Source organism: Zea mays, chromosome 1 (assembly GCF_902167145.1).
Source record: "Zea mays cultivar B73 chromosome 1, Zm-B73-REFERENCE-NAM-5.0, whole genome shotgun sequence".
Classification (NCBI taxonomy): Eukaryota; Viridiplantae; Streptophyta; class Magnoliopsida; order Poales; family Poaceae; genus Zea; species Zea mays.
In genome coordinates, this window is record NC_050096.1 from 79934959 (window position 1) to 80007047 (window position 72089).

General features: G+C 43.8%; 1 protein-coding gene and 1 long non-coding RNA gene across 2 annotated transcripts; both read right to left on the reverse strand.

Annotated features, from left to right (window-relative positions):
• Positions 1-7674: 7674 nt before the first annotated feature.
• LOC118476019 (uncharacterized) lies at positions 7675-13639 on the reverse strand. The gene is made up of 2 exons (XR_004855273.1): positions 8189-13639; positions 7675-8116 (listed from the first exon to the last, which is right to left on the reverse strand). It is a non-coding gene; the product is annotated as an uncharacterized lncRNA (long non-coding RNA).
• Positions 13640-34149: 20510 nt separating this feature from the next.
• On the reverse strand, positions 34150-39919 carry LOC100144301 (thymidine kinase). The gene is made up of 4 exons (NM_001309852.1): positions 39278-39919; positions 38495-38639; positions 34987-35108; positions 34150-34843 (listed from the first exon to the last, which is right to left on the reverse strand). Exons 1-4 carry the CDS (start codon positions 39586-39588, stop codon positions 34582-34584), a joined length of 840 nt encoding a protein of 279 aa, NP_001296781.1. The 5' UTR covers positions 39589-39919; the 3' UTR covers positions 34150-34581.
• Between the last annotated feature and the right edge of the window lie 32170 nt (positions 39920-72089).

A 72089-nucleotide genomic window follows, 5' to 3' on the forward strand; every position in this document is an offset into this window, starting at 1 on the left:
ATGGTGGCCGACCTTGCTCCACCTTCTCGGCCTATGCTATGGCTCATAAGGGCAAGGCGACGTCCGACGTCACCTACAACCCGGATGACGGGCCCAAGGCCTACACCAACCCCGCCGTCTACAGCCTCCTTCATGACTACATCGCCATGGCGCAGGAGGTCCATGGCCTAGATTATGATCCGAGCACCGAGCCGATCGACCCCGATGTGCTCATGAGGGTCGGAGGAGGCAAGAGACATGGGCGGTACTGGATTGCTGACGGGGCAATCAACTCGTCCTCCACTCCCACTCTGTCTCAGGTGCGAGCAAGGAGCACGGGCTCGAGTCCAGCCATACGACCTCGGCACGATAGCTCACAGCATCGCATACAACAACTCGAGGTTAGTGCTTCTGTAACTCATCCTTCCTTGAGTTATATACCTTATCTTTGAGTTACTATAACGTTGGCTTGTAATATTACAGACCCAACTAGAAGAAGAGAGGAGGGAACGTCAAGAGATGGAGGCGAGGATAATGGCGGAGCAGGTAGCGGCTGATTAGAGGATGGCGGAGATGTTCCAGTACATGCAGAGCCTTGGCGCCGCACATGGTTTCGCTTCGCCACCTCCATTGTTCCCTACAGTTGACCCTGCTCTGTTCCAAACTCCTGTGAGTATCAAAATTGTAGTTACATGTTGGTAATGCATCTGGTATAACACATGCAATCTCTTCTCTATGCAGGACCAATCTGGGGCGGCATCCAACAACCCTCATGAAGGGTTCAGCCCAACGCAGCACCAGTCGAACCGCCCACCTCCATGAGAGTTATGTTTTCAATGTTTCGAACACAAAACTTATGTTGAATACTTGTCAGAGCTTGTGAACTTGTGTTGATACTTCTGAACTTCTGTTAATACTGTTTGTGTTGAGAACCTCTCAACTTATGTTGAATACTTATGTCAGAATTTGTGTTAATACTGTTTGTGTTGGCTATATATGTCTGTGATGATCTATGATGTATATATGTGATATCTGTGAATATCTTTTGTTTGTTTGGATGAAATAGGGAAAACAAATAAAAAAGGTGTGTACTGGTCACTTTGTCGAGTGTGACACTCGGCAAAGAGGTGCTTTGCCGAGTGTCAGGACCATAGCACTCGGCAAAGAGCCAAGACCTGGGCACCGGTATAGGTTCTTTGCCGAGTGTAATGGCTCTAGCACTCGGCAAAGAAGCATGCTTTGCCGAGTGCCATAATAAACACTCGGCAAAGTACCTAACATGGGGACCCCTCTGGTGGATTCTTTGTCGAGTGTAGGTAGTAGACACTCGGCAAAAAGGTAAATTCTTTGCTGAGTGTATTAGGAAACACTCGACAAAGGAGCCGTCTTTGCCGAGTGTCACCTGGGACACTCGGGAAAGACGCCGTCTCCGTCAACCGGCACCGTAACGGCTGTTTTTCTTTGCCTAGTGTTCTCTGACACTCGGCAAACCACTTTGCCGAGTGCCCGAGAAAAAGTACTCGGCAAAGAAGGCTTTGCCGATTTACTGTGTGCCGAGCCCTCTTTGCCGAGTGCGACACTCGGCAAAGCCTTTGCCGAGTGTTTTTAAGGCTTTGTCGAGTGCTTCAGGCACTCGACAAAGCCGTCGATTCTGGTAGTGCACAAAGCTAAAACAAAATAACCCAACCCACATAGGTAAACAAGGACATGATAAACAAAAGCTAGTCAGTCCTTAGGTATAAATTGTGTAAATGCGGGGAGTGAATTATAAAATGAGTAGGATATAGATGAGTCAAGGGACACTTGCCTTCACCAGACAGATGCTCAGGGTCTTCAACTTTGTAGAACTCGAAGAACCTGATCACATGGTCGCTGAAGCTTGATCTTCGATCCCTCGAAGCTCGGGAACTGATCGCAATCTAATCGCAACGCGAAACGAAGACGAACAGACACAGCAAACAAACATTTATATTCATAAGAACATTACACCATGCCAAGAAAAACATAATAAAAACATGTAAAACAAAATAGAGTGCGCTACTACGGTCACGCGAGGAAAAGAAATGTCGAACTCGAAGCTATGGTCAAGAAGTTAACGGGTTTACGCTAAACAAATATTAACCATAACATTTAATTCGACATTATCAAATATAAATAATATCTACCATTTAGTTTTGATTAATCTGTTACACTAACAGTTATCAATTAAATAAGAAATTTAATTAACACGAGCGGTTCTAAGCGAGGTGAGTTTACGACACAGAAACAACACAACAACGTGCGAACGACGCGTGGACACGCGCGACATAGCACGATAACGACGCACGAAACAGTACGCGCGACCGGCACGAACGACGCGCGAACCAGCACGCCACCACGTACGGAACAGCACGCGCGATACTAGTAAATGGCACACGCGACATACGCACACGATGTGTGACAACGCGTGCGAATAGCACGCACGACACATGCGAACGACGCGCAAAATAGCACGCGCGACATGTGCGAATGACACGCGGATTAGCACGTAACCACGTGCAAAACCGCGCACGCGATACTCGAGATAAACTAAATAAACATCGCATTTATATTAAACGAACATTAGGGCAAAACGTTTGAGTTAATATTAATCACGTCGACGTGCATTTATAAAGCGCAAGTTAATAACTATAAATTAGTTTAATTGAAAAGTCTAATTAATTAACGTTAGTTAAACAAAAACATAATTAGTTATTTAAAACGTGTGACATGGTGAAACGAGGTTACTAACGCGTAGACGATGCTCACCTCGCAACGACGGCGGACGACCGGACGAGCTCGAGGTGAGGAACGAGAACGGCGAGACTGCTGCTGCGCTGGGGCCGCGCAAAAATCGAGTCGGGGCTGCGTAGGCCACGCTGGCCACGACGAGGGCACACACGCGGGCTGTGCCGGACGCGAGCGTGGGGCACTGGCCGGGCCACGCCATGGCTGGACCAACCGCGCCAGCCACGGGCAGCAAGTCACATCGACGCGCGCGCGAGGGCACGGGGAGGCGGGGTTGCGCGGCTCCGGGTGGGGCTGTGGTGTGGGGGAGGTGAGCACATGGCGAGGACGGGCCCCGGTGCGGCGGTTTCAGTCGAGCGACACTAGGAGCATCTACAGGACCTGGCCTCCGTGAACGTGGAGCAACCTTCCATGGCTTGCTCTCCTTGTGTTGGGCGTGCAGGCTAGCAGGGAGCAGGGGCAGGGCTGCATGCGCGCCCTTGCGCGGTCGGCTGGCATCAGCCACAGGGCCATGCTCGTCGGTCTGCTTGCAGCATCGAGGAGAGGGAGACGTTGTCACACCCGGTTTCTAAGGGACAAAGCCGGGTGCATCTCATACATGTACCAAAGAAGACAACATATATAATAACAGAGTGTATAGAGATAAGTGTCACAATATAATCAGAGTACTTATTACATAGAGGAAGTCTTACAAAATAAAAGATAAATATAACAGGATCTAAAATTCATCCTTGGCGCCAGAAAGTCAACTAGGAGACACCACCTAGATCAAATCGAAATCCTCGATATGCGGCTCCTCTTGAACCACTTGTTCTTCTCCTATGGGGGGTGTGAGACAGCAAGGGTGAGCTCACACATGTTCATCGCTCAGCAAGTTGTGGGGAATAATATGACATGAACTCACCAAAGATGGGAGATCATGTAAAGTGTAAGGCTTACCAAAGAGAATGGTTAAAGCTGAGCATTGCTTTTAAAGTTGGTCAAAATTTTATTAGCAATTACTAGATGTAAGTAAATATCAAAACATAATAATAGAACAAAATTAATAATAAATAATCCCATGCAGATGCAAATGAAAAATTGAATTTAAGTTCCATAGATTAATCATGTGAGACTCCTGAGCTGCTCTTGACCATGAGCTCGGCTAGTATACCAGTTTTACACTCTGTAGAGGTTGTACCCTTTACCCACAAGTCGTGTTTCCCATGTCGCCAGGGTTTGCAAGGCCCTTAGACACTACCAAGGTGAATGGCTAGGGATCCACTACGAGGCCTTTACAAAGTTCCACTAGCTTCCGAAAACCCACTACAGTTTATAAGAAGAGCACTTGCAAGAATCCCTCGTCTGACCGTCATCGCAGCAAAATCAACCTGAGAACCTCCTTGCATGCAACTCCCCTACTGCCCTTGCCCCTTTTGGGTAAGGTAGTATTCCACTAGCTTTCCTAATTAGTTAGCCAAGGGGTCCCATTCCTCCCTTGTGGTGGCACGTGTTTCTCAAGTTAAGCTCCATGTTCCAATTAACAATAATATAATGATCTTGTCATCAACATAAATAAAATAACAGAATAATTGGAACATGGATATAATGAAATATTAATCCTGAAACCATATAGAGCAATAGCAAAAGCTACCCATGTGATTCAGGGGTAACAAGATAAAATGGAATAACAATCTAGGGTGACCTATTGGGTCTCATCAAAATTAAACCTATGCAGGAATAATGATAATAAAGAATATTATTGGGTAACAAAAGTGGATCAAGGGCACAACTTGTCTAGCACTTGAGATTCCAGTTACCAGGGTGATTCTTCAAATCCTCATGACATCACGCTAGTCGTAGCAATACAAACATACATACATGGTATAGATAAAATTAACATCACACCAAACATAAGTACAAACTGAACAAGAATATTCTACACGTTGCTACGAGATCGTGGGATCGAGAACTGTTGGGGGCCTTCGTCCTCCGAAGGTCCTCAAAAACGAGACCTAACAAAAACCTTCCAAGTGTAGCATATGAACAGGTACCTTTGGACTCGAGCTAAAAGCATGATCGCGACGAAGGTTGGAATTGCTCCGAAGCTACGTGCGAGGGAGCTTCGGCTAAATGGCGGAGAAAGGAGCCGACTTAAAGGGGAAAAGGCTATCTAGTCCTCATAGAGTTGACTATTAGTTAACAATGAATGTAAAGGGTATGAATGTAATTTCTCACAGGCTGCGTCCTGTGCCTATAAATAGAAGAACAGTTCCCCCGTACTGTTCACGCTGACTGGTATTCGCTCGTGCGTCACGCTCGGACTTTTACCTTCTGTCAAGCTAAAGGTACAGATGTAATTCAATATTATTCCTGTTTATCTATGATTAATAAGAGGAAGGTATATTAATGATGTCATATGATTATTCATGTTGTCTCGCGTATTTCATATGCTTCTTCTTTCATCAATTTACATTACAATGATGAAGGTACGTCCTTTATAACCTTCGTCTGAAGACCATTATATCCTAAAGGAAATAATGGTTCGAAGGACGAAGGACATTAACATTTAACATTTTGTGTTGCCTTGTTCTTAATTCTGAAGCACTTGAGAACAAGTCCCCAACATTGGCGCCCACCTCCGGTGAACCCTTTTCGACCACCTTCGGCAAGCACTAACCTTTGTCATGCCGCTAAAGAAAGCTTCAGCACCAGGGACCGCTGCACTATAGCCGCTGGACCCAAACCAAGAAACTCTTTCTCTTCGAGAGGCTCGAAGCCAGAAGAGGAAAGCCACCAGTCCAACACTCTAGGAGGAGGAGTTGGACCAAGAGATCGGGGATATGGAGATCATCCATCAACAAGTACAAAGGAAGAAGGAAAGATGGCACGATTAGCTAACCTTCACAGGCAGATCGACGAAGCTACTGAAGAAGTGTGCCATTTGCTCAAGACGAACAAAACCGAAGGCCCCAGCACAGGGAGCTTCGTCAGGAAGGCCTATTCAACGAAGATGGATGGTATGATGATTTTAATCATGATACCTTTACCTTTGATGATGCTTCTCCCTTGGCAGCAGAACTGTAGGCTACTCCATGGCCCCCATTGTACAAGCCACCTCAGCATCCCATGTATGATGGGCATTCAGATCCAAAGCAGTTTCTCATGAGCTACGAAGCAACTATATCTTTGTATGGAGGCAATACCACAGTTATGGCGAAGTCCTTCATCATGGCAGTGCGGAATGTAGCTCAAACATGGTATTCTTCTCTTCGGCCAGGGACAATCACATTGTGGCAGAAGCTTAAGGACATGTTGGTCACTAGTTTCCAAGGCTTTCAAACAAAGCCGGTCATAGCTCAGGCCCTATTCCAATGCACACAAGACCATGAAGAGTACCTTTAGGCATATGTATGAAGGTTCTTGCGATTGAGAGCACAAGCGCCTACAGTGCCCAATGAGATTGTCATTGAGGCCATGATCAAAGGTCTTCGCCCAGGACCTACCGCCCAATATTTCGCCAGGAAGCCCCCACAAACTCTAGAAAAGTTGCTTCAAAAGATGGACGAATACATTCGGGCTGACAATGACTTCCGCTAAAGAAGGGAGGAAGCTTACAGATTCTCTGAAATGACCAGGGGCTTCGGAGGAAGAATCCACCCGAGGCATGTCAAGTCAATTCGCAACTCCACTCAGAATGATGACAAAGGAGGTCAGCTGCAGAGGCCACAATATACCTCACAATCTTCGGGGTAGCAACAAAGCTCTTTTCGGCTGCCAACTCCAAGAGGCAGAGGTGCCAGGGGCTTCGGAGGAAGATATGGGGATCAACCCAGGAAGATCTACTGCTTATTTTGTGGTGAAGACAAGGGCCATACTACAAGAATGTGTCAAATCGCTATCTAAAAGCAGAGGGAGATTGAAGAAGCTGAAGCTCGATAGAATCAACCGAAGCAGATCTTACACACTGCTTCGTGCCATTCACCCTACATACAGAATATGTGGGTAATCACTCTGCAGCTTCTGTTGCTTCGGCTAGTCAGCCACAGGCTTCTTGGCCACAGCTTCCACCTTCGCTACCACTACAACCAACTTATTCATGGGGTCAGTAGCCCGAAGGGAGCCAGCACACCCAGCAACAGAGGGATTTCAGGGAGGAATCTGAAGCTCGCACAGTTAACAGTAATGCGCCGGAGTCAAAGCACATCTATTAAGAGATATCCTACCCTCTGAAGCACTTTTTTACACTATGCCATTTTGTTTTTTAATAAAGGACATGTAATGCAAATCTACTTTTAATTCTTTGTAATAGTTTCGCTTCTGTTAAAATGAAATATATCTTCTTCACAGATTTACAAAGCTCAAAAATTGTCGAAGCTTCAAAAATCGTTCCTAAGGGAGCACAGCAAAAGTCTTGCCGAAGCTTAAAAAGTCATTCCCAAGGGAGCGCAGAGTAAGTTTTTTGCTCAAAAGTCGTTCCTAAGGGAATGCAGAGCCAAATACCGCCGAAATATAAGGCGAAGCATGAAAAGTCAACGCGAAAAATACCGCAGAAATATAAGGCGAAGCACGAAAAGTCAACGCGAAAAATACCGCCGAAATAGAAGGAGAAGAAGTTCAAAAGATGTTCCTAAGGGGATGCAGAACTTACACCGAAAAATAAGCGGTGAAGCCGAAAAATAAACGGCAAAGAGATTTTGATCGTTCCTAAGGGGACGCAGAGATTGTGTGTTTCAGCGAGGGCGTGTGTCTTCGGCATTAGCATCATTCTTTGCATCATATCATCGCATCATATCACATAGCATCACATCATACATCATATCACACCAATGACACGAATTGGAAACAAAGCCGACCTTTGGAGAATGCTTCACAAAAATGAAAAGGTGCTAAGGCACAGAGTAAACTAAGAATTATAGTTTCATCAGCTTTGATGAGGAAGAAGAGATCTATTGTTCACAAAGCATTGATATTTTTACGAAGCTTGGATGCTCTTTACAAAGTACGGATATTCTCACAAAGCATAAGTATTCTTCTTTATGAAGCATGAAAAGAAGGGAAGGTGTTTTTTCGCCGAGGGCTCAAAAACGGTATGTATATAAAAAGTTTCATGCATCGCAAAGAAGTGAATTGCAGAAGAGTTTACATATTAGATTTAAAACTATACACATTAAATATTACAGACTTAGTCCAACAAATGTTACAATAATCACCTAAGAACGTTTTTACAATAACTACTACTCTTCCTTTAGAACTTTTTCCGCAACTTCGTTAAGCAACTTGTTGACGACTTCGTCAACAATAGATTCAGCTATGTTGATAATTTCTATTGCTTTCTTTGTCTCCGGGTCGGCCAGGGGGTAGAACGGCTCCGGTGGAGGAGGTAATTCAGCTGTGATAGAAAAAATCAATCAGTTCGAAGCCACGAAAACAAACAACGAAGCTAAAACCAATTAAACGATACCTATCCGTCTCTCGAGTTCTGCAGCTTTCTCAGTTTCTTTCGCTGCTTCTAGAGCGTCATGAATATCTTTTTCGCTCTTCTTAATTATCTCGTGGGCCATTTCTCTGCCACCATTCTCCCAGATGTCAGTGAAAAATTTTCCGCCAAGAAAACTTGCTTCGGTCGAGGGATCCTTTGTGTCATCCACAGAGAGGGCAGCTTCGGCCTGGGCCAAGGTTTTAACATGATTACAACCCGCCTTCTCCAAGATAGCTGAAACTCCTCTCGCACCAGAGAACGCACAGACATCCCCACGATCACCTAAAATCTCTTCAAAAGCTTCGGCTTCTCCGTTGATCTACTCGATAACACCCTCAGGGTCGCCTCGTATGAAGTTATCTTCGTTTGAATAGGCACCTATGTTGGCGAAGCTAGCTTTTATCTTCTTCATGCAGCCCAAAGATTTTCAAAACATCTCTCCTTGGATGCGCGAAGTTCTTCAACTATTTTTTCAAAATAATTTTTCCAATATTCGCTGGCCTCTCGATCAGCTTCTGCAACAGCGCATTTTTCCTTGGCTTCTGCTAGTTGTTTCCGAAGCTCTTCGATCTCATTCTTTTGAACCTCAGCTTGAGCCTTGAAGATAGCGTCGTCTTCTTTTATTTTGTTTATCAATGAAATTAATATCTTGTCTTTTTCAAGGCCTTCGTTCCTTAGTTCAATCACCTCTGAACGAAGGTTGTTCAGAGCCATTGTATACCCTTTATCTTCAATGTTTTTCTGTGCTCTAAGGGCATTGCTAAGGATTAGGCCCTGCAAGAGGAGGATAAGATCAAGTATAAGCAAATGAAACAATTCGTTTTCAAATACAAAATTAGCTTTTATACCTTTATGCTATTATATGCTAAACTGTCAGCCAATTCATCCTTTGATAACACTGAAAGGCCTTCTTCTAGCTTCGGAAATCCGAAGCTTCTACCCATCTCCTGACATATGGATATTTCTTTATTATCCGGGAGACAGTATAAAAAATCTTCCTACCCACTGCCATTGAACACTAATACCCCCTTCGGGTATTTCAGTTTTTGGGCATAATGTTGAGCCTCTCGTTCTCCTTCCTTAGAGAGTCCCTTTCCCGAAGCATGGCGGATGATGTAATCAATGGTCTCTTTTAAAGCTTCAGGAGCAGGAGTGGTAACCTCTTTAGGCGAAATTCGCTCTGTGGCCCTTTCTTCTGTTGCCCTTTCTTCAATTTCCGAAGGCTTTTTCTCAGCGGGCTCTGAAGGCCCAACTTTGGTATCAGCTTGGATTATTGCAGCTTCAATTTCAGCCGGTTTTGTTTCAGCTTCAGTTTGCACTTTTGAAGCCTTGGCAACTTTCCTTGAAGGAGTAGAGCTCAAAGTCTTTACTGATTCTAACACATCTAGTACATTTGCCATCCTTCTCCTCTTGGGAGTTGCGGCAGAACCTTTTTGTGCCCTCGATACTGTTACTTCTGGTAAAGGGCTTAAAATTCCTAGCGCTTTTGTTTCTTCAATATTTGGCTTTTCAGCTTTATTTTAATCAGTCTTTAACTCAGCCAGCTCAGCTGAGGGTACCTTCTGCATTATAACAGGCTCTTCAGTCTTCTGTGTTGGAGGAACGAGTTCTCTTGTTTCAGCAGCTGAAGAAGCCTCCCCGCCAAACTCAAGCACCACGGCTGGTTCAATATAGCGTGGCCGGTGGGTAAGTACCTTCATCTTTTTGCTTGTAGCCTTCGGCACAGGATCGGCCGAGGCGACCGCAGCAGTAGCTTTCCTCTTTTTCCCTTGCCCCCGCAGCGGATAACGGTAGTCGGGATAGACGAAGCCAATAGCGTCAAAAACTCTATTCAATCTCTTATTTCCCCGACTTCCGAAGACTGTGGACAATGCATTATCTTCTGCCTTGGAATATGATCCAAGCAGTTCATCACTTGTTACTTCAATGCATTTTAACCAGTCATCGTTTGGCTCGTCGAATTTATCCCCATAATTGAAAGTATACTTCTTCCGAACTAGCTCACCTTCGCTTGATTCGGTGACAGTTTTCTTCAGCATTTCCCGGTTCTCTACAAGCGGCCATACTCTGAAGGCTATATGCTCTTGGATTAAGTCTCTTGTACCAATGAAAAAACAGACAGTACCAAACGCCTTCTGGCATGCTTCGGCGGCTTCATCCATTTCAACCTTCAGCCTTCGGAGGCCGAAGCGGGACCAAATGGGGTGCATAATAACTTCCTTAATATCTTCTCTTGCCTTTAAGTCATTCTTCACGTAAAACCATTCCTCCATCTAGGTTCTGGACCACCTTTTCCGGAATGTTGGCACCGGGTAGCTTGCATTGGGGTGGGCAATAGACCCATAACAATCGAAGTTATTATGATACTGTTCTTTCCCGTGGCCTTTGTCTCATACAAAAGTTTGTGCATGCTACAGAAGCACTTCGCACTTGGTTCTATCCCTTGGCTTCTTGTTGCCCAGACGAAGATTCCCATCCTCAATATAGCTTCGGGGGTCAGCTGGTGAAGAAAAACTTGGTAGGTCTTCAATACTTCAACTACAAACTTACTCAGCGGAAGCCAAATCCCAGCTTTGAAGAAGCTTCGAAAAATCACAACTTTGTTTTCCTCAGGGGCTGGGACGTTGTTGTCTCCGCCAGCCTCACAATAGACATATCTCGAAAGTATCTTCCCCTCATGTTTTCGAGGTGACTTTGCTTAATGGAAGATTTTCTGAAAATGGTATGGCTTGGTCTCCAGGGTTGATCCTTAGAATCTTCGCCACCACTTTCTACATCATAAATGTCACTGTCACTAGTATTTTCAGACAGGCCCTCCAATATCTCCTTAGTAATCTTTTCTGTATTTGTTTTTGCCATTGACTCGATAAATCCAGCAATGTATGGATTCACAGCCTTCTTCTCCTCAAAAAGCTTCTCCTCTTTAGCAAGCTTTGTCTCAGCGGCAACCTTCTTGTCCTGAGACATTCTTTCCTTCAGAGATGACAAAACTATGTTTTTCAAACCGAAGCTTAAAAGGCTTTGAAAAACTAGCAAGTGTTAGTGAGCAACAGCTATGAAATTGAGAAAATAAAGCAAATGGCACAGGCAGTGTACCAAATGAGCTTGGTGCGAACTCTTATTTATACGCTCGACGCGCTCCAAACCAAGGGGCCCCGCCTGTCATTGACTGTTGCTATTCTAGCAAAGGGAAGGTGTTTTTTTGGACCTTTGGCTTAAGGTCTTCGTCCATATCGCAGTCTGAATTCGTTATCTTAAACAAATTAATACTGCAAGGGGCTACTGTTGGGGGACTTCGTCCTCTGAAGGTCCTAAAAAACGAGACCTAACAAAAACCTTCCAAGTGTAGCATATGAACAGGTACTTTCGGACTCGAGCTAAAAGCATGATCGCGACGAAGGTTGGAATTGCTCCGAAGCTACGTGCGAGGGAGCTTCGGCTAAATGGCGGAGAAAGGAACCGACTTAAAGGGGGAAAGGCTATCTAGTCCTCATAGAGTTGACTATTAGTTAACAATGAATGTAAAGGGCATGAATGTAATTTCTCACAGGCTGTGTCCTATGCCTATAAATAGAAGAACAGTTCCCCCGTACTGTTCACGTTGACTGGTATTCGCTCGTGCGTCACGCTCACACATTTACCTTCTATCAAGCCGAAGGTACAGATGTAATTCAATATTGTTCCTGTTTATCTATGATTAATAAGAGGAAGGTATATTAATGATGTCATATGATTATTCATGTTGTCTCGCGTATTTCATATGCTTCTTCTTTCATCAATTTACATTACGATGATGAAGGTACGTCCTTTATAACCTTCGTCTGAAGACCATTATATCCTAATGGAAATAATGGTTCAAAGGACGAAGGACATTAACATTTAACATTTTGTGTTGCCTTGTTCTTAATTCCGAAGCACTTGAGAACAAGTCCCCAACAAGAACTACTAAGATCGGAGTCGTGGTCATCAAGTTATGATGTGATTAAATGATTAACACCAGGTTCTATGTTTATTTTATAATCCCAGAGAAAAGGTAACCTATAGTAGTAATTAATTCAACTTTAATCTAAATTATTAATTGACCATAGATCATATTTTAGTAGATGAGCATATTACAAGGCTAACCAACATAAGTTAAATACAGATCTATAAATAATGAGACATGGTATAATAAATGTTGTTATTGCATAGTAAATATTTATATGAGACTAACGCAACTTGAACGGATCAAATCGGAGTTAAAACGGGGAAGTTATGAATTTCCTAAGGATTCTATGTGTTGTGTACAAGATTAAATAAGCTATAAATTTTGATGTGACTTTCATGTCAAAACAGAGGTACTATATGATAAATAATAATAATATAGAATTATAGAAATTGGAATGGATCAATTTGGAGTTCATATGAATTTTCTATGAATTATACAAGGTTCTAGATTTATTTTTGTACTAAAAATAAATTCATATTATCATTTTTCCTATTTTCTCTGTTTCCTGGACTGTGCGCACAAATACTGAGTAGCTCGGGGTTCAGTTTGTAAAATCCAGGGCTCTTCTATAATTACTTTACCACTAGGTTGGACGGCGGGTCAATTAGTAAATATTATAGGGTCTCTTTTGAATAAATCCCGAAGCGAAGGGGTACGCGCCATTCTAGACCGTTGGATCCATGCCTGGCGGCACAGATTAGATCTGTTCACTTGATGAAGCGGTACACAGCAGTCACCGTTGGATAAAGATCCAACGGCGTGGGTTTTATTAAGGCATGATCCGATCTAACCCATCGGATCACCGATCAACGTCTCGGATCAAAAGAACGAAGGGGTACACAGCGATCTAATCCTGCACGTACGTGATCAGATCAACGGTCACAAACCACCCGGCGAAACTTTATGTCATCATCTAATCCGGGCCCTACATCACAGAGTCGACGGCCCGCACGCCGCAGGCACTCTTCCCCTACACCGGTCAACACTGCGCGCCTTGACTTAATCTGCACCATTGGCTTTACAATCTACGGCCCTGCCATCATCTTCAACCTCCCGATCCTCCCTCTCTCTTCTATTTCTTTCCTCAGTTATTCCATCGTGGACGAGCTCCACAGACGCGGCAACGAGCTGCACCGAGCTCACCATTCGAGCCCTAACTACCGCCTGGACACCACTGCTCCTAGCCTACATGGCTACAATCAACAGGTAGGGAAAAACTCACCCCTGGACAAGCGGTAGACCGAGCAGACTTCAACCACTACTCGCTGAGGAGATCCACGTCGAGACTCCGATCCGGCCACACCCGATTCTGTAGCGATCACGACGAACCCTAACGAGGAGCGAGCCCAGCCACACCCGCTTCCCGGTGGACGCGCGACGACGGTGCGCGAACTTCTGCAGCGGCTGGTGGTAATGGTATGGTTAGTTGGCAAGTGCACGGGGTCAGGCATGCTCGTTCAGGGGCAAGCGGAGAGTGCTGAAGGCATTTATAGCCCTGGTAGATGACCCCGAACGCGAGCGTTCCCACACCCGTAGCCGATCCGGTTTTCCCGCGGTAGATCCACCACCATCGGAGGTCGCTCAACAACTAAAGGAGGATCCCCTGACGTCTGGTCCCACAAGTAAGTGGCAGGGGCCTGGCATTCAACTGGGCTGCACGGATCTGTGGAGTTGGGCCCCACACCATGGTGACCCAAGCGAGAACGGCGAAGGGTGGATGTTGGGCTATGCAGATCAGATGGGTCGCGCGAAGAGTGAGGACAACGGCCTAGGCGAGTTTCAATTTGTTTTTTTTTCTTTTCTATATTCTTTTCTCATTCCTAATTCCTCATTTTAAATTCAATTCAAATTCCTCTTTTGAACTTAAATTTTTGAGGTGCCAAAAATACTATTGTGAATATAATCGCTGTTATTTATTATTTATTTTTCTTGACATTTATTTATGGACATAATAAATGATTAGAGATCCCCTTTCTCGTTTTCCCTTTTGATTTACAAAATTCAAATTCTAATCTAAGATAAAGTTTAGGAATTTAAATTTAATACTCACTAAAAAAATCCTTCATGATGCAGTAGATATCTATTTATTCTAATTAATTTATTTGTTTGATAAATGTTTGAAATATGACACACTCTCATTTTGTCCCTTTCTTTTCAGAAAAATAGTATTTTGAAGGTGGGTTAAGAATTAAAAGTTACTTCAACAACAATTATTCATGTAAATAAATGCTTATGGCGCATAATTTAATGATATGCATAATCATTTAGTTGAATAAAAAAACTTTTATATTACTTCTTTTCTAAAATAATTCTTGGTTTTCACAAATCCAGTTCTCAACTTTCAACACTCAAGTATAATTGGATATATCCGAATTTGCTATTATATTTTCCTCATATATTTACTTTATTATTATTATATTTTTTTATTAATTTTTTCTTATATAAATTTTGGGCCTTACAGATGTGGGGGTGGGAGAGGACCCATGGATGTTGTGTGTTTTGGGCTGTTTTCCTGGTGGCCAGGACGGCTGCTGCTAGCGCTAGGCGACGCAGGGAAGGAGTGTGCACGCGCTGTGGCCACGTGGGCCACGCAGCACATGACAGGGGGAAAGACGTGGGGGCACTGGGCCACCAAGCGCGTGGCTCAGGCACTGGGCCGCCGAGCGCGTGGCTGAGAGCGGGCGGGGGCTTGGGCCGGTGCGCGCGCGACAGGTGGTCGGCCGTGGGCCGCCACTAGCCAAGTGGGCCGCTGGGGAGGGGATGGCACGGGGCCGGCTAGGAGCGAGGAGCCGGGGTGGCCAGGCAGGCCGCGGGGGGGGGAGCTAGGCCGAGCAGGCCACGAGAATGAGGCAGGCCGCGAGGCCGAGATGGGAGGCCAGGGCGCACGGGCCGGGGTGGCCGAGCGGCCCAGGAGGGGGATGCAGGCAATGGGCTGGGGAGGGGGCGTGGTCTGGGCTTTTTCCTTTATTTATTCATTCATTTTTCTTTCTTTTCTCTCTTTCTTTTGTTTCTACTTCCTCCGATTTAATTTCAAGCTTGAGCACAAACTCACAAATGAGAAGAATTCACAACAAGCAAATTCATCAATCAAAAGAAATTTACTATTGCTTGGAAAGAAATGGATAAAGGAGCGAAAGGAAAGAGGAACCAGCAAGTAACACCTAAATTTGATGGATATTAGAAAAGAAATTTTACACCCCCAAATTCAGGGTGTTACAAATCTAACCCCCTTAACAGAAACCTCGCCCCCAAGTTTCAAGAAGAAGCTAGCAAGAACAATAAGGTTGGTTCATCGATTGCTCACGGCTTCCTTGAGTTGACTTCAACTCTGTAAGCTTAACTTGTGGACTAGTTGATTTAACCTTCAGATGCTTGAGACCGATTGATGCAATTCTTGAGGATCTCTTGGACCTGTGGGTTAGGACCCACACACGCTTTCGCTGCGCCACTCTGATCTTGTTGGTTGATGTTGATCGCATTGTCTTCATTGGGGTTAGCGGCTAACCCCCTTAACAGGAGCATTGATATGCACTTGGTGAAGATGTTGCCGACTCAGATCTTGACTGATTAAGAGAGGTTGTAGGATGCCAACCGGACAGGTGCAAGAGGGAAGGGTATAGATAGAAAAGGTAAGCATAGATGGATTAAAGAGAGAAAAGGGAGAGCAACCAACTACCTAACTCTATAGCACTCACCTAGCAAACTGATGCCATTGTGGACCAAGGGCCACAACACTTCAACACTCATCACAAAGAAGCAAATCGGTCATAACACAAGGACAACTAGCATAGGCATATAATAACAAACATCTTGTTGCTATACGTTCCTTTTAATTAAATGGTGGACTTTCCTGAAAAGGGAATAACTACTCTCTAAGTTGTTGAAGGACAAGGAGAAGAACAAGACGTGTAGGATAGGGACACGAGCACAATAAGGGATGGAGTTAAAGGAAGGATTGTAATCTACAAGGGAGAAAATGCAACCAAGGGCAAGGTAGGTAAACACCATTCTCAAATCGAGGTGGGAAAGATGATAATTCAAATGGTAGGCATAAGATAATAATCATGGAAAGGTCTAGTGGTTACAAAGGTACAAGAGGTAGCAGCCAAAAGCACACCAAAAGATCGAGTTAAAACAAGACTTGCAACGCGACAGAGGAATAGGGAACGAACAAGAGCGGGATGGGTAAGACATCACTCTTAAAATGAAATGGAAGAGGCAGCTTTAAAATGTGGGCATAGGATAAGCATCAAGGTAAAGATCGAGAGATGACATAGGTTAAGGTGATAAGGGACAAACACACAATAAAGGATGTATTTTAGACAAAACTTGTAAGGTGTCAATGAAGGGGGAGCAGTCAGTGATGAAGTAGGTGAGGTATTACCCTCGAACAGGGATGAAAAAGAGGAGGCTTTGAAGGGTAGGTTCAAAGCAAGCGTGAAGATAAGGGTATAGATATTACAAGGGTTAAAGGTGATAACAGACAAGGATGTAGGAGAGGAGGAAAATAGGCATAAGAACAAGGATATAAGTACCATAAAGGATGGAGTTAAGATAGGACCTACAAATGGAAAAGGACAGGGTACGTCTAAGGGCCAGATAGGTAAACTGTCACTCTCCAATTGAGGTGGAAGAGAGGAGATTTTTAAAGAGCCGGAATAAAGATGAGTATCAAGGCAAGATCGATGGATGACAAGGAGATAGTGATAGCAAATAAAACATACAACAAAGGATGGAATTAAGACAAAACATGTACGGCGACAAGGAGTGAAAAGAAATCAAGGGGGAGATAGGTAACTCACAGCCCTCAAACTGGGTTGAAAGAACGGAGAGGCTTTTAAAGGATAAGTTCAAGGTAAGCATTTAGGTAGAAGACATAAATATTCCAAGGGTCAAAGGCGATAACAGACAAGGGTACGAGAGAACAGATGAAGGCATAGAAGAGGCCATGGTATAAGTACAACAAAGAATGGAGTTGCGTCAAGGCTTACACGCGGTAAAGAATAGGATACATCCAAGGGAAAATGGGTGAAATACAACTCTAAAATTGAGATGGAAGAGAGAAGATTTTAAAGGAAGGGTATAATATAAGCATCACGGTAAGATATAGAGGTGACAAGGGTAAAGATGATGATCGTGAAAGCATAATCAAGAATAGAGTTAAGGCAAGACTCTCGAAGTGGCGAAGCGGATAAGACAATCAAGGGTGAGATAGGTAAGGTCCCAACAGAATTGTTGAAGTAACAGAAATTACTACCGAGGGAAGTTATGAGGATGTGTGAAATAGAATGGTCGCTCATGGACCATCAAGAAGCAAGGGTGATCAAGGGCATATTAACTGAAAGGTTTTGAACAGTCATTGGGATATGAAGGTAAGCATATATAAGAATATTAGTATGCAAGATTCCAATGGTACGAGCGTACCAAGACCAAGGGAACAGAAAAAGTTAAAAGATAACGGCTTCACAACGGAATAGGAAGGGGTCTCAGAAGACGAGTTCATGGACATATAAACTGAAATGTCTAAGTAGGCAGTAGAAATTCTAGTGTAAGTATTTGAAACAAGAGTATTAAAGAATTCAGGGATACGAGTATGTCAATGACAAAGGAATAAGGATTGCCAAATGGTAGAAATTTAATGATGGAATAGGAATAAATCCCAAAAGGCAAGAAGGTTATGGTGAGGGGCATCTACAAGGATGTCGAAGCACAAGAGCGAGATCAGATCTAGTAGATTGAGAAAAGTATAGACCATACTAAAATAAAATATATATTTTTTGGCAAGGGGGCATATAAGAGCACAACATACAATTAGTCGAGGTGACTAATATTTTGAAGCAGAATCAAGGATGAGGTGAAGTTATAGTCAATAAGTCCTTAAAACGGCCAATGCTACTCTAGGCTAGTTGTCCTACAGTCAGCACGGCTCTGATACCACTTATGTTACACCCGGTTTTAGAAGGTAAACCGAATGCGAACCATGTACGTGCCAGAATCAGAAATTCACGTACATAGCGATTACATAAATGACTCATCATGGCACAATGCTTCGAATAATAATAAAGAGTAAGTAATAATATTACAGACAAGAGTCATTTACATAATATAAATCAAAGTGCACATAATAGAAATGTAGCCAACGTAAATAAAACCCACCACAGGCAGCTGACTGGGGGAGGTCGCTAGCCTAATCCTCGAACTCGTCGAAGTCCTGGAACTCCTGGAGATCCGCCTCGACACCTTCTTCTTTACCTGAGCATAGATTGCACCAAAGGCAACCTGGTGTTTTGTGAAAGCAAGGGTGAGTACACATCAACATGCTCAGCAAATGTCCTATTTGACTGAAGTGGACTAGCTTTATGTGGGGTTAAGGTCAAGCAGTTGCTTTTAGTTGGTCGGGTAATTATTACTAGTAGAGAGCCAGGTTTTAACAATAACCCAAGTTGTTAACCCAAAAGTACTCCTTCCAAACGGAAAGAATACCTAAAATCATAATCATAATCATAATAGAAACCAACATTATCCTCATCATCATCTGTAACCAAAACATCTCTGATCAATGTGTCTCTAATCAATGGAGCTCCCTTGGCCGCTCATAACCGCGAGCACGACTGATATATCAGTTTCATAACACTCTGCAGAGGTTGCATACTTTACCCATGAGCCATGATTCCCATTCTGCCTAGAGATCATGACTCTCCATTGATCACTACCAAGGTGACCTAGCAGGGTCTCACTACGTGGCTTTTCCCTAAGGTCCACACTATGCGAATGTTGGAAATGACCATTGCATAGTGACCATCTGGCGTACCAAACATATACCTCCGCACTCAGGGAAAGCCGTGGGACAATGCCTGTACCAAAATCCCTGAGCGAGATTATAGGAGCCATAATAGATGCCACCATTGCCATAGAGACCATCTGGCGTACCAAAACATATACCTCTGCCCTCAGGAAAAAAGCCATGTGGCGATGCCCGTACCAAAATCCCTAAGCGAGAATATATATAGGAGCCATAACAGATGCCTCCGTTCCCTAATGACCAAAACCAGCACACAACATAAGACTTCCCTAATTACTTAGCCAAGGGCATCCCATACCACCCTCATGGTTGCACTGTTTTCCCACACGGTCATCCAACGAACCAGTCCTTACGGAGAGGCACTGAGAAACCGCTCTTGTCCCCTTAAATGTCACGGTATCATCATCATAATCAAAAGGGAAAATAGTGTATCATAAATAATCTTATCATGCTCATTGATTAATGTGAAGCACTAGTATAAAGCTAAACCAAAATAACCCAACCCACATAGGTAAACAAGGACATGATAAACAAAAGCTAGTCAGTCCTTAGGTATAAATTGTGTAAATGCGGGGAGTGAATTATAAAATGAGTAGGACATAGTTGGGTCAAGGAACACTTGCCTTCACCAAACAGATGTTCAGGGTCTTCAACTTTGTAGAACTCAAAGAACCTGATCACATAGTCGCCGAAGCTTGATCTTCGATCCCTCGATGCTCGAAAACTGATCGCAATCTAATCGCAACGCGAAGCGAAGACGAACAGGCACAACAAACAAACATTTATATGCATAAGAACATTACACCATGCCAAGAAAACATAATAAAAACATGCAAAACGAAATAGAGCGCGCTACTACGGTCACGCGAGGAAAAGAAATGTCGAACAAACTCGAAGCTATGGTCAAGAAGTTAACGGGTTTACGCTAAACAAATATTAACCATAACATTTAATTCGACATTATCATATATAAATAATATCTACCATTTAGTTTCAATTAATCTATTACACTAACAGCTGTCAATTAAATTAGTAATTTAATTAACACAAGCGGTTCTAAGCGAAGTGAGTTTACGACGCACGAAACAACACAACAGCGTACGAACGACGCGTGTACACACGCGACATAGCATGCTAACGACGCACGAAACAGTGCGCGCGATCGGCGCGAATGACGCACGAACCAGCACGCCACCACGTGCGGAACAGCACGGGCGACACGTGTAAATGGCACACGTGACGTATGCGTGACACACGCGAACGACATGCAAAACAGCACGTGCGACATGTGCGAACGACACGTGGATCAGCACGTAACCACGTACAAAACCACGCGCGCGATACGCGAGATAAACTAAATAAACATCATATTTATATTAAACGAATATTAGGGCAAAACGTTTGAGTTAATATTAATCACGTCAACGTGCATTTATAAAGCGCAAGTTAATAACTATAAATTAGGTTAATTGAAAAGTCTAATTAATTAACATTAGTTATTTAAAATGTGTGACATGGTGAAACAAGGTTACTAACGCGTAGATGATGCTCAGCTAGCAACGACAGCGGACGGCCGGACGAGCTCGAGACGAGGCACGAGAACGGTGAGACTGCTGCTGTGCCGGGGCCGCGCAAAAATCAAGCCGGGGCTGCGCAGGCCGCGCTGGCTGCGGCAGGGGCACACACGCGGGTCGCGCAGGACGCGAGCGCGGGGCACTGGCCGGGCCACGCCATGGCTGGACCAACCGCGCCAGCCACGGGTAGCAAGTCGTGCCGACACGCGCGAGGGCACGGGGAGGCGGGGCTGCGCGGCTCCAGGTGGGGCTGTGGTGTGGGGGAGGTGAGCACATGGCGAGAACGGGCCCCAGCGCGGCGGCTTCAGTCGAGCGGCACTAGGAGCATCGGTAGGACCTGGCCTCCTTGAACGTGGAGCAACCTTCCATGGTTGCTCTCCTTGTGCTAGGCGCGCAGGCCAGCAGGGAGCAGGGGCGGGGCTGCGTGCGTGCCCTGGCGTGGTCGGCTGGCGTCAGCCACAGGGCCATGCTCGTCGGTCTGCTTGCAGCAGCGAGGAGAGGGAGACGTGGGGGTGGGAGAGGATCCATGGACGTTGTGTGTTTTGGGCGGTTTTCCTAGTGGCTAGGACAGCGGCTACTAGTGCTAGGCGACGCAGGGAAGGAGTGTGCACGCGTTGTGGCCGCGTGGGCCACGCAGCACACGACGGGGGGAAAGACGTGGGGCGCCGGGCCACCGAGCGCGCGGCTCAAGCGCTGGGCCGCCGAGCGCGCGGCTGGGAGCGGGCGGGGGCTTGGGCCGGTGCGCGCGAGACAGGTGACCGGTCGTGGGCCGCCACTAGCCAAGTGGGCCGCTGGGGAGGGGATGGCACGGGGCCGGCTAGGAGCAAGGAGCCGGGGTGGCTAGGCAGGCCGTGGGGGGAGCTGGGCCAAGCAGGCCACGGGGATGAGGCAGGCCGCGAGGCCAAGAGGGGAGGCTAGGGCGCACGGGCCGGGGTGGCCGAGCGGCCCAGGAGGGGGGGTGCGGCCAATGGGCTGGGGAGGGGCATGGTTTGGGCTTTTCCTTTATGTATTTATTCATTTTTCTTTCTTTTGTTTCTACTTCCTCCGATTTAATTTCAAGCTCGAGCACAAACTCACAAATGAGAAGAATTCACAACAAGCAAATTCATCAATCAAAAGAAATATGTACTCCAGCATGATGCAACAATCGAAACTTCCCTAGGATTTTATTTACAGCTATAACTAGAGTAAAATTTCCTATTGCTTGGAAAGAAATCGATAAAGGAGCGAAAGGAAAGAGGAACCATAAAGTAACACCTGAATTTGATGGATATTAGAAAAGAAATTTTACACCCCCAAATTCAGGGTGTTACAACGAAGGCCAAGACCACTCATGAACTCGTCACAGCATCCTTCACGCGCCTTATCCTGTGGTACCTGTTCTTGACCTAGGGTGAATGTGAGTACAGAAAGGGTGAGCTCACATACGTTCATCGCTCAACAAGTTGTGGGGAATAATGTGCATGAGCTCACCAAAGGTGGGAGCTCATGTAAAGTGTAAGGCTTACCAAAGGAGATGGTTAAAGCTGAGCATTGCTTTTAGAGTTGGTCAAAATTTTATTAGCAGTTACTAAGTATAGGTAGATAACAACCCAAATATGTAAGAGATCAAAATTAATAACAAAACCCACAATGCAATGCATATGACAAATTAAGTTTAGTTCCATAAATTACTCATGTGAGGGTCCGAGCTGCTCATAACCGTGAGCACGGTTGATATACCAGTTTTACACTCTACAGAGGTTGCACATCTTTACCCACAAGTCGTGTTACCCATTTGCTAATGGATCGTGACTTCCCATTTATCTATGTCGAGGAGACGATGCAGGGTACCACTATGAGGCCATTACAAAGTTTCACTAGCTTCAGAAAACTCGCTACGGTTTCTGAGAAGGGCAATATAGGAATCCCTCGTCCGAAAAGTCATCGCAGCATGATCGACCCGAGAACCTCCAAATACGCAGCTCCTCTACCGTCCTTGCCCCTTTCGGATAAGGTAGTCCTCCACTAGCTTTCCTAATTAGTCAGCCAAGGGTGTCCCATACCACCCTTGTGGTAGCATTGTTTTCTCGAGAGTTCGCTCTATGTTTCAGTTAACACAATGATCTTATCATGAATAATAATTAAAACAACAGCATAACTGGAACATGATCATTATGTAACATTAATTTCCCAAAACCAGGTAGAGCAATAGAAAAACTACCCAATAGTTCTTTTGTCTAAGACCCAAGGTGTGGGATAAACAATGCTAGGGAAACCTATTATGTCCCATCAAATTAACCTGAACATGTTACAGTGATTAACAGGAACTTATTAGGTAAAGAAAAGTGATCAAGGGCACAACTTGCCTTAGACTCGAGATTCCCGGGTATTTCACCAACTTGGTCTTCAAATGACTCATAGCCTTGCTGCTACTCATAGCAATACAAACGAACATGGTCTATGAGAAATTAACATCACACCAAACATGAGAACATATTGCATAATCATGTTCTAGACATCACAACGAGATCGTAGGTTCGAGAACCACTAAAATCGGAGTTACGGTTAAAAATATATGATTTTCCAAAGATTTAGGTGATTAAACATTAAAAGATATTATATGTTAATTACTATAAATCATGTGAGAAATAATTAATTAAAATTTAATCCGAGATATAACTTGATTATAAGTTGTATCATTATTCAGGTTATAACCATGAACAATTAACTTTGATTAGCAAGATAAATCACTAAATATAGGATAAACAATATCTAATTATAAAAGTAAGTAATATGTTGTAAATAATGTTGTTATTGCGTAGGCAATTTTATTACGAAGCCAACGCAACTAGAACGGAGTAAAACGAAGTTAAAACATGTAAATTATGAATTTTCTAAGATTCAAGAATTATTTTTATACTTGGAAATCAATTTCCATGTTTATTTTATTATTTCCAAACTAGATGGGCTGCGGGCACTATTCTTTAAGTCTTCAGGGTTTATCCCATGAAAAATCTGGACCTAATCGTACTGATCTCTAGACATACCCGAACTGCGGGTTGATTTCAATAACTTGGGGGTTTCTTTTGCAAACTATTGCGCGCGAAGTGGTATCCTCAGTCTTGAGCCGTTGGATTTCTATCTAAATGTCACAATTAGGTAGGTCCATATGATGAACAGGTATGCATCACTAACCGCAAGATCAGAATCCAACGGTGGAGGTTTTAAATACCTGAAATCCTCCCGGAGCTGCCCGATTACGATCGATCGGCCACAACCCAAGTAATCAGCCGATCAAATCAACACGGTTGCCCACCAGTTCAACGGTTGATTTTATATGGACATACAAGATTATGTATGTTAAGAAACAAATTCATTTCCTTAAGAGAATAATTAGAAATATATGATTTTCCAAATAAATAACCAAATTCATGTGGCTACCCTTTCATATGATTTTTTTGTGAACCTGTTTATTTTAGGAGAGGGACTTCAATGGTAAAGGAATTTCTTATTAAAAGGTATTTTTATCCAAAATTTTATGAAGTACATAGAATAAGATTTTAAGGTGTTACAGTGAGTAAGTGACCACCAAAATCATATAATCAGAGGCAAGATCATGAAAGGGAGAGTAAGATTCACAAGACCAAAGGTCAACTTGATTGAATAAGCATAAAACAATTTTCAAAGAAATGGCCTACCCCACACCCTTCATCCTCCCTCTTATAGATCTACAAACTCTAAGCTACATCTAATCCCATAGACAGTGAAAACTTGGCTAGCCCGTGCTTATGGGATAGATGCGAGAGATGGTTGTTTTGATAGACTCTATATCCTTATTTATATGACTACTACACATCATAAGATAACATTCAGATATTTTCCCTCAACCACTTAATCCTAGGGGCAAAATGGTTCAAGTTCCATTTTGAGTAGTGGACGATGAAGATCCCTCCATGAAGTAGCTTTGCCTCGGTGCAAGATCCCCCGATGATGCCACATGACACCCCAAGGTCTTGCCATGGGTTTTTAGGACCAAACCCGCTAACCTGTCATTTTTAGTTTTGAAGCTGAAACCACCAAACCTAGCTTAAGTCGTGTACCTGCTATGCTTCCTCCATAATCTCGACGTGTGTCACTACTTATCCTTGATCGTCTGGTCAACAAGTCCTCACACACCTTCCTTGACTTGGTAAATCACCATCTTGATTTGGTCAACACCATCTACATAGTCTTATTGTACTCTATGCAGGTTTCCTATCGGTGATAGTATTGTGGACCACCGAAGTTATAGTAGGCAGTCATCTCCCTCTATCGGGAGTAGTTGGCCCTAGTGACCATCTGCACAGGAGGAACAACTCCTTGAGGAGCAGCGACAACTTAAAGAGATTGTGCAGCAAATGCAACGGTAGATGCAAATGTTGTAATCACAACAGATGATGTAGGGTATGTGGATGAAGCAGCAGGTAATAGCTCAACTTCAATTTAGTCATTTGTTAGGTTTCCAAATGATTCTAATTAAATGCACAAGTTATGATTAATTTAGTTGCAAGTGTACGGTAGTGTCAGACCTCCGTACGACATGACTCTGATTCCACTAGCGAACCCCTTGCCTTAACATGGTGACGCATCACAGGTAAACTTGTGTATTTCGATCAAGTTAGAGTTCTAAATCATAAACATGAAACTAATTCTCTTATTATAGGATTCCAAGACTGGTTCCCACAACCAAGTGATGCTGCCACCGATGCCATGGAGATTTGCTCCATGGCCATCACAGATGCCATCTCAAATGCCACAGATGATAACATAGATGCCACCGCTGATGCCACTGTTGTAGATACCATGAGGATATCCTTATATGGGGCAGTCACAAATGCCTTGGAGATATGTTCCATGGCCAACACAGCCACCTCCATCACCAGGAATGGTAAGTTAATTCTATTTTGAGTACTTTGAGCTTTAGTTACAGAAATTGTAGTTTTGGACATGGGGCCTATAAAAAATCATCCCAACTAGACATTTGAAGTGTGTGGGAGCTAAGAAACAAATCAATGGAGTTGGTGCTCCATTCTAATTTTCTCTAATTGCATAGTGATTAGTGATACACATGGTGATTGCGGGGTGCTTAGACTAGTTAGACCATTGTTTAAGAGCTTGCTCTAAGTTTACGCCTAGTATTTACCTCTAGCTAGTTGGTGCTTACACATACCATTATTATACTTGAAGGGGCTTTTAGTCTTGTGAGACCATGTCAATCGTATTTATGATGTGGCCACCACCATGTACTAGAGAAAACAAGGCTAACAACAGCGTGGTTGAAAGCTCGATACTCAAGATAGAGAGCAGTCCAAAAAAGACCATCTCGAGACTCACTTGTGCATGGGGAATGCCCGAGGGCTATCCACATAGTTACCTAGTTAGAAGCTTGGCCCTTGTGAAAGGCTCCAACTAGGACTAGGGAGAACCATGACTTTCTCAATACCTCAGTAAAAATTCAGGAGTCATCAATCAGAGTTTGCATCTCTATCTTAATTAAGCTTTTCTACATTATTTATTAATTACTTACGTTGTGTGCTTACTTTCCTAATTTAGCTTGTCAGGCTAGTAATAGGATTGTAGCCTAGGTTGCATAACTCTTTTGCATTAGAGATAGCAACAAACCTATCAAAATCATAGTTGCACATCTAGGTAGATTACTTTCTTGTATTGGTTTTGAACATATAGAAAATAGAGGCCTTAAATTAAGTAGATTTTTAAGTTGCCTAATTCACTCCCTCTTTTAGACGTCATGGTCCCTTCACATTGAATTATTTTTTTGGTACATTATATCTAATTGCTTCTATGTCTTTGTAATGTAGGATGGCTCACCACAATAAAAATTTGACACCGATAGCTTAGGCAAAACATGTGGATCCTGGCAAGACATGTCAAATATGTTAGAAATATATGCAATTTCCATGTCATTTTAATTCCATAAATTAACATTATGATGATAGCATATAAAATATAAATAATCATAGAAATCATGATGTATAATGTATCCATAACAATCCTCCCATGTGCTCTGAGGATCTAGATCCTTGTCTAATTTCTCTCGTCATTCCATAGGAGATGATGTCTCTCTGCCATGAAGAAGAAGAAGAAGATGTCACCCATGAGGAACACAACAACGAACGATGGTTCTGGTTCCGGTACGGGCAGCCACATAGATGCTCCCCAAAAATCTAATTGTTGATCCCCCGTGCAAGGTCTCGAATGGCAAGGACTTCGGAGGCACCTACCCTCTCGCCTCTCTGTGCGCACAGAGTTACAAGATGGAAATACCCATACTTGCGATTGGATTGTGCTTCTGTTTGTTCTTCTCTCGTACCGAAGAGACAGGAGTTCTCGCCCCATTAACCTCTCATCACTGAAAGGGAAGGTGAAGGGGAAGGGTCTCGCGTGCAGCTATTCAAGAGATGAACATCTGAAAAGTTTAACCCAGAGTTGAAACTCACGTGGTTAATGAGTGCTAAAAATTAACACAACCACACCACACCTCGCCAACTCGCCGCCTGCCTACCTAGCCTTGCCACGCCACGCCTGCCTGGCCTGGCCCGGACGACCAGCAGCGTGCACGTGGCATGCCTTTGTTCGTTTCTTAACATCTCAAATTAAGTGGAATACATCCCACCATATAAGTCAAGCCAACGACCCTTGGAATTTCAATTCGGTACTAAGTTCAACATCCATCTAGAATAAGAGTTTACTCATTCACAATTGAACAATGGACTAAGCCTTGAATTGACACTTTTGTGCGAGATGAGATTCGCTCAAATCCTTTGCTGATACTAAGCTGCAAAAGGCATCCCCGCTATTTTGAAGCATATACGTCACACTTCAGTGCTTTTCATGAGTATTTAGGGATTAACCAAGTCCCATAGACTGTGACCAGCAGTCTGACTCATATAGGTGTACTCCTCAAACGATGTTATGTAGGAAAACATCTCACCTTTATAAGGCTCTAGAATACATTAAGGTAAATACCATCCTGCCTTACAAATGGGAAAGATGTGCATTAGAAATGAGTTAAGAAAGGGATCTTTCCTCGCAACCTACTCCTAGCTTGTTTCTCCACTCTACTTCACGAGATCTCCGATCACATAGAGCAGGTTACCACTATAGTAGATTTCACATGGGTCTCATACCCATTTCTCTTGATGCACTTTCTATCACATTGTGTGACATACCCTTAGTGAATTGATCTGTCAGATTATTCGACGTGTGGACATAATCCACTGTTATAACTCTGGAGTTTTTTAGCTTTCTGATAGATTTTAATTTTCTCTTAACATGCCTTGTAGACTTCATGTTATTCCTAGAACTATTGACCTTTGTAATCACAGTTTGGTTATCACAGTTCATGGAAATAGCAGGTATCGGATTTTCAACTACGCGTAAATCCAATAGGAAATCGCGGAGCCACTCGGCCTCAGCCTCAGCAGTGTCTAATGTTGTGAGTTCTGCTTCCATGGTAGACTTCGTTAGGATAGTCTGCTTGTAAGACTTCTAGGAAACAACGCATCCTCCAAACAGAAACACATATCCACTTGTGGCATAAAGCTCATCAGCCTCTAAAATCCGGTTGGCATCACAATAGCCTTCTAGCACTTTTGGCTTTCCAGTATAATGAATATTGTATGTCATAGTACCTTTCAAATACCACAACACCCTCTCAAGAGCACGCTAGTGATCATCTCCTGGTTTTGACACAAACTGACTCAGCTTACTCAGCATATGAGATGTACAGTCTTGTTGCACTCGCAAGGTACATGAGCGAGCCAATGATTTAGGAGTATGTCAATTGATCCCTTGCTATTCTCTGATTCTTTCTCAATAGCATGCTAGGGTCATAAGGTGTACGAGTGGGATCACAATCACTAAAACCAAAGCGACTCAATACATTTTCCACATAATGAGATTGTAACAAAGTTACCCCACCATCACCTTCTCTAACTAGCTTGATGTTTAGAATGACATTAGCTTCTCCCAAATCTTTCATTTCAAAATTGCTCGATAGAAGATTTTTTTACTTCCTCAATCACATTGAGATTTGATCCAAAGATCAAGATGTCATCAACATAAAGACACGGCATAACAAACTCATCCCCACCATAGCGATAATACACACATGTGTTAGCTTCATTTACAACAAAACTAGTAGTTGTAAGAGTATTATCAAACATTTCATACCATTGCTTAGGTGCTTGCTTTAGGCCATACAATGATTTTATCAACCTGCATGCCTTGTTCTCTTGACCATCCACAAAGAACGTTTCTGGCTGATCCATGTAGATCTCCTCATCCAACTCTCCAATTAGGAAAGTTGTCTTAACATCCATCTGACGAATGATAAGACCATAAGAGGCTGCCATGGCTATTAATGTGCGAATTGTAGTCAATAGAGCAATTGGTAAGTAGGTGTCAAAGAAATCTTCACCCTCCTTTTGGGTATATCCTTTGGTCACAAGCCTTGCCTTGTACCTCTCGATTGTACCATTAGGCCTAATCTTTTTTCTTGAAGATCCATTTGCAGCCTATAGGTTGACAACCATAAGAACGGTCAACGACCTCCCAAGTTTATTGGACATAATAGACTCCATCTCACTCCTTACTGCTTCATTCCATAAGTCAGCATCAGGAGAAGAATATACCTCACTAATGGTAGTTTGTGTGTTTTCCACAAGGTACACTATAAAGTCATTACCAAAGGATCTTGCAACCCTCCGTCTCTTGCTCTTTCGAGTGACTATAGTGTCATCCTCCTCAGGGATGTGCACGTGAGAATCCTCAGCATGATCTATATGAATAGACAGTTCATGCTCATGGGAAATTATAGTCTCATGACTTGTATCACTAGGTGTATTCTTCATGGGAAACTCATTCTCAAAGAATGTGACATCTCTTGATTCCATGATAGTATCAACATACATATCAGGCACATTAGATTTTATAATGAAGAACCTATATCCAGTGTTGTGAAAAAGTACCTAAGGAATACACAATCAACAGTTTTAGGCCCAAGTTTACGTTTTTTGTTGATTGGCACATTCGCTTTAGCCAAACAACCCCAAGTGTGCAAATATGAGAGATTTAATCTTCTCTTTTCCAATTCCTCAAATGGCATGATCTCTTTGTTCTTTGTTGGAACTCTGTTTAGGACATGACATACCGTCAAAATTTCCTCACCCCACCATTCCTTGGATAATCCCGTTGTACTCAACATGGCATTCACCAAATCTGTTAGAGTGCGGTTTTTGCTTTCAGCAATCCCATTAGATTATGGTGAGAATGGCGGTGTCCTCTTATGAATAATACCATGTTCCATGTAGAACTCATCGAAAACATTAGAGAAATATTCAGCATCTCGATCGGACCTTAACCGTTTTATTTTCCTCTCAAGTTGATTCTCAACTTTAGCTTTATATGTCTTAAAATAAGTAAACACTTTGACTTTTGTTTTTAAGAGATACACATACCAAAATCTGGTGGAGTCATCTATAAAAGTGAAATAGAATCTTTTACCGCCTTTGGTCAAAATTCCATTCATCTCGCACAAATCAGAATGAACAAGTTCTAGAGGTTCCAAATTCATCGCCTCAGCAGCCTTGTGAGGGCTTGCGGGGTTGTTTTGATTCAACACACACATGGCACTTAGACTTTTTGACCAAGTTAAATTTACGAATTAAATTTAGATTTGCTAACCGCATAAGAGAGCCAAAACTTGCATGACAAAAACGTGAGTGCCATAAATCTGACTCATCAGAAATACCCACATGTTCCATCTCTAGTTTCAATAGTTACAACATTAGCCAATTTCTTGTCCTCTGTGAACTTGCAACCAGGGCACTCTCTAGTCCAATGCTAATCATGCCACAAACAAAGCATCCTCCCTTTCCCTTGTTGTTGTTGTTGCTCTTCTTTTTAAACTATGCCGTTTGAACGGGTTTATTTGTGTTCTCTTGCTTGTTCTGATTTTCTTCTTGTTAAACTTACAAAAGTTTCTCTTTTGCACTACATTAGCAGTAGAGGTCTCAACACCTTTTCCATTGTCCTTTGTTCTAGCCATCTCCTCAACATCAAGAGTACCAATGAGCTTTTCCACATTGAACTCTTGTCTCTTTAAGTTTGAGAGAGATAGCAAAGTCCTTCCAAGAAGGTGGCAATTTGGCGATTATACTGCCAAGCATAAACTTGTTAGGAAAAGGACAAGGAAAAAGCTCAAGTTCCTTAGCTAGTGCCTGAAACTCATGAGCATGTTCTACTACAGATCGGTTCTCAACCATCTTGTAGTCATACAAGTGCTCCATGAGATACAGCTCGCTACCAGCATCAGTTACTCCAAACTTTCTAACAAGTGCATCCCATAGCTCTTTCCCTGTAGGAAGGATGATATAGCTTTTCTGGAATTTTATATCAGGTGTGAATCACTGCTCCTCGAAAGAGGTTGTCGTCAGCCTTAAACTTAGCCTCATCCTTAGGAGGTAAGTTGGTAGGCTTTCCCTCGGCAGCATGATAACAGAACATTGTAGTAAGCCACAATTCCATCTTAGCTTTCTAGATCAAGAAGTTTTTACCATCAAAAGGATCAGGCTTTAACACAGCAGCAAACCTCTAACAGAAAATGCCTAATATTAGGGTTTTAAATGTTAGAAATATAGGCAATTTCCATGTTATTTTAATTCCATAAATTAACATTATGATGATGACATATAAAAGATAATTAATCATAGAAATCATGATGTCAAATGTATCCATAACAATCCTTCCACGCGCTCCGAGGATCCAAATCTTTGTCCAACTTCTCTCGTCATTTTATAGGAGATGAAGACGTCTCTCCGCCAGGAAGAAGAAGATGTCACCCGTGAGGAAGACAACAACGAACGGTGGTTCCGGTTCCGGTACGGGCAGTCGTGTAGACGCTCCTCAAAAACCTGATTGCCGATCCCACGTGCAATGTCTCGAACGGCAAGAGCTTTGGAGGCACCTGCCCTCTCGCTCCTCTGTGCGCGCAAAGTTACGAGATGGAAATACCCATACTTGCGGCTGGATTGTGCTTATGTTTGTTCTTCTCTCGTACCGAAGAGACAGGAGTTCTCACACCTTTAACCTCTCATCGCTGGAAGGGAAGGAGAAGGAGAAGGGTCTTGCGTGCGGCTATTCAAGAGACGAGCATCTGAAAAGTTTGACCCGGAGTTGAAACTCCCGCGGTTAATGAGTGCTAAAAAATAACACAACCACACCATGCCTCGCCCACTCACCGCCTGCCTCGCCACGCCCGGTCGGCCGGCGGTGCGCGCGTGTGGCACGCCTTTGTTCGTTTCTTAACATCTCAAATTAAGTGGAATAATTCCCACCATATAAGTCAAGCCAACGACCCTTGGAATTCCAATTTGATACTATTAGTATTGTCCACAATTACAGGCCGTAGAGTTTATTGATCTATCAAATTTAAATGGGCCTAACCCATAATAAATACAACAAAATATAAATCTTTGGGATGAACTCGTTCTGCCAATTATCCTCCTACATGTGTCTACCAAAGCATTGGATTCTAAAAGAACAAATCTATTTCTCCTATACAACAATGTAAGTATTTCAATTTAATAGAGACATATAACATGTGCTAACAAATTTATTGAACTAAAATTATATCTAAACCTAAACACTATTACTAACAAACTAAAACCAAAAAATACTAATCAAATTTAACTTAAACATAAACATAAATATGCCAACTCAAATTTTAAACTAAATAACTAACCTAGACATAGAACACATGTAACTACACGCAGCTAAATTCAACAAAAATTATATAATATATTCGATCTACCCAAAATTCGTTACATCTCTAACCAAATATATTTTTTGTTCAAACCCTAGCAAATAAGAGTAATCTTCAAATCCACCATGAAAACAAAAAATATGAGATATTATATTGTCCTTAGTCGTAGAAGTTTAGGGGACTAACTCATTGTCTCAATGGACGATATGGCCAACGAAGCCAATAGCGCTGGTAGGGAGGAAGAAGAAAGGAAAGGATTGAGAAAGAAAAAAAGGATGGGAGAGACCGAGTGCAAGGTTTGTATCTTTATGTCGCATCCAATGGGTTGGCGCAATAGGTGTTGCACCAAACATGGGGGTGTGGTAGCTGTCGTGCCCAAATTGGTGGCACAATAATAGGATCATGTTATGAGTCAACATGTGACTGACCTGTCATGTTGACAGACCAGCCGTATCAGGAGTCGGTAGGACCTTTGGCCGCATCAAGAAGATTGATGCTGTCCAGCATAGTAGTTCTAGAAAAAAATCTCTGATATTATTTTTAAAAAGGGTTTTAAAAATTCTCAATAGAATCATACTAGAATATCACGACTGTTGTTCGGCTCCTCGGTGTGCACGAGCACCCAGCGCTAGATGGTCCATTGCTTATGAAGTGGGGATGTATCATGTTGATAACGAAGGGAGGAGGTTCTCCGGCTCTACAATCTTTGTAATCTACATCTCTGCTCTTTTGAAGCACGAGTTTCATGGTTGTCGTCATATATTAACTTCACAACTTTCTAGTTCTTTCCTGTATCTGTATCTGTCATCCAGATTCTTCCACATCACCGTAGATGACATTGACTGGCATCCGGTGCGTCCCATCCACGGTGCCGTCTTTATCTTCCTCCATCGATAAGTGCCTCCAACACCTATGGCGACTCTCCGTTGTCATGTGCGGTCCTATATTACCCTCACCCCCCATTTCCATTTATTTTTCGTCTCCTCCTCTCTCACCTAGATTCTTCTATATTACCATAGAGGACATCGAGCATGCCATTCTACTAGCATCCGTCGCGCCCCATCCACGGCGTCACCTTTAGCTTTCTCCGTCGGCAAGCGCCTCGAACCACTGTTGACTCTCCATGGCCATGCGCCTATGTAGTCCATGGGCATTAACAGACGAGGAAGAGGAGGCGGCGCTCCATATCCTGAGTTTAGTAATTTTTGTTTTGTATTTGTTGTTGGCAAAGAATTTTTGAAATATTAAGGTCAATATTACTATATATCTTGCTTATTTTCATGCAATCGTTCTGCGGTACTATTTTATGGAATATTTATGTGTCGTCGTAAGTCACGGTTATCATACTATTTCTTTATAAAAGCCGAATGTTTTAGGATAAACTCTATACCTATAGTAACTCTACATGATGTAAATGGGAAGAAAAAACTTTCTTCGGCTTCCGTTACACATCCAAAATCAAATAAAAGCAAGAAGGAACATACTGCCAATGACCCTGGATCAAGGAGCCTGACCATGCCCATGACCTGTTCGTAGGTCTAGCCGTCTAGTCTGCACCGACGACACCGGCAAACCCCTCGTCAGTTCGGACACTTCTCGGGTTAGTTGTTCGCGCTCACCTCCTAATTCTGCACAGCTGTAAAAATACAGTGCAGTAGTTATGGAGGTGCCGTTTCAAAGCACAGCTGTAAAAATACAGCGCAGTTGTTATGGAGGTGCCGTTTCAAAGATCCCCACTTAGACTATCTCTAACATATTCCTTATCTCATTTTATGTCTCAATCTCCATTTCAAATTACACACTCTACAATCAGTACGATCTACAGTGAAAAACAGTACTTTACACATCCATTTACATGATGGAGATAGCCTTAGTTTACTTTCAAACTTGAATGCAATTCCTTTGTGGTACAAATTCGTACAGCTGATTCCAAGCATCTGATTGCTTAATAAAAATGACAATGCCAATTGCATAAGAAAAGCGATACATGTCCGCATTTTAAACCCAAACACTGTTAGATATTTACAAACTTCTCAACAGTACTTTGTGGGATCAACTCATTTGGCTTCCCTCGCTGGTGGCAGCATCTCAAGGCCAACAGCTTTTCACCAACTGGTGTGCGTCTTCAACACTCGACAGCAACCAATGTCATCATAAATAAATCGTTACACACTGCAAATCTGCATGCAGAAGTCAGGTATTGGCCTATTTCAAGGCTTTCGCCGTCACGGTGGATCTGTCAAGGTCCAACACAATCCTTGTGGCCTCAATAACAATCTGCCCATCCATGTAGTGCTGCCTGCACACAGGCATATACACATCTGCTCCTCCAATTAGTTCAGTCTTGGTTTCCTGCGTCTTCCTCAGTGTAAAGAACGCCCGGCGACCACATAGCTCACAGCGTGCTGTTAGCTTGGTGACCGAGTCAGCCAGAGGAACAATATCAAGAATTGAACCGAACTTTCTCCTGCCAAGATCACATCCACAAAATCAAACTATGGCACCATGTGGCGTATTCTCTGGCAAAATACTCATTCTGATAATTTATTTTGCATCACATAGCTCTGGATGCGGTAAGTCAAAGCCTATAACTCAGAGCCCAGTGATTACCGTTTGTAGTCACCATCTAGGCCAGCAACAACTACAATTTTTCCATCACGATCTGCAGCTTTGCAGCAGAAATCATAAAGATCGTCGAAGAATTGGGCCTCATCGATACCTATAACATCTACCTGCACAAATCAAATTTCAGTGATTTACAAAATGTCTAGAGAAGAGGACCTATTTCAATAGCCATGCCATGTGCACAGTAAGATCAGCAGCAAATATCTCAACCAGACTTTTGGCTGGGTATCATGGCATCACTGATGGAACAGTGGGGCCATGAGGTTGCTGAATATGTAATAAGTGCAGACAAACGAAGCTTAAAAGATCAAATACGTTTTCCTAGGATTATGCAAGAACATAGAATCCGTGAACCATTGTTAGCATGACTGCATGATACATGAGTTCTGCTAATGACACTAAACATAACTATGTCTTTTGATCAGGGTATTTGCCATTTTTCTTATTATATCAATCCTTCTCAATATTGAACATTTCCATATAAAAAAGGCTCCAATATACAAATAGACAGCACCATCTAGAGAACACCCCACCCATAAATTAAGGGGGTGTTTGGTTTCTAGGGACTAATTTTTAGTCCCTCCATTATATTCCATTTTAGTCCCTAAATTACTAAATATAGAAACTAAAACTCTATTTTAGTTTCCCTATTTAATAATTTATGAACTAAAATGGAATAGTGGAGGGACTAAAGTTTAGTCCCTATAAACCAAACACCCCCTAAGAAAGCTTACAGGCAGGGTTATCAGGTTTTTCAGCCCAATTTGAAACTGCACATGCAGATGCCGACGCGCCTCTTCATGCTTGATTTGTACTCTAGAACATATAGTATTTTAGTATATATTTGGTATATTGGTCCTGATATATAAGGATGACTAGGAACAACCAAAGCCGAGTAGTCACCCTGGTCGACGACTAATAGCAGCTAACAACCTGGTCAATCCGGCAATGACAACTAGGACTTGTTAGAGTACTGTTAGGGTTACAGGGCTAGTCCCTATGTAATTACTTGCATACTCTCAGTGTAATGGGCTTGTCCCAATTACTCAGTGTGTATATATATATGCACTCCCAACCCAATTAGGGTTAGGGTTTTTATTCTCCAACTAGACTAACTAGTCAACTTGATAACATTGCTAGTGGGGTTCCCTATTGAATGATTCAGATTACACATATAAAAAAACTCGGCTAGGGAGGGATAGACCGCCCTCCCGGTATTATACTAAGAAGAGACCGAAACATATGGTCCTAGCTAAGAAAATCCTTGAACCCTAGCGCCTCATCACTAGCAGGATGTCACCACCCACTCTACAACTGCTCAGCTGGAGGGTGGCACGCAGGACGTAACCCAGGAGTGAGATCGAACCCGGGAACCGGAGAAGCCTTAACCATTACACAGAGGCCCTTTCGCTTCAGATTACACATATAAATTAATAATATTAAAAACAAAAAACACACCTTAATCAGTTTATAAGGTGTCTTCTGACATGGCACAGCCTCCTAAATTACACTTTGACCATTCATTTATTTTATATTATATTGTTTATGATTATAAACTTATGATTATTGGATATTACATTTGATTACAAATCCAATAGCATCAAGTTTATATTACAAAAGTTAAAATATGTTAACCAAATTATCAATCGAAGATTATAAAGTTTGACTCTTGACATATGTGAAATGATAAACTGGACTAGATGGAGTAGGCCATAAACTTCCTAGATACATTGATGATTACAGCTTTTCAGCAGTATCAAGGCTCAACTTTCATTGTTTTGTTGATACCAATTACTGTAACATGAAGAGAGCAAGTCTACATTCTAATGAATCGCTGCCTCATCATAAATTCATAACTGTATATCATTTTGGATAACACACAATCACAACATCTCGAAGCACTGGTTTTATAACTATATTATATTATGAAAAACTTGCAAACAAACCACACTTTTGACAACAAATGAACTAGTACTTTTCATCTGTTCAATCAGACAATCTTTAATCTTATACACATAGTGGTGAAATTTGCAACAAAACAAAAACAGAAACAATAGAAGATGGCAAATTCACTTAGCAAAACTAAAGCATCCACTTGGAAGAAACATATCAGTTACAGCTAATTTTATCCAACTGGATGGGACTTTAGGTTTGGCTTCACAATATGTTACTCAGCCTAAAAATGACTAATGCACGACTGTTGAAGTATTTTTGCTTTTCCTACAGAAAGTCTGCCTTTTAGACACATGTTGAGTACAGCACCTAGAGCATAATGAGCAATAAGCAAGCTGGGAGACAGGTAGGCATTGTGCATTATAGTGGCAACGGCACCACCCAAGGACGTAACTTTTGCAAGCCTACGGGCCTGTTTGGTTCGCTGCCTAACTTGCAACATTTTGCCTAACTTTTCTGCCTAGAGATTAGTTCTTCAATTAGGACGAGTAACCTTAGGCAAAGTGTTGCCGTGAACCAAACATGCCTTACATCTGAACTAGGTGCAAAGTTTCTCATAATCTCATGGCATCTTATGTGTATGGCTAAAGAAAGAGTTGTTCAATGTATGTCCGAATTTGTGGAGACACAACATGCAAAATACGCAAAAGCTTAGCTCAAGTTTCAACAAAGAGGAGGCCACAGAACAATGATCAACAAAACTAAGATGAGAAATGATTTCCCTTCTTGTTTTTCCCTTCTATGGGCTAAAAGATGAGGGTTGAGAAGAGAGTAAAAGGACACAAGAAAATGAGAATAGAAAAAGAAGTATGCGTGTCTGTGAGGTGAAGTAAGCCAGAGAGATGGATTAAGGTTGGCGTAAAGACTGCTGCAGTCCTGCTTTACTTCACAATCTCAATTTATACAACTATCCAATTAACTACTGCTTTTTGGGCCCTAATATTCTGGAAGGCCTGTTTACCTGTGCTGTACATGTTGTAGAGGTCTATCATCAGAAGGTTTCAGTTTTAAAGAAACACTGCTGAGGCACTACAGCTAGTGATATGTTCTAATGGGATTAGATCATAATAGACAACCAATAGCAATCGAACAAGGACTGGCAATTGATTGCACAACATCAGTAAACCAGTAAGGAAATAACCACATCTCTTAAACATAATAACTAAATTTATAAAGCTACAAGCTTAGTTGTTCAATTTGGTGGGTCACTAAAACTCTGGAATCAGAATTGACCCATAATAAGATATTCAAGCTATAGTAGAATACCATCATATGCTTCTTTATAACTTGCCCTTGTTTTTAATCTATGATTACTCCAAATTAAAGTGGTGTACTTCCCCAGCACCAGCAGCTGAATTTACTGTCATGATTCTCAATAATTCGTTGTTCAAGAAATATTATTGATGGGCAGTTGGGCACTAACAATATAATGCCAGATGCACCAATCTGAACTATTCAAAATATATGCATGGTACTTGATAGTAGACTTCATGGATAGGATACCAGCATGCAAATTAAGAGAACGTGTCTTTGATCAAACCTTATTATAGGCCTCAATTCCTAATTTGTCATGAAAACTTGACAGTTCTGACAAGGCCCAGCACGCCATCTTTGTACCGTCATGAGTCACAACAGAATCCAATCCATAGCGGTTGTCTTTGTCGGACTTTATTAGTGCCACGCTCCTATAATGGCACCATGAAAAGGTCAGAAATGAATTTTTTTTATGCAAGATAGAAGCAGTCAAGGCAACCAAATTTCAGTATTCACATGTTGTGATGTACACCTAGCATTACATGTATTGATGTATATGAATTCAACACGAAAGCAGTGACCTCAGAACACCTGAAATTTCAAACTGTTCTAGAACCTAGAGAATGGTCAAACAAACTGTCTAAATTTCATTGTAAAGACTTGCAGAAAAAGCACCAGAAATTTGGAGTCTAAAAAACAACATATCTTACCAAAGAAGCTCATTTGTTGTGGCAGTACTTTGACTGAGTCTACAGAAGTTTCGTATAACAAACGCTAAGATTATGTACCGTTTCGTCACTGGACGGTGAAGACCAGGACAAAAGACAAATACAATGCTTCCATAGCAACATATTGACAAATGTAAGCTCATAACATGTGACGGTCAGATAGTAAGTAATTACATTATATGTTACACCAAAAAGACCTATTTTCCTCGTAGCCAAACCTTGGCGTCTTAGCCAAAAAAAAATCCATGGAAGAGAGGTCACGAGCTGGCGGGCCCGCTCTGTCAGCAAAACAAGTAATCGCAAGGGAAAGGCACAGCGTCGCCTGCGTTTTTTTTCCGTACCTCCCGTTGCCGGCCTCGGCCTGGACCCGGCGGAGGAGCGCGGTGGTCTTGCCGGCGAACATGGGGCCCACGATGACATGGATCTCGCCGGACTGAGCCGCCCGGACCTCCATAGCCGCACGGCCTCCGACTCGCGACGGGGCGGCCGAAGAGATCGACCTCGCCGCGCCAAGCATATTTCTGGCAGCACGACCCCGAGGGAAAGGCAGAGAGAGGAGCAGCGAACGCGATGGGAAAGCGCTGGCGCGGAGGACGGTGGGGGCGGAGGCGGCAGCGGCGAGAAGCGACCTAGTGGCGAACATGGAGCGCATGCTGGCGGGATTTGTAGGGCGGACGGGATGGCGGCGGGGTCGAATAATATTTTGAATTTTTTGGAGGCAAAATTGGGAAGTTGAAGTCGGACGGTTCTTCTAGTCAACGTGGGGTAGGTGAGCGCTCGCACATGATAGCTTCGATTCGGAGTTCGAAATTTTGGGAGTGGAGGGAATGGGGATTTGGATTGGGCAATGTTTTTTTTTTTTTTTGCTAGGGTTTTTCAGAGGTGGCGGCAGTCGGCACTGCTCGGCCGGAGGTGGACGAAGGGGCCCGTGGTCTGCCGACTGCCTATTTTACTGGGTTTATTTTATTTTTCCTCGCTTTCCCATTCCACCGGAGCAATTCTTGCCCCTTCACGTTACTTACGGCTATTTTAATTCTCTTTTTCTTTCTTGAGACAGCAATTTTCTCTTTCCCCTAGGATGCGTTTTGTTTGAACAGACAGATTCTACTGCAATCACGAACAATTAACTCCGGTAGCAAATCTTTACTACTCTATAAGAACATAGTGTAGACCATGGTGCACGGTTCTGCCCACGCCATCCAGCGCTCCCCTCTCTCTGCCTTATGGACCTCCAGCGCTTTACTCTATGCCTTCTAGGCCCCACTGTCCCAGCCCACGTCGATCCTCCCCACAGCGCTCCACAACCCATCGGAGCAGCTCCCCCGCTGATGGCGTCGTTCACCATTCCCATCTCCATAGAACGCGCCATCCTTTCCTTACATGGCGCCCCCTTCCCATCCTCCATACCTGGCGCCCTCCCTTCATACCATCAGAGCTGCTCCCCCACTGATGGTGTTGTCCACCATTCCCACCCTCCACCGAGACGAAAATGGACGGCAATCCCAAGCGCCATCCCTTCCTTACACGGCGAGGTCCCAACCATCTGCGCTCCCTTCCTTACATGGCGCCCCCTTCCCATCCTCCATACCCGGCGTCGTCCACCACTCCCATCCTCCGCTTCCGGGGCAGAGATCTGGGTCGAGGAGACCTGGTTGTGAAAGTCGCCTAGAGGGGGGGTGAATAGGGCGAAACTGAAATTCTCAAAAAATAATCACAACTACAAGCCGGATTAGCGTTAGAAATATAATAGAGTCCGTGAGAGAGGGTGCAAAACAAATCGCAAGCGAATAATGAAGTGAGACACGCGGATTTGTTTTACCGAGGTTCGGTTCTTTTAAACCTACTCCCCGTTGAGGAGGCCACAAAGGCCGGGTCTCTTTCAACCCTTTCCCTCTCTCAAACGGTCCCTTAGACCGAGTGAGCTTTCTCTTCTCAAATGCTTGGAACATAAAGTTCCCACAAGGACCACCACAAGATTGGTGTCTCTTGCCTCAATTACAAGTGAGTTTGATCGCAATGAAGATTGAAAGAAAGCACAATTGCAAAAACCAAGCGACAAGAGCGACAAATAACACACAGATCACTTTCTCTCTCAAGTCACTAATCACTAATGATCTCTTTTCTCAATTGTGAAACTTGGAGAGATGGAGGCTTTGAATGTGTCTTGGAATGGATTGCTAGCTCTTGTATTGAATGTTGAAGGTTGGAATGCTTGGATGTTATGAATGGAGGTGGTTGGGGTTGTATTTATAGCCACCAACCACTTCCTAGCCGTTACTCCATTCTGCTGAGCGCGGACGGTCCGCCCGCCAGGTCCGGACGGTCCGCCCCTGTAGATCAACGGCTGAAAATGCAACGGTCAGCAGTAACGGCTATATCAACGGCTATATTGCATTTAATGCATCGTCAGATGTCAGACAGACCCAGTCGCGGACGGTCCGGTCGTGCACCCCGGACGGTCCGCGAGGCCGCTATAATTCATTCTTCCAAACCCGTCACCTTCGGGTTTTTCGGATCCTTGCCTACCGGACGGTCCGCGCCTGAGGCCGGACGGTCCGAGCGAGGGTTCAGACGGTCCGCGCTTATCCTCCGGACGGTCCATAGTGCAGACACGGATTTTTGCATTGGTTCTGTCCGAGGGTCATCCTTGTGTCGCGGACGGTCCGCCGCAAGGGCCCGGACGGTCCGCGCTTGGCCTGTTTTTCAAAAAAGCTTCTCCTGTCCGGAATAATCTACGGTATTCCGGACAGTCGATTTAGTATAGTTGTAGATGAACCTTTGACACCTGTAGAACATATAATCTAGAGCAAACTAGTTAGTCCAATTATTTGTGTTGGGCAATTCAACCACCAAAATCAATTAGGAAGTAGGTGTAAGCCTAATTCCCTTTCAATCTCCCCCTTTTTGGTGATTGATGCCAATACAAACCAAAGCAAATATAAAAGTGCATAATTGAACCAGTTTGCATAATGTAAGTGCAAAGGTTGCTTGGAATTGAGCCAATAAATGTTACTTACTAGATGTGCATGGATTGTTTCTTTATTTTTAACATTTTGGACCACACTTGCACCACATGTTTTGTTTTTGCAAATTCTTTTTGTAAATGCTTTTCAAGTCCTTTTGCAATATAGTCAAAGGTAGATGAAATAAGATTTTTGCAAAGCATTTTCAAGTTTAAAATTTTCTCCCCTTGTTTCAAATGCTTTTCCTTTGACTAAACAAAACTCCCCCTCAAATAAATTCTCCTCTTAGTGTTCAAGAGAGTTTTGAGATATTAAGTTTTGAAGATACTACTTGCTCCCCCTTTAGAACACAAAGAGATACCAATTTTGAAATTTACCAATTGAAAATCATCAATTTTAAAATTAGGGTGGTGGTGCGGTCCTTTTGCTTTGGGCTCATACTTTCTCCCCCTTTGGCATGAATCGCCAAAAACGGAATCATTAGAGCCTAATGAAGTACTTTCTCCTCCTTTGGTCATAAAATAAATGAGTGAAGATTATACCAAAGTTGGAGAGATGCTCGGAGTGACGGCGAAGGATGAGTAGTAGAGTGAAGTGGAAGCCTTTGTCTTCGCCGAAGACTCCAATTCCCTTTCAATATACCTATGACTTGGTTTGAAATATACTTGAAAACACATTAGTCATAGCATATATAAAAGAGACATGATCAAAGGTATATTTATGAGCTATGTGTGCAAATTAGCAAAAGAAATTCCTAGAATCAAGAATATTAAGCTCATGCCTAAGTCTGGTAAAAGATTGTTCATCAAGTGGCTTGGTAAAGATATCGGCTAATTGATCTTTAGTGTTAATGTATGAAATCTCGATATCCCCCTTTTGTTGGTGATCCCTAAGAAAATGATACCGAATGGCTATGTGTTTAGTGCGGCTATGCTCAACGGGATTATCCGCCATGCGGATTGCACTCTCATTATCACATAGAAGAGGAACTTTGGTTAGTTTGTAACCGTAGTCCCGCAGGGTTTGCCTCATCCAAAGCAATTGCGCGCAACAATGGCCTGCGGCAATGTACTCGGCTTCGGCGGTAGAAAGAGCGACCGAATTTTGCTTCTTTGAAGCCCAAGACACCAAGGATCTTCCCAAGAACTGGCAAGTCCCCGATGTGCTCTTCCTATTAATCTTACACCCTGCCCAATCGGCATCCGAATAACCAATCAAATCAAACGTGGATCCCCGAGGGTACCAAAGCCCAAACTTAGGAGTATAAGCCAAGTATCTCAAGATTCGTTTTACGGCCGTAAGGTGTGATTCCTTAGGGTCGGCTTGAAATCTTGCACACATGCAAACGGAAAGCATAATGTCCGGTCGAGATGCGCATAAATAGAGCAATGAACCAATCATCGACCGGTATACCTTTTGATCCACGGACTTACCTCCCGTGTCGAGGTCGAGATGCCCATTTGTTCCCATGGGAGTCTTGATGGGCTTGGCATCCTTCATTCCAAACTTGCTTAGAATGTCTTGAGTATACTTTGTTTGGCTAATGAAAGTGCCCTCTTGGAGTTGCTTGACTTGAAATCCTAAGAAATATTTCAACTCCCCCATCATCGACATCTCGAATTTCTTTGTCATGATCCTACTAAATTCTTCACATGTAGATTTATTAGTAGACCCAAATATAATATCATCAACATAAATTTGGCATACAAACAAATCATTGTCAAGAGTTTTAGTGAATAAAGTAGGATCGACTTTGCCGACTTTGAAGCCATTAGCAATAAGGAAATCTCTAAGGCATTCATACCATGCTCTTGGGGCTTGCTTGAGCCCATAAAGCGCCTTAGAGAGCCTATAAACATGGTTAGGGTACTTACTGTCTTCAAAGCCGGGAGGTTGCTCAACATAGACCTCCTCCTTGATCGGTCCATTGAGGAAAGCACTCTTCACGTCCATTTGATAAAGCTTGAAGCCATGGTAAGTAGCATAGGCTAATAATATGCGAATTGACTCAAGCCTAGCTACGGGTGCATAGGTTTCACCAAAATCCAAACCTTCGACTTGTGAATACCCCTTGGCCACGAGTCGAGCTTTGTTCCTTGTCACCACACCATGCTCGTCTTGCTTGTTGCGGAAGACCCACTTGGTTCCTACAACATTTTGGTTAGGACGTGGAACTAAGTGCCATACCTCGTTCCTTGTGAAATTGTTGAGCTCCTCTTGCATCGCCATCACCCAATCCGCATCTTGGAGTGCTTCCTCTACCCTGTGTGGCTCAATAGAGGAAACAAAAGAGTAATGTTCACAAAAATGTGTAACACGAGATCGAGTGGTTACCCCCTTATGAATGTCGCCGAGGATGGTGTCGATGGGGTGATCTCGTTGTATTGCTTGGTGGACTCTTGGGTGTGGCGGCCTTGGTTCTTGCTCATCCTCCTTTTCTTGATCATTTGCATCTCCCCCTTGATCGTTGCCGTCATTTTGAGGTGGCTTATCTTCTTGATCTTCTTATTCAACATCTTGAGCCTCATCCTCAATTTGAGTTGGTGGAGATGCTTGCATGGAGGAGGATGGTTGATCTTGTGCATGTGGAGGCTCTTCGGATTCCTTAGGACACACATCCCCAATGGACATGTTCCTTAACGCTATGCACGGAGCCTGTTCTTCACCTATCTCATCAAGATCAACTTGCTCTACTTGAGAGCCGTTAGTCTCATCAAACACAACGTCACAAGAAACTTCAACAAGTCCTGAGGACTTGTTAAAGACTCTATATGCCCTTGTGTTTGAGTCATATCCTAGTAAAAAGCCTTCTACAGTTTTAGGAGCAAATTTAGATTTTCTACCTCTCTTAACAAGAATAAAGCATTTGCTACCAAAAACTCTAAAATATGAAATATTGGGCTTTTTACCGGTTAGGAGTTCATAGGATGTCTTCTTGAGGATTTGGTGAAGATATAATCGGTTGATGGCGTAGCAGGCGGTGTTGACCGCCTCGGCCCAAAACCGATCCGGTGTCTTGTACTCATCAAGCATGGTTCTCGCCATGTCCAATAGAGTTCGATTCTTTCTCTCCACTACACCATTTTGTTGTGGGGTGTAGGGAGAAGAGAACTCATGCTTGATGCCCTCCTCCTCAAGGAAGCCTTCTATTTGAGAGTTCTTGAACTCCGTCCCATTGTCGCTTCTAATTTTCTTGATCCTTAAGCCGAACTCATTTTGAGCCCGTCTCAAGAATCCCTTTAAGGTCTCTTGGGTATGAGATTTGTCCTGCAAAAAGAACACCCAAGTGAAGCGAGAATAATCATCCACAATAACTAGACAGTACTTACTCCCGCCGATGCTTATGTAAGCAATCGGGCCGAATAAATCCATGTGTAGGAGCTCCAGTGGCCTGTCACTAGTCATGATGTTCTTGTGTGGATGATGAGTGCCAACTTGCTTCCCGGCTTGGCATGCGCTACAAATCCTGTCTTTCTCAAAATGAACATTGGTTAGCCCTAAAATGTGTTCCCCCTTTAGAAGCTTATGAAGATTCTTCATTCCAACATGGGCTAGTCGGCGGTGCCAGAGCCAACCCAAGTTAGTCTTAACAACCAAGCAAGTGTCGAGTTCAGCTCTATCAAAATCTACCAAGTATAGCTGACCCTCTAACACTCCCTTAAATGCTATTGAATCATCACTTCTTCTAAAGACAGTAACACCTACATCAGTAAATAGACAGTTGTAGCCCATTTGACATAATTGGGATACGGAAAGCAAATTGTAATCTAAAGAATCTACAAGAAAAACATTGGAAATAGTATGGTCAGGTGATATAGCAATTTTACCCAATCCTTTGACCAAACCTTGATTTCCATCCCCGAATGTGATAGCTCGTTGGGGATCTTGGTTTTTCTCATATGAGGAGAACATCTTTTTTTTCTCCTGTCATATGGTTTGTGCACCCGCTATCGAGTATCCAGCTTGAGCCCCCGGATGCATAAACCTACAAAACAATTTTAGTTCTTGACTTTAGGTACCCAAACGGTTTTGGGTCCTTTGGCATTAGAAACAAGAACTTTGGGTACCCAAACACAAGTCTTGGAGCCCTTGTGTTTGCCCCCAACAATCTTGGCAACTACCTTGCCGGATTTGTTAGTAAGCACATATGATGCATCAAAGGTTTTGAATGAAATAGCATGATCATTTGATGCATTAGGAGTTTTCTTTCTAGGCAACTTGGCACGGGTTGGTTGCCTAGAGCTAGATGTCTCACCCTTGTACATAAAAGCATGGTTAGGGCCAGAGTGAGACTTCCTAGAATGAGTTCTCCTAATTTTGCTCTCAGGATAGCCGGCAGGGTACAAAATGTAACCCTCGTTATCCTGAGGCATGGGAGCCTTGCCCTTAACAAAGTTAGATAAATTCTTTGGAGGGGCATTAAGTTTGACATTGTCTCCCCTTTGGAAGCCAATGCCATCCTTGATGCCCGGGCGTCTCCCATTATAGAGCATACTTCTAGCAAATTTAAACTTTTCATTTTCCAAGTTATGCTCGGCAATTTTAGCATCTAGTTTTGCTATATGATCATTTTGTTGTTTAATTAAAGACATGTGATCATGAATAGCATTAACATCAATATCTCTACATCTAGTGCAAATAGAAGTGTGCTCAACAATAGATGTAGAGGGTTTGCAAGATTTCAATTCTACAACCTTAGCATGTAACAAATCATTTTTAGTTCTAAGGTCGGAAATAGTAGCTTTGCAAACATCAAAATCCTTAGCCTTAGCAAGCAATTTTTCATTCTCAATCTTAAGGCTAGCAACAGAAATGTTTAATTCTTCAATCCTAGCACGCAAATCATCATCATTATTTCTAGGATTGGAAATTGAAACATGAGAATCAACCTTAGCAATTAAATTAGCATTTTCATTTCTAAGGTTGTTAATGGTCTCATGGCAAGTGCTTAGCTCACTAGACAATTTTTCACATTTTTCTACCTCTAGAGCATAAGCATTTTTAACCTTAACATGCTTTTTGTTTTCCTATTTAGTGGAGGATTTAGATTTAACCTTCTTCCTTTTGTCGTCCTTTGCCATGAGGCACTTGTGGCCGACGTTGGGGAAGAGGAGTCCCTTGGTGACGGCGATGTTGGCGGCGTCCTCGTCGTCGGAGGAGGAGTCGGTGGAGCTCTCGTCGGAGTTCCACTCCCGGCAAACATGGACATCGCCGCCCTTCTTCTTGTAGTACTTCTTCTTTTCTCTCCTCTTTCCCTTCTTGTCGTCGCCCCTGTCACTGTCACTAGACATAGGACATTTTGCAATAAAATGACCGGGCTTACCACATTTGTAGCACACTTTCTTGGAGCGGGGTTTGTAGTCCTTCCCCTCCGTTGCTTGAGGATTTGGCGAAAGCTTTTGATGATTAATGCCATCTCCTCATTGTCGAGCTTGGAGGCGTCAATTGGTTGTCTACTCGGTGTAGACTCCTCCTTCTTCTCCTCCGTCGCCTTGAAGGCCACCGGTTGCGCCTCGGACGTGGAGGGTTCGTCAAGCTCGTTGATCTTCTTTGATCCTTTAATCATACATTCAAAGCTCACAAAATTCTCGATAACTTCCTCGGGGGTCATTAGTGGGTATCTAGGATTACCATGAATTAATTGAACTTGAGTGGGGTTAAGGAAAATGAGAGCTCTTAGAATAACCTTAACCACCTCGTGGTCGTCCCACTTTTTGCTCCTGAGGTTGCGCACTTGGTTCACCAAGGTTTTGAGCCGGTTGTACATATCTTGTGGCTCCTCCCCTTGGCGAAGACGGAAGCGACCGAGCTCCCCCTCGATTGTTTCCCGCTTGGTGATCTTGGTGAGTTCATCACCCTCGTGCGCGGTCTTGAGTAGGTCCCAAATCTCCTTTGCATTCTTCAACCCTTGCACTTTGTTATATTCCTCCTTGCTTAAAGAGGCGAGGAGTATGGTTGTGGCTTGGGAGTTGAAGTGCTCGATTTGGGCCACTTCGTCCGTATCATAATCCTCATCCCCTATGGATGGTACCTGTGCTCCAAACTCAACAACATTCCATATACTTTTGTGGAGTGAGGTTAGATGAAATTTCATTAAATCACTCCACCTAGCATAATCTTCGCCATCAAAGGTTGGCGGTTTGCCTAATGGAACGGAAAGTAATGGAGTATGTCTAGATGTATGGGGATAGTGTAAGGGGATCTTACTAAACTTCTTGCGCTCTTGGCGCTTAGAAGTTACGGACGGTGCATCGGAGTCGGAGGTGGATGTTGATGAAGTGTCGGTCTCGTAGTAGACCACCTTCCTCATCCTTTTGTCGCCTTTTCGATGCGACTTGTGCGAAGAAGATTTTTCCTTCTTCTCCTTGTGGTGTGAGGAAGAAGATCTTTTTTCCTTCCGTTTGGAGGAGTCCTTCTTCTTCTCCTTCCTCTTGGTGCGGGACTCTTCCGATGAAGTGCTCCCTTGGCTCGTAGTGGGCTTGTCGCCGGTCTCCATCTCCCTCTTGGTGTGATCTCCCGACATCACTTCGAGCGGTTAGGCTCTAATGAAGCACCGGGCTCTGATACCAATTGAAAGTCGCCTAGAGGGGGGGTGAATAGGGCGAAACTGAAATTCTCAAAAAATAATCACAACTACAAGCCGGATTAGCGTTAGAAATATAATAGAGTCCGTGAGAGAGGGTGCAAAACAAATCGCAAGCGAATAATGAAGTGAGACACGCGGATTTGTTTTACCGAGGTTCGGTTCTTTTAAACCTACTCTCCGTTGAGGAGGCCACAAAGGCCGGGTCTCTTTCAACCCTTTCCCTCTCTCAAACGGTCCCTTAGACCGAGTGAGCTTTCTCTTCTCAAATGCTTGGAACACAAAGTTCCCACAAGGACCACCACAAGATTGGTGTCTCTTGCCTCAATTACAAGTGAGTTTGATCGCAATGAAGATTGAAAGAAAGCACGATTGCAAAAACCAAGCGACAAGAGCGACAAATAACACACGGATCACTTTCTCTCTCAAGTCACTAATCACTAATGATCTCTTTTCTCAATTGTGAAACTTGGAGAGATGGAGGCTTTGAATGTGTCTTGGAATGGATTGCTAGCTCTTGTATTGAATGTTGAAGGTTGGAATGCTTGGATGTTATGAATGGAGGTGGTTGGGGTTGTATTTATAGCCACCAACCACTTCCTAGCCGTTACTCCATTCTGCTGAGCGCGGACGGTCCGCCCGCCAGGTCCGGACGGTCCGCCCCTGTAGATCAATGGCTGAAAATGCAACGGTCAGCAGTAACGGCTATATCAACGGCTATATTGCATTTAATGCATCGTCAGATGTCAGACAGACCCAGTCGCGGACGGTCCGGTCGTGCACCCCGGATGGTCCGCGAGGCCGCTATAATTCATTCTTCCAAACCCGTCACCTTTGGGTTTTTCGGATCCTTGCCTACCGGACGGTCCGCGCCTGAGGCCGGACGGTCCGAGCGAGGGTTCAGACGGTCCGCGCTTATCCTCCGGACGGTCCATAGTGCAGACACGGATTTTTGCATTGGTTCTGTCCGAGGGTCATCCTTGTGTCGCGGACGGTCCGCCGCAAGGGCCCGGACGGTCCGCGCTTGGCCTGTTTTTCAAAAAAGCTTCTCCTGTCCGGAATAATCTACGGTATTCCGGACAGTCGATTTAGTATAGTTGTAGATGAACCTTTGACACCTGTAGAACATATAATCTAGAGCAAACTAGTTAGTCCAATTATTTGTGTTGGGCAATTCAACCACCAAAATCAATTAGGAAGTAGGTGTAAGCCTAATTCCCTTTCAGGTTGCGCATGGGCTGCGTAGGGGATGTGGCGCGGGCGGTGTGCCCCGGGGATCAGCGTGGCGGCGCTGGCCCTGCTCGCCGTCGCGGCTGCCGCAGGAGCCGCCGCGGGGGATCCCGATAAGGCTCTAAAGTAGGCGTCCACCATACTACACCATGCCTCCGCCTGAACGCGCCTCCGCCCGAACGCGCCCCCGCCCTGCTCACGATGCCCTCCGCTCGCCTCCTCCGCCGTGAAAGTCGCCTCCACGTCCGCCGCCCCCTTCTACCGCCACGCCCGTCGCGAGCTCCGCCGTCCCCGCCCTTCCCCACCAGAACCCCGCTCCGCGCCCCTCCCGTGTCCTACACCATCGGCACAGCTCACACCACCTCGCGCCGTCGACCCTGCCCCCCTCGCTCCTCACCAAAATCGCCAAAACCCTAGCGCCGTCGCCGCGGATCTAGCAGCCACCACCACAACCATGTCTGTGCTAAGCTGCCCTTCCCTGGGCACGGTCCATCGCTTTGGGCGCGGCGAGGAGGCCGGCACCGGTGGCCCGGCAACGGGGGAGGTGGCCGCGCTGTGCCAGCTTGACATGCAGCAGATGTCGTCGTCGTCCGACCTCGACCAGCAGGTGTGACCCCCCGTCGTCGTCGCGCTTGCTGTAGACAGGGGAGGCGCATCGGTTCTGGCAGCGGCGATTCAGCGCCTAATGGTCGCACAATGCGCCAGGGACACGGACGCGATCTACGCGATGCTCGCATCGACCCGGTCGCTCGCCGACCAAACCTTCTCGCGGCAAGAAGTGCTATCGTCGTCTCGTCGATGCCCGTCCTCCCTAGCCCCCCTATCAACCCTGCTAGCTGTAGCCTTACAACGTTAATTCGTTTATGCTCTTATACGTATTGGTTTAATTACTGATGAATAGCTGTTTGGGGGAAATTTCATTTTGCACTTGTATTAGTTAGTCTTTCTACTTTGTTGGACTTCTCATTAGTTAGACTTACATTTACTATGCCTTATACCATTGATCCAGTGACGAAGTTTTCGAATGCAGATCAGTGCGCATGATATTGAAGATGCATTGGTATGGAAAAGAAAATAGAGCTCCTCATTGATCAGGTGCACAAGTCTCTATTTCAACCTCTTTTTTTACAGCTATGGCACAATCGCTACAAGCATGTCTTGAAAAAGCTTGGATTTCATATACCCTTTTCCATATATTATTTAGGTTGGTTAACAAGTTGACAACAACATATTACTCCCTCTGTCCCAGAATAGTAGTCGTTTTAGGGAATTAGTACGTTCATACAGTTCTTGATGCATGTGTTTTGTATATGTGTCTAGATTCATCCCCATCCGTTTGAACATAGACATAAAAATCAAGAGCTAAAACTACTACTATTTTGGAACGGAGGGAATAGTAGGTAGTAATGTTTCACAATAAATCACATAGCTCATTGCATAAAAGTACTTGACCAGTTGGTCACTGTCTTTCAGAAAAACCGTAGCTTAATTAAACTTAATGGCCACTAGATCAGATGCTAGATAGCACTATATCTTAATTCATTTTGCATGAACACCTTATAATACGGAACCTTTTCTTTTCTTCCAGCAACCAGACTCTGCATCCCTTGTGGAAATGTGAACCTTGGTTTGTACATGACAAGCAGTTTGTAAATCCTAAATACATCATGGTTTACTCTGGTGCTACAGCTACTGTTTTAAAGGAGAAAGTATTAGCTTTGGGATCATCCATAATATTAGCAGAGCATCAATTTGGAGCGATCTGCATGTGTGTTTTTCGCCATGATCTCAGTTCTCTTTAGCTCCATCTTCCCCCTTCTTGATCTTAGCTTCAATCCTTATCTTTTGTCTCCCTGTACATCTACATCCTGGTGTGATCAACTTTCAAGAAGCGGTTGGGACTAGACCTTAATTTTTGCATCGATTTGGTGCAATTTTAAAGTGCAAGCAGACATCTCAGTCCACCTACTTCCTTATGATCAACAATCTGTTTTAAATAATTTGTTACCTAGCTGCTATCATGGTATGACATTTCTAAATGCTATGAGATAAGTAACACAAAAATTGTTTTTATGTTGTTTCATGCTTTTGTTGGTTTTCAAGTTTGGGCAACTGATGTTAGAATAAGTTTCTTATTGTTTCTCTTCTTGTAATGGAGGATATGAATGGAACTGCATTGCTGGGTCTTGCCTATATACGGCGGGTGGCGATCATCAAAATTCAGTGGAGCATATTCAGGTTAATGATTACCACATTCTCTTATGTATCAGAATTGTTTAACTGATTGATATGGTGTTATAATGTTCCTGTTTGACTGACACTGAGAAGGCAAGGATGAGGAGTCCCAAGAGGGCCTCCAAGATTAGGAAGTTGTTCAACCTTTCCAAGGATGATGATGTACGCAAGTACGTGAACATATACGGCAAGACATTCACTACCAATAACAGTGAGCTTTTCTTGTATCTAATTGCATTGCTATTGTATTTCAGTGTGCTTCTAGCTGCAGTTCAATCTCTCGATGTCTTGAAAGTAAACTTAAATGTCTTGGTTATTTACTCTTCTATTAGTACTCTGTGCTTGTTATATGTTGGATAGGATTCATGACAATGAGCCACTAATTTCTGAAGTTTTCCAAGCTAACCTATTTTCTTTGCAGGCAAGAATGTGAGCAAGGCACCTAAGATCCAATAGCTTGTGACCCCTTGACCCTTCAGAGGAAGCACGCTAGAATCGCTGACAAGAAGAAGAGGATCGCTAAGAAGAAGTTTGAGGCTGAAGGAACAAAGAGATCGCCACAGCAGGAGCTTGGCCAAGAGGAGGTCCAATCTTTATGTCGTTGTTGCCTCCGCTTAAGAATGTTTAGTGCTTTGAGATATTTTAAGGCCTATCTTGTTACAGCTTATGCTACCCTGGATGTGTCGCAACTACCCCTATACTTGAAATATTTGTATTATATTTGTAGGTCAAACTTTAAAGATGCAATGACACTTTCTGCTTACCGACAGCTTCACAGATTGTCTACGGGCAAAGAAGATCGGCAGCTGGCATGTTTGTTGACAATGTCGAGTACAGAACGTTCCTTTTTGAAGAGTTTGGGGTGTCTACGGTGGATGGTGAGAGCGCAGCAGTGGTGATGGTGAGTTTTGTATGCCTACGGATGCTTGCAGTTGCAGTACATCTTGATCATGTAACTTAAGATCTAGCGCTACAACCTATAGTTAAGTGTACTCTCTTGTTGATCGATCAGACAACAACATCACCTAGCATACCTGTGATTTTTCTTTAGTTACCAGTGCTGATTTCAAAAGTCAACGATGTCATATATCTAAGAACAGAGGTAGTAAAATGTAACACCCAAATTCTGAATTTGGGATTGGTAGAAGAAATCTGAGCAAAGTACCCTTGATAAAAAAAATTAAACTTTATAATTCACTTTTTTGAAGGTAAATGATCATAATAAAATAATGATGGTTAAAATAAATCATAATAAAGATTAGACATTGGAAAAATATTCCTATCAAAACAAAGGGAGAATTTTTGAATATACCTTTAATTTGATTACACACTCAAAATAATAATATATTGCTATAATGTGGTGTGTGTACTTCATGTTGAAAACATTACCTAATTAAAATAATAATAAAATAAATAAAGAATTACTATGTAGAAATTGTGCATCATGTGGAGTTTTCTCGTGCATAAATTGAAATTTAGAATTTAAAACTTGGTTTGATTTGAAATTGAAATAAGAAAGGAAAATAGAAATAGAAAAGAAATAAAAGGAGTAAACTGTTTGTGGGCCGGATTCACCTGGTCGGCCCAGTCCCACCTCCTCAGGCCTGGCCGCTCCACACCCCACACTTACGGGCGGGACCCGCTGCCCAGTTTTTCCCTCTCCACGTACCCACTTCTCTTTTCTCGCTGAAAACTGGGCTCGCTTCGGCCAGCTTCTCCGTTCACTGACGTGGGGGCCTGCGCTCCAGTCACTTAATCCCGCGCGCGGTCCGCGTTCTGGCACTGCCAGGTGGGCCCTCGTGGTCGGGGTCGTCTTCAACCGAAACCGAAGCGTGCTCGTGCTGTTGCAAGCCGCCGCCGGAGATCTCGGGATTCAGTTCCGGCTGGGCATCAATCGTTCCCCTTCGGACTCCGCTTTCCTCAGCTTCGGGGTATAAAGCCGGGGCACCTCGCTCGCCCATCAGCCATCGAACGCCGTGAAGCCCTCACCATTGTAGCACCCGAGAGAGAGAGAGAGAGAGAGAGAGAAAACGTGAGATGCCGCTGCGGGAGATTTGAGCTAATGGCAATGGCGGGTCTTTGGAATTGGACCCACGGGCCTCATCATGCCGCTCAGAATACCGCCGTGGCCTCATCGTGGACGGAGCTCTTGGAATCGCTTGCCATGGATACGTCGTCGCCGCGGTTCCGCCTGTTTCCGTGGCCAACTACGTCACAGCTCCTTCTCGGTGAGTAGTCGCCCCCAGGATGTTCCCTGTCCTCTGCTCTGCGTGTTTCTCGCTTCCGGTGGGAGGATTAGGTACCTGGGCGTCGAATCGACTGCACGCCGGTGGAACTCCGCCGTGGGGAGGTCCTGGCGCCGCCTCAGGCCGACGAGGGAAGGGGGAAGGTGAGCTAGCCGTCCGTTCCATGATTAGTGGATGGAATTGAATCGACTAGGTGAGCTATTCGGCGATTGAAATCAGGACGTTGGTCTGTTGATCTACGGCCGAGAGCGGGGCATGCTATTTTAAATCGAGATCGTGGATCTTAGATCTAACGGCTATAGGCACATACCGGTTCGCGGGGCTTGGGATCTAATCCGGGCGGTTAGATCTTGATCGAACGGTCCTGGTCGAGGGGTACCCCTTCGGCTTGGAAACTTTACATATGAAACCTCGATCTTCTAAGATATCAACCCGCCGTCCACCTCGGGTCGGGGCTGAGTCTGGTAGATTTTGCGAATTGAGCCTCAAGCTTCTTAGTAAATGACGCGCAGTCCAGATAACAGAGAAACTAGATAATTAATACTAGAAATTGATTTTTAGTATAAAAATAAATCTTAAAACTTGTTTAATTCATATTTAATTCATTTTAACTCCAAATTAATTCATTTCAGTGGCATTAATTTTATATTAATATTGTTTATCACCTAGTACCTTTGTTTAACCATGAAACTGGAATTAAAATTGCTCAATTGAATTAATCTATTCTAGGTGCTAATTGATTTCAGGAATTCATAACTCAATAACCATAACTCTATTTTGATCCATTCTAGTTGCATTAGTCTCACAATAATATTTATTATCATCTGATAACTTTGTTTAGTCATGAAATATAGATTAAAATGTTGCATTTAGTCTATGTTGTATTTAACCACGTTGATCTTCCGAAAACCACCTCTCTTCAACCCTAACTCCGATTCTAGTGATTCGCGAACCCGCAGTTTCGTTACGACGCGTAGATTATTATTACGTAGTTTATTTTTATGTTTGGTGTGATGTTAATTTTGCCTATACATGTTTATTTGTATTGCTACGACTAGTGTGAGGTCACGAGTCATCTGAAGATCATCCTGGTACCTGGAATCTCAAGTCCCAGGCAAGTTGTGCCCTTGATCACTTCTTTTTACCCACTCATGTTCTGATTAATCATAATGATCTGCATAGGTTAATTTTGATGGGACCCAATAGGTTACCCTAGTTTGTCAATCTTTATACCTTGTTTACCACTGAACTTTCTGGGTAGTACTTGCTAGTGCTATATGTGGTTTTGGGTATGGAGATACATTATTCATGATTACACTTTTGTTATCAGTTGTTATTTGCTGTTCATGATAAGATCATTATGTTAATTGGAACATGGAGAACCACCCGGGAAAACAGTGCTACCACAAGGGTTTAATGGGATGCCCTTGGCTGATTAATTAGGAAAGCTAGTGGATGACTACCTTACTCGAAAGGGGTAAGGGCAGTAGGGGAGTGGTCAGTGTAGGGAGGCCCTTGGGATGATTTTGCTGCGATGGCGGTCATGCGAGGGATTCCTGCATTGGAGCTTCCTATAAACTGTAGCGGGTTTTCTGAAGCTAGTGGAACTTTGTAAAGGCCTCATAGTGTTACCCTGCCTCGCCTCCTCGGTAGAGGTGTATGGGAAGTCGTGATCTCTTGGCAGATGGGTAACATGACTTGTGGGTAAAGATGCGCAACCTCTGCAGAGTGTAAAACTGGTATACTAGCCGTGCTCACGGTCATGAGCAGCTTGGACCCTCACATGATTAATTTATGGAACTAAATTCAATTTGTCATATGCATTGCATCGCAGGTGATGTTGTTACTTTTGTTCTACTACTTAATTGGGTTGGTATTTACTTATACTTAGTAACTGTTAATAAAATTTTGACCAACTCTAAAAGCAATGCTCAGCTCTAACCATCCTCTTTGGTAAGCCTTACACTTCACGTGAGCTCCCACCTTTGGCGAGTTCATGCACATTATTTCCCACAACTTGTTGAGCTATGAACGTATGTGAGCTCATTCTTGCTGTCTCACACCCCCCACAGGTCAAGAACAGGTACCACAGGATGAGGCGCATGGAGGATGCTGCGATGTGTTCGTGAGAGGTCTAGGCCGTCGTCTCCCAGTCAACTTTGGGTTGCTGGACCGTTGTCTCCTTATAATGTAATTATTTATTTATTTTGCATAAAACTCCTGTTATATAGTAAAGATGTGACATTCGATCCTGTGCCATGATTCATCATATGTGTGAGACTTGGTCCCAGCACACCTGGTGATTATGTTCGCGCCCGGGTCTTGGTGCCCCTGAAATCCGGGTGTGACATAAAATTTATCTGTAATTTTTATTGAGCCGATCACTGCATTTCGTCAGGTCCTTGCTACTGGAGTTACAACATGGCTGTTAGACAGAACTGGACAACGCATCCTTCTCATTGTAACTGTCGCTTCCCTGTGAAATAACTAGCCTACATGCTTTCTCTGTAACTATTGACTTAACACTGTCTTCAAATGATAGATTTCTACCTCTGGCATGACTCTATGCCTTCTTGTCGTTTCTGTGGTATTTTTTCTCAAGGTATGTTCAGGTTTCTTTATCTAGGATTCGAGTGAGAAGATGATAAAACTTTATTAGTAATGCGTGCCTTATGCAGATCCTGTACAATATCTACTGAGGTTCCTTCTAATCCTTTTCATGGTTCATTTTTTCTAGGATAACATTTCACAGGATTCTAACTTGTACTACATCTTAACAATGATCTCCCTTGTTGGTATTGTGGTATGTGTCAGTTTTGTTTCTTCTGAAAAAATGGATACAGATGTGGAACCTATGCCAAAATAATGACCCGTGCAACTATATATGTTCAGTCTTTCGTAATTACCTTCTCGTTTGGTATGGGTGCCATTCCATGGCTCATGATGTCTGAGGGAAGCTACTTCTTTCTCAACTTCTTTGCTAGCTCATTGTCTGCCTGAACTCCCCACTGCCCCCATTTCTTCTCTGCCATGATGCGTGGGCTCAGGAGGATGTTCGTGGCCGCACAATGGCAAGAGACGGGTACACAGGACGCCTAGGTGGCGGCGACGTGGGGAGGAGGCCGCGAAGGACGCCACACGGGGGCTGCGGCACGAGCTCGACGCCGAGCGGGCCTCCACGGAGACAGTAGCCAGATCTGGCCATTGAGTGCCCCGACGTCGAGCGGGCCTCCGCGGAGACAGTATCCCTCCCTCCAGCTCATATGCAGAGGAAGATTGCTGATGAGTTGGATAGAACTCCGATGCCTGCAACACTGTTTGGTGAGGATTGCCAAGGAGGAAGACTAGAACAGGCAAGAGCAGCGCTAATCAGTGACAGAGCATGATGCCATCCAGATGGGACAAGATAAGTAAGCAGTCTTATATAGTTTGCCCACTCGAGTTTTGTATATCTTGACATAAATGAATTATGCAAATGTTGCTAGAGTTCTTTTAGGTTGAAGCTTTTGCTTAGTTCAGTGTTGCTATCGGAAAGCTAAAATTATTTTCTTGCCACCTCCTCTGCATTGTTTTACTGCTTCAGCTCCTGGTGCTTCTAATCGAGTACTATAGAAAGCATCTCTCTTGAATAAATCGTTGTGTGCAAATATAGGGTGCTTATATAATCCATCATTAGAGTACGAGGCGTGCTTTATTCTATGTGCTTCCCACAAAAAAGAGTAGCCTATTATAAACTTTGTATTAGAGCACTTGACGTTCTAAGTTTTGACCACATTTCTCTACTATTATAATGCAGCCATAAAGATTCAATTTTTATGTTGGGCACCATAAAGATGTTTGGCACCATTCTTCCCAAACATTTTTCTACTATTATAATGTGTGCTTTATTCAATTTTTAGGATTGTTAGGGGTGAAGTCTTAGTCTCAAGATAGCATATTGTTGTTTGCCTATATTATTTAGTGTCGATTATAATTAGTATTGTTGTTTAGTGCTTGGTTCATACTACATCTAGGCAGTGTTCTAAAAGTTTGGGAGGAATGGAATAGGATAACGGTCGGCTAACATACATCTTTTTTTCAGCAGCCGTGGTAATGAATTTGAATACTGTAGTTACTATAATGAATGTTTTTTAACTTCTCTACTCTTCTTTACTAATCTTTTAGAACTGTGTCCTTTTCTATTATTTCTATTACTTCATTGTGTTGATTATCTTGGTGTTTATACTCGTCTTCAGTTGTTCTCTGTGCCAACTGTGGTCTTGTACGAGCCTTCTCTTTGGTAGCCTAATAGGATTTTGTGTCTTTTGTTTATCTCTGGTATTTAATCTTATACTAAATTGGCTCGTTTGATTTTCAGGGCATGTTATGGTGTTCTCTGGTTTGTCATCGAGAATAGCTCTTCCTCTTTCGTCAAGGGTTTCACCAATGGCTTGTAACAACTGGATGTAGAACGATTTTTATTTTTTAACCGATGTAGTGTGTTTTTGCATTACAGTCCATTATGGCTATGGGGGCGGCACATGTAGTGTGTAGTCATCGTGAATTTAATAGTAACTAGCTCTGTAGTTATGATTGGTTTAAGAATGTGTTTGGTTGGACCTATCAATTGAATGTTTGTTGGCTACATCACATATTCTTTTAAGTTTACTTTGTGTGGTCGCTGATGTTGTCTTTATAAAGTGCAGATTCATTGTTTTAACTCCCGTGGCAACGCACGGACACATACTTAGTAATACATAAAGTACGATAGGAAAATAAACCATCGATAATTTAGTGTTGCTAAAAAAAGTATGAGGTTTCAACATAGTCGAAATTAGCTAGCAACAAACGATTTGGATAAATCCTTCTGATTTTGTCTCTAACAACACAAGGTTTTTTAAGCACAGAAATATACTTTAAAAAACATGCGATGTGTTTCATGTAGTTCTAGGTGAAACTTAAATCGATTCTTTCCCTTTTGACCTAGTATTTGAAATCCCGATTTTGAAATTATTTTTGCAACAACAACTCCTTTGTATGGTGATGACCAAGTAAACACCATAACAAAGGTATTTTCGTAATAAATAATTTTTAGAAGAAAAATAAGATTTGGTTGAATTTGACCCTCCTGAGAATTCACCACGCAACCTCCCCAAGCCATTTTTTATGTATTCCTAACACCACCATAACTCCTCTCATCTCATTCAAAAGATGTTTATAAGTTATAACAAAACCTTGACTCACATCATATATAATCTAGATGCATGTGTGCTTAGAGTTTACTCATTTTAGGAAGGTATTTGACATGGTTTTAATGTAAAACTCTAAGGGTGAGTTGGGTTCTGCCAACTCTAGAGTTGCAAATTCCATCGAGTTTTCGGAGCTATAATACATATTTTCTTAGTACCTACTTTGTTACTCCAAAGTCCCAAACTTGCTCCACCCTCAAGTTTTAGAGCTGAGCTGCTCTGAAGTATGGCGAAGCCATGTCAACACCTCCTTAAATTGCTTTTATGAGGATGTTTGGAACTAGTCAGCTTTGAAAAAATCTACTTAGCTTCGAATACGTCAAGCCAAACACCATAGCTTCGTGATATTTGCTTCACCAAGAAAAGGTGAAGTTGGAGTTAACTTCACCTTTCTTAGGTCCTTTCTTAGGTCCTGTTTGGGACGGTTCCAGCTCTAGAAAATTTTATGGAGTTAATAAAGTAGGTCATTATATGCTCTAGAAAATCGTGTGGAGATAAAGTTATAAGTCTTTAGAAGACATTTTGAAGCTGTAACCTAAGTCATTCCAAATACCTCCTTATATGAATTAGTAAAAAGTGTGCTTCTAAAAAAACCTAGTAAAGTTAGGGAGTAATTACTCACCATTACTGCCACTGATTAAAAAAAGTTTCCTTTTTTAACTCCCGTATGGAGCCGCTAACCCTAGGCGCAGACGCTGGGGAGAAATCGTCGCCGAGCTCGTGTGCAGCGCCGGCTAGCAGCAGCGGGGAGGGAGGGGAGAGAAGGTACGCCTCGGCGCCGAGGGCGGCGCGAAGTCCGCGACCAGCCGACCACTGGGAGCGTGCGCGAGGACAGCCGGGACCTGGGCTTGGCCGGCCGTGGTGCGAATGATCACACAACTTATCCATTTTTTCTGAAAATGGTGAAAAAGCTTCCACGATATGGGTCAGTTCCAAACACCATATACTGGATGGTTCAGATCCTGCTGCAACATGTGATGCTCCCCGATCCACTACAATGGAGCCAACTGTGTCTCTTTTATAGTTTTATTGTTACCAACAAAGACCATATACTACTGTTCTATCAATGTTTTGACCACAGACATATACTAGCGCTAACCAAACAAATAAAGAATTTGCACTCAGACGGTGCCCATCCTTCCATGAACCAATCGGAACCAGCATGGTCTAGATGGTGGCTTTCCAGTACGGGGCGACATCCATGTCTTCGTCAGCGTCGTCGTCAGAGCTGTCCGGGGCCTAGTTTCCATCTCAATATACTTGATCTCGGCGGAGTGCCCTTCTAGCAGCGTTACGACAGTGATATCCCTGTAAAACCGTGCGGGCTTCCTCTCCACAAGGAGCGCATGTTGGCTCTCGACGGCTTGGGCAGCGGCAGGTCGCGGAACAGCAGGTTGTCGTCGAACACGTCACACAGCAGGATGCCTATCCAGAGATCGACCCAGCTGATGGTAGCCCTCGGGCCTCCGAGGATGATATTGGTCACTCGTTCCAATTCCTGAAAGGCATCAAAATGAGGCAGCACGTATTAAGAATGATGACCATTTCCCTTTCAATTTATCTTCAGTTTTAGAGATAAATTGATTGTTGGGACAGAACAGAAGGCTGAGACCTCAAATGTCCTGATAAGCATGTTCCATTCAACTACAGAACCAATACACCCATGTCCTCTAGTTACTTGCTACATTTCCGAAATATTCTATGCAACGGGATAATTATAGTACAACTATGCGGACCTAACCACACCAAGCATTCCACCCTCCTGAGAGGCTTACAAGTGGGGGCCACCATTGCCTGGTCGAAGGTGGACCCTCGACGGCAGGCCCGTGGTCTTTGCCTCCGAGAATACGCTCTTCTCGACGAAGCAACGAGGTCGTCCAACTCCTCGTTGAGAATTAGGGGAAGGCCTTCGCTCTATGACGCAGACTCGTACGTGGACACCTTTGTTGTGGGCCTTCGCTAGCTGACGTGCATTTGCTCGCTCGAGCCTTAACCGTCGACGAGCCCCCGCGTGTGCCTGCCTTCATGTGTTCACCGTTGAGTGTGACCAACGAAAGCCCCTTTGGTGGTGTGGGCCTAGCGAAGTCTCCTGGTGTGCTAGGTCATGTACTCAAACATGGTTAGTTTTGGCTTGGGGTTGCTCCTGTGCAGGGCTGATCGAGATCTGGTTTGATCTCCGTCCCAACAGTAGCCCCCTGAAGGAATAGTTCAACTTGTTGAGCCGGTCTCGAAGTCCCTTCGAGAGGTTGGTTGAACATTGCCCTCGATCACAAGTTGAGCTGCTCTCCAGGGTGTTTGTGAAGTGACCGTTCGACATGTGATGTTTCACCGTGTGACCTTTTGAGTTTTGATGCATATGTGATTATAAAGGGGGGTTGTAGGTAGGGATGACAATTTAACCCGCAAACCCCGAAACCCAATGAGTACCTGACCCGACGGGTGTGGGTACGGGTGACGATTTTGACCCACAGGTGCGACCCGCACCGACCCGAAGTTTCACGGGTGTGGGTGCGGGTTTCTATTTCAACCCGCGGGTGACCCGCACCCGACCCGAAAATTGATTCATTCTTTATTTTGTTCAAAAATAATTAAGATACAATAGTAATTATTTTGAATAAGTAATTTAACTAATGGTTCATGAAATGTTGTGTTGCTGCTCAACATGAGAAGCTTAAAATCTGTAGATATAACTCAATTAGTGTTGGTACTTAATTGATTATAGTTGAGCTATTGTTTAAAAGTGTACAATGAGTAAAACCCGCAGGTGACCCGAAATCCACCCGAAACTTGATTGGTTCGGGTTTGGAATTGCACCCGCGAGTGCGATCGCGGGTGGGTTTAGGTAGACTTCGCGGGTGCGATCGCGGGCGGGTTTTTTGCGTCACCCGACCCGAACCCGACCCATTTCCATCCCTATTTGTAGGGTCTCTTTTACTCTCTCTCTCTTACGTCCGCTCTCGTGCACGCTGCCACCAGCATGGTCGATCTCGCTCTTTCTTGGAGCTCTCTCGCTGCCGATCGGTTGCGCCCTCGACGTGCTAGCCCGCGTGAAGCAGACTGCTTGCCGTTGTCAATGGTACATCATGCCACCCTCCTCTTCATCATCGCACAGTGTGGCCGCATCAACGAAAACGTTGTCGATGGAGGAGACGATTAGCGCATCGTCGACCGCCACCCTCTTATCAGAGGGAGACATAGTGGAATTTAGGCGGTCATGTATTTCCTCGGGGCGCGTGCAAGAGATGCAGTAGTTGGGATATTTTGGATCGGGTATTGGACACTAGAGCCGAGTGGGGAGTTGGTTGTGTTTGAAGCGTTTTTCGTTGTTGGTCTTCGACTTCCGACCCATTGTTTCGTTGTCGAGGTTCTAGATCGCTTTAGGGTCCAACTTCATCAACTTATGCCCAATGCCATGGTGGCTCTAGCAAAATTTGTGTGGGAGGTGGTGACTTACGGAGGCCAGCCATCAGCAGAGGTCTTCGTGAAGCACTATTGTCTGCATTGGTAGAAGAAGGTTGCTGGTAACAAGATTGGGCAGTTCGGCGCCTGTACATTCATGACGAAGACTGGGAATACTTCAGACAAACTGATTGAACTTATGTCATGCACCAAGAATAGTTGGGGCAACTGGGGAGATTTTCTGGTTTTATGTCCAAATTGGTGAAGTTGAGGGTGTTCCAAGGGTGCCTCCAAGTGTTATGTCATCACATCATTCCGTGTCTTTTCTTCGCTTCAAGGTTAATAAAGGGGACGCTGACGAGGTAGCCCTAAGGTGGACAACAAGGGTTGAGCAGCAACGAGAATTTGGTTGAGGAGTTTGTGGCTTATGGGGTCTGGCCGCTAAGTCGTGTATGTGGTGTTGGGGCTGTGGAGTTGCGACTAATGTCATTTAAAGGAAATGAGCTGGTTAGAAATCCAGCCTTCGCTGTTGAGTTGCTTTAGTTAGAAGTCCAAAGGATAAACATATATTAGTGAAATGCAACCAACTTGGGCAACCTATTGCAAAAGAAGGTGGTCTTTTATGCCAGTTTTTAGGAACTATAACACGGAATGGTGGTTATTGCCCAATAGATGTCAATGATTGGAGAAAGATAAGGAAGGATACTATACTTCAATGTATTCAGGTATGCTGCTATGAAATCTAATTAAGTACAATAGTAGGAAAGTAATAAATTTAATAATGTTGTATATCTTATTTTAGACCAAGTTCTTGTATCCTCACTCATGTGAGAAATGGATACTGAAATCGATTGGGAAAGATTGGAGAAAATACAAGTCAATACTGAAAAAGAAGTTATTTAATCCAGAGAAGAAAAGGTCATCTTTATATAAGCTTTGTCCAGATGATATCGATGAAGACCAGTGGAAATCCTTAGTAAAATATTGGAAGTCATCAAGGGGGAAAGATTAGTACAATAGTGCACCATTATTGGGTATGCTCTATTTGTTTTATATACTAGTTCAATATCTATAGGCTCTTAGTGAGAAGAACAAACTAAGTTGTCAAATGAAGAAGTGAGAGCACCTAGAGGGGGGGGGTGAATAGGTGATCCTGTAACACTTCAAAAACTTAAGCCACAAAACTTGGTTACTTGTTAGCACAGTAATTTGCCAAGTGGCTAGAGAAGGATCTCAACACAACACAATAACCAAGAGATATCAATCACAGAGATGGCACAGTGGTTATCCCGTGGTTCGGCCAAGACCAACGCTTGCCTACTCCACGTTGTGGCGTCCCAACGGACGAGGGTTGCAATCAACCCCTCTCAAGCGGTCCAAAGACCAACTTGAATACCACGGTGTTTCTTTGCTTCTCTTAATCCCGTTTGCGAGGAATCTCCACAGCTTGGAGCCTCTCGCCCTTACAAAAGATGTTCACGAAGAATCACAGAGCAAGGGAGGGATTAGCAACTCACACACGACACAAATATCACAGCGAATACGCACACGCAAAACCCAGACTTGAGCTCAAGAGACTAGCACACTAGAACGGAGCTCAAATCACTAGAATGTCGAACAAGTGCGCAAGAATGAAGTGAGAGTGATCAATGATGCTCAAAGGATGCTTGGTTGTCTCCTCCATGCGCCTAGGGGTCTCTTTTATAGCCCCAAGGCAGCTAGGAGCCGTTGAGCACAAATCTGGAAAGCCATTCTTGCCTTCTGTCATCGGGGGCACCGGACAGTCCGGTGCACACCGGACACTGTCCGGTGCCTGATTTCCTTCCTTAAATAGCGAAGCCGACCGTTGGCAGACTTGGAGCCGTTGGCGCACCGGACATGTCCGGTGCACACCGGACATGTCCGGTGCACACCGGACAGTCCGGTGCCATCTTCTAGCCGTTGGCTCAGCCACGTGTCTCGCGCAGATTGCGCGGCCGACCGTTGGCTCACCGGACAGTCCGGTGCACACCGGACAGTCCGGTGAATTTTAGCCGTACGTCGCCGGTGAATTCCCGAGAGCGGCCACTTCGCTCGAGCCAGCCTGGCGCACCGGACACTGTCCGGTGCACCACCGGACAGTCCGGTGCTCCAGACTCAGCTGATTCTTGGCTGCTCGAGCCAAGACATTTCCAATTGGATTTTTCCTGTTTCCAGCACTTAGACACAATACATTAGTCCATAAAACAATGTACTAAGTCTGAGAAACATACCTTTATCCTTGATTTACACTTTGTCCACCATTTTACAATTAGACACTTGTGTTGGACACTAAATCACCAAAATACTTAGAAATGGCCCAAGGGCACATTTCCCTTTCAATCTCCCCCTTTTTGGTGATTTATGCCAACACAACATAAAGCAAGTAGAACAAGTACAAAAACAATTCAAATTAGAACTCAAAATTGTTTTGATTCAATTTGACATATATGGATCACTCTATGCCACCACTTGGTTTGTTTTTGCAAATCAAACTCAAATTTCTATCTCTAAGTCAAAACCACTTGTAGAGACATAAAGAGAGGTTTTCCAAAGAAATTTGATCAAGGATTTCAAAAACTCCCCTTTTTTTCATAATCAACACTTCTCCCCACAAGAGGCCAACTTTTGACATAAGAGACAATAAAAGAGTTTTGACAAACCAAAAGCTCTAATCGAGTTTTGACAAACCAAAAGCTCTAATCGAGTTTTGACAAACCAAAAGCTCTAATCGAGTTTTGACAAACCAAAAGCTCTAATCTACTATTTTCAAACTTTCTCAAGTGGTAGCTGATCCATTTATTGCTTTGGCCTTTATTTTCTCCCCCTTTGGCATCAAGCACCAAAACGGGATCAATCTTGGCCCTTTAACCCCATTGCCTCACCAAAATCTTCAACTAAGAGCAAATAGGCAATAAGAGTATAAAGATGAACTTGGAAGAGTTACTCTTTTCATCAGAGTGCAGTGGAAGTCTTGCATGGTCCAAGTCCACCTTTTTCCCTTTCAATTCAAGTACATGGTTAGTCTCAAAGGGTCAAGTTGTAGCACAGCTCCCCCTAAATATGTGCATCACTTGCAAACAGGACTTGTGAGGTCCAGGGAGTGTTTGTACAACTTGAGCACCACAATAAGCAACAAAATGCAGAATGAACATGATCAAAAGCATAAACACATGTATGCTAAATTTCAATCCAAGTTCCGCGAATCTAAGATATTGAGCTCACTACGCAGCCTGCAAAAGGTCTTCTCATCTAGAGGCTTGGTAAAGATATCGGCTAGCTGGTTCTCGGTGCTAACATGAAACACTTCGGTATCTCCCTTTTGCTGGTGGTCTCTCAAAAAGTGATGCCGGATGTCAATGTGCTTTGTGCGGCTGTGCTCAACAGGATTTTCCGCTATTCGGATAGCACTCTCATTATCACATAGGAGTGGGACTTTGCTCAGATTGTAGCCAAAGTCTCTGAGGGTTTGCCTCATCCAAAGTAGTTGCGCACAACACTGTCCTGCAGCAACGTACTCGGCCTCAGCGGTGGATAGGGCAACAGAGGTTTGTTTCTTAGAGTTCCATGACACCAGGGACCTTCCTAAGAATTGGCACGTCCCTGATGTACTCTTCCTATCGACCTTACATCCAGCATAGTCGGAATCTGAGTACTGAAAGGGAAATGTGCCCTTGGGCCATTTCTAAGTATTTTGGTGATTTAGTGTCAACACAAGTGCTTTAATGTGAATCAATGCCCATGGATGAACAAAGTGCAAATCTAGAGCAAAGGTATGTTTCTAAGTCTTAGTACATTGGTTTTGTGTACTAATATACTTGTCTAAGTATTAGAAACAGGAAGAAGAAGAAGAGAAGAAAGTTGGCTGTGTACAGCCAACAGGCTGTTTCGGTCTGGGGCACCGGACTGTCCGGTGGTGCACCGGACAGTGTCCGGTGCGCCAGGCTGCCTCGGCCGAAGAGGCCGCTCTCGGGAATTTGCTGACGGCGTACGGCTAAAATTCACCGGACTGTCCGGTGTGCACCGGACTGTCCGGTGTGCACCGGACTGTCCGGTGAGCCAACGGTCGGCCGGGCCAACGGTCGGCCGCGCGATCAGCGCGGGACACGTGGCCGAGCCAACGGTCGGAAGGGGGCACCGGACTGTCCGGTGTGCACCGGACATGTCCGGTGCGCCAACGGCTCCCGCATCTGCAACGGTCGGCTTCGCCATTTAAGGAAAGGAATCGGGCACCGGACACTGTCCGGTGTGCACCGGACTGTCCGGTGCGCCCGACGACAGAAGGCAAAGATGGCCTTCCAGATTTGTTCTCAACGGCTCCTAGCTGCCTTGGGGCTATAAAAGGGACCCCTAGGCGCATGGAGGAGCACACCAAGCAACTCTTGAGCATTCTTGATCATCCACACTCAGTCTTTGCGCATCCGTTTGTTATTCTAAGTGATTCGAGCTCCGTTCTTGTGAGAAACTGTGAGATAGTCTTTGAGCTCGATTCTTGGCCGTGTGTGTGCGCATTTCGCTGTGGATTTGTGTGTGTTGCTTCCCTTCCTTACTCCGTGCTTCTTTGTGAATCTTAAGTGTAAGGGCGAGAGACTCCAATTTGTGGAGATTCCTCGCGAGTGGGATAAAGATAAGCAAGGCAAAAACACCATGGTATTCAAGTGGGTCTTTGGACCGCTTGAGAGGGGTTGATTGCAACCCTCGTCCGTTGGGACGCCACAACGTGGAGTAGGCAAGTTTTGTACTTGGCCGAACCACGGGATAAATCACCGTGTCTTCCCTGTGTTAAATTCTTTGTGATTGTCATATTGTGCAAGATCTCCTCTTTAGCCACTTGGCAATTATTGTGCTAACCCTTAACAAGTTTTTGTGGCTATAAGTTAAGTTTTTACAGGATCACCTATTCACCCCCCTCTAGGTGCTCTCAATTGGTATCGGAGCCGTTCTCTTCACAAAGGGACTTACCGCCCGAAGAGATGGATCCTAAGGGGAAGGGAATCGTGATCAACGACAAAGAAAAGGAATCCTTCATCAACGAGCCGAAGGACGACAAGCCTACCGACTCCGGCTCGGGGCATAGACGGAAGGAAGGGAAGAAGAAGAAGACAAGGCGCATCAAGGAGATCATCTACTACGACGATAGTGATGAGTCTACTTCTTCCCAAAAGGATGATGACAACGACTACAAAAAGACGGTCAATTCGAACTTTTCATTTGATTATTCTCGTATTCAACATAGTTCGAATTCACATTTGCTTTCCATTCCTCTTGGCAAACCTCCACACTTCGATGGGGAGGACTACGGATTTTGGAGTCACAAAATGCGTAGTCACTTATTCTCTCTCCATCCAAGCATATGGGAGATTGTGGAGAATGGAATGAAATTTGATAGCTCGGATAGCCCTATGCTTATAAATGAACAAATTCATAGAAATGCACAAGCTACTACTGTTCTCTTAACATCTTTGTGCAGGGAAGAGTACAATAAGGTGAGCGGCTTGGACAATGCCAAGCAGATATGGGACACCCTCAAGATCTCTCACGAGGGGAACGACATCACCATGCTCACCAAGATGGAGTTGGTGGAGGGCGAGCTTGGACGATTCGCCATGATAAGGGGAGAGGAGCCAACTCAAACTTACAACCGGCTCAAGACCCTTATCAACAAAATAAGGAGCTACGGAAGCACGTGTTGGACGGATCACGACGTCGTCCGCCTAATGCTCAGGTCATTTACCGTTCTTGATCCTCATCTCGTGAACAATATTCGTGAGAATCCCAGGTACACGAAGATGACGCCCGAGGAGGTACTCGGAAAATTCGTAAGCGGGCGGATGATGATCAAGGAGGCAAGATACGTCGACGACGCCTTGAATGGTCCGATCAACGAGCCTCAACCCGTTGCTCTCAAGGCAACAAGGAGCAAGGAGGCGCTACCCAGCAAGGTGGCACAAATTGAGGCTGCCGGTCTTAATGATGAAGAGATGGCCCTCATCATTAAAAGATTCAAGACGGCGCTAAAAGGTCGAAAGGGACAGCCAAGCAAGGCCAAGACCAAGGGAAAGCGATCATGCTTCAAATGCGGTAAGCTTGGTCATTTTATTGCTAACTGTCCCGAAAATGATAGTGACCAGGAGCAAGGGAAAAATGGGAAGAGAGAGAACAAGAAGGTTTACAAGAAGGCCAAAGGCGAAGCACACCTTGGAAAGGAGTGGGATTCGGATTGCTCTTCGTCCGACTCCGACGACGAAGGACTCGCCACCACTGCCTTCAACAAATCGGCTCTCTTCCCCAACGAGCATCACACTTGCCTCATGGCAAGGGAAAAGAAGGTAATCACTCATAATGCTAATACTTATGATTCTTCTAGTGATGATGAATCTAGTGAGGATGAAATTGATTACTCTAGTTTATTCAAGGGATTGGATAGAACTAAGATAGCTAAGATTAATGAGTTGATTGATGCCTTAAATGAAAAGGATAGAATCTTAGAGAAACAAGAAGACCTTTTATATGAAGAACATGATAAATTTGTTAGTGCACAAAATTCACTTGCTCTAGAAGTTAAAAGAAATGGAATACTTTCTGGTGAACTTTCTACTTGTAATGAAACCATTTCTTCTTTAAAAGGTGAAATTAATGTTTTAACTGCTAAACTAGAAGTAGCAAGTAACTCTTGTGTTGAAAATATTACAATTTGCACTAGGTGTAAGGATTTTGATGTTAATGCTTGTAGTGAACACTTAGTTTCAATTTCAAAACTAAATGATGAAGTGGCTAGTCTTAATGCTCAACTTAAGACTAGCAAGAGTGAAGTTGATAAAATAAAATTTGCAAGGGATGCCTACACGGTGGGTAGACACTCCTCAATTAAGGATGGTCTTGGCTTCAAGAGAGAGGCCAAGAACTTAACAAGCCATAAGGCTCCCATCTTCGTCAAGGAGAAAGGGAAGGCCCCTATGGCTAGTAGTGCTAAAAGGAACCATGCTTTCTTATACCATGATAGGAGACATGCTTATAATGATTTTGATTCACATGTTTATGATTCTCATGCCATGTTTGCTTCTAGTTCTTCCTATAAGCATGATAGAGATATGTGTAGGAGAAATGTTGTGCATATGCCTAGGAGAAATTTTGCTCATGTTCCTAGAAAAGTTGTGAACAAACCTTCTACCATTTATTATGCTTGCAATGCTCCCTTTGCTATTTGTAGAAAGGGTAAGAAGGTAATTGCTAGGAAATTAGGGGCAAGATGCAAGGGAGATAAAACTTGCATTTGGGTCCCTAAGGATATATGTGCTAACCTTGTAGGACCCAACATGAGTTGGGTACCTAAGTCCCAAGCCTAAATTTGCCTTGCAGGTTTATGCATCCGGGGGTTCAAGCTGGATTATCGACAGCGGATGCACAAACCATATGACGGGGGAGAAGAAGATGTTCACTTCCTACGTCAAGAATAAGGATTCCCAAGATTCAATTATATTCGGTGATGGGAATCAAGGCAAGGTAAAAGGGTTAGGTAAAATTGCAATTTCTAATGAGCATTCTATCTCTAATGTATTTTTAGTAGAGAGTCTTGGATATAATTTGCTATCTGTTAGTCAATTATGTCATATGGGATATAACTGTCTATTTACAAATGTAGATGTGTCTGTCTTTAGAAGAAGCGATGGTTCATTAGCTTTTAAGGGTGTATTAGACGGCAAACTTTATTTAGTTGATTTTGCAAAAGAAGAGGCCGGTCTAGATGCATGCTTAATAGCTAAGACTAGCATGGGCTGGCTGTGGCATCGCCGCTTAGCACATGTGGGGATGAAGAACCTTCACAAGCTTCTAAAGGGAGAACACGTGATAGGTTTGACTAACGTGCATTTCGAAAAAGATAGACCTTGTGCAGCTTGTCAAGCAGGTAAACAAGTGGGAGGAGCGCATCACAGCAAGAATGTGATGACCACTTCAAGACCCCTGGAGCTGCTGCATATGGACCTCTTCGGACCCGTCGCCTATCTGAGCATAGGAGGGAGTAAGTATGGTTTAGTTATTGTTGATGACTTTTCCCGCTTCACTTGGGTGTTCTTTTTGCAGGATAAGTCTGAAACCCAAGGGACCCTCAAGCGCTTCCTCAGGAGAGCTCAAAATGAGTTTGAGCTCAAGGTGAAGAAGATAAGGAGCGACAACGGGTCCGAATTCAAGAACCTTCAAGTGGAGGAATTTCTTGAGGAGGAAGGGATCAAGCACGAGTTCTCCGCTCCCTACACACCACAGCAAAATGGTGTGGTAGAGAGGAAGAACAGGACGCTAATCGATATGGCGAGGACAATGCTTGGAGAATTCAAGACCCTCGAGTGTTTCTGGTCGGAAGCCGTGAACACGGCTTGCCACGCCATCAACAGGGTCTACCTTCATCGCCTCCTCAAGAAGACTTCGTATGAGCTACTAACCGGTAACAAACCCAATGTATCTTACTTTCGTGTATTTGGGAGCAAGTGCTACATTCTAGTGAAGAAAGGTAGAAATTCTAAGTTTGCTCCCAAAGCTGTAGAAGGGTTTTTGTTAGGTTATGGCTCAAATACAAAGGCGTATAGGGTCTTCAACAAATCATCGGGTTTGGTTGAAGTCTCTAGCGACGTTGTATTTGATGAGACTAATGGCTCTCCAAGAGAGCAAGTTGTTGATTGTGATGATGTAGATGAAGAAGATGTTCCGGCGGCCGCTATACGAACCATGGCGATTGGAGAAGTGCGGCCACAGGAACAAGATGAACGAGATCAACCTTCTTCCTCAACAACGGTGCATCCCCCAACTCAAGACGATGAACAGGTTCATCAAAAGGAGACGTGTGATCAAGGGGGAGCACAAGATGATCAAGGAATGGAGGAAGAAGCGCAACCGGCACCTCCAACCCAAGTTCGAGCGATGATTCAAAGGGATCATCCCGTCGATCAAATTCTGGGTGACATTAGCAAGGGAGTAACTACTCGATCTCGATTAGCTAATTTTTGTGAGCATTACTCCTTTGTCTCTTCTATTGAGCCTTTCAGGGTAGAGGAGGCCTTGCTAGATCCGGATTGGGTATTGGCCATGCAGGAGGAGCTCAACAACTTCAAGCGCAATGAAGTTTGGACACTGGTGCCTCGTCCGAAGCAAAATGTTGTGGGAACCAAGTGGGTGTTCCGCAACAAACAGGACGAGCACGGGGTGGTGACGAGGAACAAGGCTCGACTTGTGGCAAAAGGTTATGCCCAAGTCGCAGG

Bases quoted from the DNA above. Each gene is read 5' to 3' on its own strand.
- LOC100144301 (NM_001309852.1), bottom strand. From the start codon at position 39,588: ATGCGCTCCATGTTCGCCACTAGGTCGCTTCTCGCCGCTGCCGCCTCC. The intron at 38,640-39,277 runs GTACGGAAAAAA...GTGCCATTATAG, and splicing joins GCCGAGGCCGGCAACGGGAG to GAGCGTGGCACTAATAAAGT. The intron at 34,844-34,986 runs GTAATCACTGGG...TGATCTTGGCAG, and splicing joins CTAGATGGTGACTACAAACG to GAGAAAGTTCGGTTCAATTC.